The sequence below is a fragment of the Hydra vulgaris genome, chromosome 01, assembly GCF_038396675.1.
Source record: "Hydra vulgaris chromosome 01, alternate assembly HydraT2T_AEP".
Taxonomy (NCBI): Eukaryota; Metazoa; Cnidaria; class Hydrozoa; order Anthoathecata; family Hydridae; genus Hydra; species Hydra vulgaris.
The window spans coordinates 25,378,797-25,450,885 of NC_088920.1; the positions used below are offsets into that span (position 1 = coordinate 25,378,797).

General features: G+C 29.3%; 4 protein-coding genes and 2 long non-coding RNA genes across 9 annotated transcripts in view; 3 read left to right on the forward strand and 3 right to left on the reverse strand.

The window, feature by feature from the left end:
• LOC136075233 (uncharacterized) overlaps positions 1-4,534 on the reverse strand; it is a 4,542-nt gene extending 8 nt beyond the window's left edge. The window contains exons 1-6 of one of the 3 annotated variants that reach the window (XR_010635756.1): positions 2,923-4,534; positions 2,557-2,769; positions 1,352-2,366; positions 545-805; positions 365-436; positions 4-203 (exon numbers count right to left, since the gene is read on the reverse strand). Coding sequence is in view for 1 of the 3 variants with exons in the window: in XM_065787758.1 (XP_065643830.1) it covers positions 1,369-2,366; positions 2,557-2,769; positions 2,923-4,519 (2,808 nt within the window). In the remaining 2 variants the exon portion in view is untranslated. Of the gene's footprint in view, positions 204-364; positions 437-544; positions 806-929; positions 1,093-1,194; positions 2,367-2,556; positions 2,770-2,922 lie in introns of those variants that run through there. The other 2 variants (XR_010635757.1, XM_065787758.1) reach the window with 2 other exon arrangements.
• A 5,647-nt stretch (positions 4,535-10,181) lies between these two features.
• On the reverse strand, positions 10,182-13,042 carry LOC136075234 (uncharacterized). Of its 2 annotated transcripts, XR_010635759.1 has the most exons (5): positions 12,617-13,042; positions 12,371-12,396; positions 12,089-12,127; positions 11,077-11,695; positions 10,182-10,285 (listed from the first exon to the last, which is right to left on the reverse strand). It is a non-coding gene; the product is annotated as an uncharacterized LOC136075234 (long non-coding RNA). The 2 variants fall into 2 exon arrangements; XR_010635758.1 differs by having other exon boundaries at positions 12,089-12,396.
• Positions 13,043-13,440: 398 nt separating this feature from the next.
• On the forward strand, positions 13,441-16,557 carry LOC136074284 (uncharacterized). The gene is made up of 3 exons (XM_065786588.1): positions 13,441-15,202; positions 15,329-15,580; positions 15,707-16,557. Exons 1-3 carry the CDS (start codon positions 13,441-13,443, stop codon positions 16,555-16,557), a joined length of 2,865 nt encoding a protein of 954 aa, XP_065642660.1.
• Positions 16,558-33,089: 16,532 nt separating this feature from the next.
• Positions 33,090-41,424, forward strand: LOC136074848 (uncharacterized). Its single transcript, XR_010635499.1, has 2 exons — positions 33,090-33,195; positions 41,242-41,424. It is a non-coding gene; the product is annotated as an uncharacterized LOC136074848 (long non-coding RNA).
• LOC105846236 (tetracenomycin polyketide synthesis 8-O-methyl transferase TcmO) lies at positions 37,856-39,141 on the reverse strand. The gene has a single exon (XM_065787759.1). It carries the CDS (start codon positions 39,002-39,004, stop codon positions 37,964-37,966), a length of 1,041 nt encoding a protein of 346 aa, XP_065643831.1. The 5' UTR covers positions 39,005-39,141; the 3' UTR covers positions 37,856-37,963.
• A 1,782-nt stretch (positions 41,425-43,206) lies between the features above and the next one.
• Positions 43,207-44,247, forward strand: LOC136074285 (tetracenomycin polyketide synthesis 8-O-methyl transferase TcmO-like). Its single transcript, XM_065786589.1, has one exon. It carries the CDS (start codon positions 43,207-43,209, stop codon positions 44,245-44,247), a length of 1,041 nt encoding a protein of 346 aa, XP_065642661.1.
• Positions 44,248-72,089: the final 27,842 nt, after the last annotated feature.

The window sequence follows — 72,089 nt, forward strand, 5'->3', positions numbered from 1 at the left end:
AAATAAAAATAATTTTTTTAAAAACATACTTCTTTAACAAAAAATTTAGAGTATAATAATTATTTTCTTTTTTGCTTAATAATGTTTTTAACAGAATTGTGGCTTTGAAGAAAGCCTAGTTTTTGAAGCAAACAAAACTGTGACATCCATAGCTAGAAAGAATCGATTCTTTAGTACGCAAAGGAAACCACATCCAATGATATCTAAAATAAAGTAAACCCCTAAATTAAAATCGCCATACCTATTTATGATGCTTTATGTCGCGGATAATAAATAAGGATGCCTTATGGCGCGGATAATAAATAAACATATAACTGTTATTATTGCATTAATAAACATAATCAATCTCTAAAAAAATATGAACCGGTTTAATCTTGATATGAAAAAGATCAACATCCATCGAAGCAATCGTGTGGTTTTCATCATGTTGCGTAACCTTGCAATGATAGATAAGATAAAATATATCAGATATATAAAATTAAAAAAAAAAATTAAGGCGAACAATTAACTAATGTATAATAAATTAACATGTAACTGTTATTACTGAATTAATAAATATAATCTTGAGGTCTTTAAGATAAACATCTACAGTAGCAAGCTGCCATCATAGTTAAAACCTTGCAATAAAAGAAATTATATTAGATATTTAGCACAATAACTGAAAAACCCATTATAAATTAGAGAAGATAAGAATGATTTCCTAACTTAAAAAAAAACTCAAAATCACTTAACTCCTGATACACAACACATTTTCCATTACCAAACAGAAAATTCGATAGAAGTAGACCCTTCAATACTTTTTAACCTGAAATATAATAGATTTGATTATAAGTTATAATGAAAAGAAAGTTATGTGTTAGCGTAACTATCTGGTAATGGCATATGCCATTTGCCTAGAGTGTACTGATTTATTGTAACTAAACACTTACATCTCTCAATCCATGCAAGCAAAAGTCTGTCTTTCTGGGTAGAAACAATGTATAGCCATCATTATGATTAACATTAATTGTCATGAGCCAGGCAATTTGCTTATGTCAAATAGTAAATGAGCTTTGGTTTCCCATAGCTCGTTGCAACCAGGTCAACCCTGGTTGTTGGGTATCGGTAACTAACCGACTACCTAAAATTACATTTCTATATACATATATGTATATACATATATGTATACATAAAAAGAAATTAAATAATAATAAATCTTTTCATTATCTTAAAAAAAGGGGAGGGTAGAGAATATGATATACATTAGGCACTGTAAAATTTATTATAAAAAACAAAGATTAACCTACTATCTGTAAATAATATCTGTTAATGCAAGTTTATAAGACATACTATTATTTAAAATAACATATACCTTATTACACATTTCTATTATGTTATCACCATATCACCACTTATTATGTCTGCAGAAAGTTGATATTTGCTCACATCATACTCAACACCATCATCATCTTCATTCTCTTTTGGTTTCCAATAAGAAACTATATATACATCACTTTTTTTCTTTTTAATGCCAACAATTCTGCCGTAATATACATCCTGGGTGTTAGTGGCATTATCGAACCACATGTGGCAAATACTTCTTCCAATAGAAGCTCCAATAAGAATTTCTTCAATATCTGAGGCCTCATTATTTTCTAGGTCAGGAAACATTTCTTTTACTTGATCAGGCATGCAATTTTTTAATATTTTTTCTACATTTCTGCGTTCTTTGTTTTCTTTTTTCTGAATTTTATCTGCTATTCGTTTTATCAATTCTAACTTCAGGTCATTATGACATTGCATATTTGTAAACCGCTTTTTTCTGGCATTAGAGATAGCCCATAATATCAACTTGTTTTGAATATCATTTGGCTTTTTGCATAGCAGAGCAGTTGTTTTATTTTTGCAAGCACGAAGTTTTGAAGAAAGAAAACAAAGAGTGGCATTTGGAGCTTTGTGCTTTGCAGCGCTAAACATACCCATAAGTTCTTCTGAATCAATGTTGTGAAGCCTAGCTGACTTAGTCTGGTCTTTAAGGTGATCATTAGAACTCATTTCAAATTGCCGCTTATACTGCCTGTCAATGACGCTAATAACTGCATTAAGGCAGTCAGCTAATGCTTTACTCATTTCATCAGTTACTGGGCAAAAGCTGATTATTGAATCAAAAACTACATCTTCAATATCATTACCAAAGAAATCAGTTTTTCGTTTAAGTAGAGATAAAGGATTCTTGCTGCTCTCAATAAGAGTGTTCCGAACATCTTTTACTACCTGAATGCCAGATATGTAGTCAAGTCCCGTACCTGGTGCAATATAAAATTTTGTCATCCAAGGACCAGAAAGTAGCTTTCCAATTAAAGCTAAAACACACAACTCACGGATACCTAAGGTGAAAAAGTTAATTAGTAACAAAGAATAATCTTTGTTTATAATAGTCTTTACTCCCCGTTAATCTTGCAAGTGTCTATTTGTAATTTGTATTTGTAACTATATTTGTAGTTAATTCTATAGCCTATAATATTGTGTAGCACTTTATCAAATGAACTGAACAGGTATAAAAAAGAAAAAAGATACCTGTTTCAGATGTAAAGTCTTGAAATAAACTATTTCGCAGACCTCCGCATAACGCCAAGCCAGAACACAGAAATATCTTCAATATGGCATAATGATGGATCAAAATACCACATGTGTGAAAAAGCATATGTAGTCTGTTGCCTCTATAGCGCGGTAGCAATCCTCTGGGCAACTCGTGTTGGTCCAAAAAGGTTACAAAACCTTTTGGATCACCTATGAATATCATAAAAAAGCTCATTTTGGCAATTGCAAGAAGAATGTGAAATAAAAACATGCACTAGTTATAATATCTTATTTTAACTCGAAATTTTATTCAGAAAACTAAATATATTTAAGTAAAAGAATGGTTTAGATTAGTTAGAGTACCTTTTGCATCCTTATAGCGAAGTTTGTTCAGCTGTATAACAATGTTTGCTGCAATGCAGTCTCTTCCAAAAAGTTTCCCTTTTGAAGTCTCTAATGCTTTAAGTGAAGACTTACAAGAGCTGGTCATTGTGTCTAAGGGGTGAAGGTGACAGTTTAGTTCATTTAATGATTTCTGCCAAACAAGGTTTAACTTTGCGATTGTTGCATGGTTTGTTGCAACTCTGTCACTCATTGTATTTGTTATGTTCCCAATAATAGTGCTTCTTACGTCAGTATATTTGAGCTGATAGAAATCACTATATAACTTAGCGAGATTATCAATAGACTTTGTAATATGACTCTGATAGTCATAAGCTGTACCGCCAGGAAGTTGATCAATAGCTACAACCATACATACTGATTCTGTTGTCAAGTGCACAGCATTTACATGAACACCCTCCTGGGTTGTTGCATCAAAGCCAAGTGTCAGATCCTTTGTTGTAAATGCTATCTCAGCAGCCTGTAAGTCTGAAAGCACACCAAGCTCACGCATCATTTGTTCTACAGTTGTACGATGTGGAATTTGACTAAATCGATAGCCAGTATGTTCCCCAATTTTACGGAGCAGAGATGGCACACTTTGTGTAGGAACTTGGCACACAAGCATGTCATATATAAGTCTCCTAATATCTGCTGAGTAGCATTTTTCATTTTTGGTGTTTTGTGTTACTTGCTGAATTTCCTCCAACTCTTCCTGTAAATTCAGAATGTCATTTTGCAGTACAAGAATTGCAGCATTTTTTTCAGCAAGTTGATGGCTTAACATTGCTTTTTGATAAGAAAATTTTCTTTGCGTGGATGTCAACTGTTGTTTCAAACAAAAAATATGATTTTGAAGTTTTTTTAACTGTAAATTTAAAAACTTTTCTTTTAATTTTTTTCTAAGTTGAGAAATTAACTTTTCCTTACGAGTAATAACTTGATTTAGATATTTAAATCTGTATGCTCTAACCTTTGTCTTATCTTTTAAACCTTTAATATCCTCTTTATGCTTTCTCTTCTTAATTGCCATTTCGTTTGCCAAAATGGTTAATCTCTTTCTCATAACCTTTTTTCTGGGACTCAACTGGTCAGCTCTCAAACTGGATAGTGGTTCATGAGAAGAGGTTTTTAAAGTAGGACGAGATAAAGGAGATAAGTGATCACTATTTGATACAGATGAAACACTGATTTGTTGAGAAGAAAATGAAGAACATGTAGGAAAGTCAATTGAGGTTGCATTCGATTGCGATGTTTGTGCCACAGCAGATGTTGTTATTTGGTATGCAAAGAGCATGTTGCAGATGTCAACAAATGGTTTCGAATTTCGTGAAAAATGGTTTACAAAGACTTTCGATGTTCTAACTAGTTGCTGAATCTGACTTATACAAATTTTGATGTTAAAATACTTACCGATTAGTTCTACAGTTACTTTATATGAATCGTTGTTAGTTGCAAATATATGCAGTACATGTCCATTTCTACAGCCAATATTTAAATGAGCTGGTATTGGAAAATTACAAGCTAAATTAGTTTTAGCTTTACCATAAAAAAGATTTGTTTTCTTGTGAGGTCCCATGATGCACTAAATTAAATTCAACACTCATAATACTACTATTTAATTGGGTCAGCTATTAATCATAATTAAATAATTTAAAAAATAGCCATTAATCTATAAAAATTTTTTTAAATATACGTATAATTTTTATATATCATATATAGCTTAAGGTGGCTATATGGTAAATTATGGGTATGGAAAAAGCTGAGAAAATGCTGTTTTATGTTTTTAATGAATTTTATGCAGAATCATCGTAAAATAGTGTTATACAATTTTAATTTTAGCAATTTAAATTTTATTTGGCAGAATTTTGCCTTTGCACTAATTTTGGTGGGTGAAAAGAGTTAGTTATCAAAAAAAAAATTAATATATAACCACCTTAATACTTGTTAGTTTTTGTGTACATCATTTAACAATTTTAAAAAGAGAAAACCCAAATACCCTTAGTAGTAAAAGGCTATTAAAAATAAAGTTTGTATAACAGTTCTAATAAAATATATCATTATAATGAATAAAAAAATCAAAAATACTGAATTCTCCACTGTCAAAAACCGCCCCTCCCCCTAACACTATGTAACGGAAGTGGAAATACATACCTCCACTGCGCGGAACAATAGGGCATGTGGTCATGAATATTTTTTGATGAAATTTGGCAGGCACATAGAAAATAGATGTATACAGTTGCCTTAAAAATTTTAAATATGTACCAACATGCCTTCAATATTAACGCACCTCCGTAACAGAAACAAAATTTTAAAAACGAATGAAAACCACTGGTAACTGTAAAAAAAACTACAGAATTTATAACAAAAAGCAACAGTAACAATAGCAGAAACAGTTTTATCAAGTGTAACAGTAACAGTAACACTAAAAGAGGTGGAAATGGTACCTCCACTGGGTCGAAAAATACGGTATTTGGTCATGAATATTTTTTAATGAAATTTGGCAGGCACATAGAAAATAGATCTATACAGTTGACTGGAAAATTTCAAATGTGTACCAACATGCCTTCGATATCAATGCAGTGCCAGAACAGGAACGAAATTTTAAATAGCAATAAAAAAACTGAAAAATTTATTACACGTAAAAAAAAACCATAATTTATTCAAGATAAAACATTCTACTTTTTTAATAAAGTCTAAGCTGATATAAAATTCTAAAAAAAAGACAAATAAATACATCTTTACCACACCGACTTCGAGCACGCTGTGAAAAAAAAGGTCACAAATTTTTACTTTGAAATCGGTGCCGTAAAAAGCCAGATACGCACGTACCTATTATTTTATTATTATCATTATTTTATTTTATTTTTTTATTTTTTTTTGTTTTACGACCTTAATATAAATTACAATAAAAGCATGATATACGTTTTAAAAAAGAGTGTTTAGAATTTGTAATGAAAGAAAAACAAAAAGTTTTATGAAATCTAAATATTTGCATTACAGGCTGGTATAAAACTCGCTTTAAAAAATGTTTATTTTTATAGGCTGAAATTTAAACTCAAAAAACTCAGTTTAAAATTAAAATTAGTGCAAACTAAATTTTATTTTTACTTGAATTCTCTAGTGTAACAATAATTACTTGATGTTTTTTTAATTGTTAAGTTTACAAAGTACATAGAGTTTTGTTTACGAAACCTTTTCAAAATATATAAAATTGTTATAGTGTAACATAAAACTTTATTCAAAAATTTTTTTCAAAACTAATATAATTTATATTTATATAAAAACTTTTTTTAAATTCAATAATAACGCACTGCATTTAAAAAAAAATAAAAAAGTTAAAACTTTTTACTTAATAAATGATATTAATTTTATTTTAATTGAAATAATAACTATTTATAATACATCTAACCCATGGCGCTCTATACTGAAGGCCTATTCATCGCGCAACCGTAAGCCGTGATTAAGGGCCTATTATTTTTACGGATTATCAACAACTCTGCTATAAAATTATATTTTGGAGTCAAAATATGACTCATAATGAGTTTAATTAGTTTATTTAGAAATATTTATATAAAAATGTAATTAAAAGTTAAAATTTCATATAAAAAAAAAATTAAAACAAAGAAAATATTTGCATATATTTTAACAATAACAGATACAAATCATTCTTTTCTAAACAAATTTATGATAACTTTAAAACTTTTAATGCAGGTTCTTTATTAGATCTTGGTGTAATTTGTGCACAAAAATTGTTTAAAAATATATTAGCAAGTGTGTTACAATGTTTTTGATTAACTTCAAAATAGTAAAATTCAGAAACTAGCAAAAAGATGTCACTTAAGGACTTACGACAAACTTTATCTTTTATCGAATGGAATAAGACAAAGCAAAAAAAAACCCATTGGCAAACATTGTCTGGTGGAACTTTAAGACCACCACGATCTATAGACTTGACGCACTCACCAAACTTTTCATAATAAAGTAATGTTTGATTGAACAAAGTGTTTTCATTATATTCATTTCTACATACATAACCAGCAATATAAATCAAAGACATTTTGGTAGTATCAGAAATTGATGACTATAGTTTTTCTAAATTGTCAAATGTTTCACTACCTGCTTCACATAAAACATATGAACAAGAAGCACACTCATGACCTGAACTAAAATCAAAAGAATCTATGTCAATATTTAAGGATAACAACAGTGATGTGTGATTTATATGCAATTTTTCTATAACTTGTTGAACATTTATAAAGTAGGCACCTCCGCAACCTTGTCTCAATTTCCAAAATTCTTTTTCTAAGTGGTCACTTGTAAACATACCAAGAAGAACATAATCATGACTTGTTGCTAATAAATATTTACATAGCTCGACAATACCATAGCAAGTATGGTGAATTGATTTTGCAGTGTCATTAGATAACTGCTTCACTCTTTTGCCATTTTTACAACACATTTCAAGAGCCATATCACTAAACTGAATTAGAGTATTAAGACGGCAATCATCAGGACTACAAATAGGTGCTTCTAGTGGATCATAGTGTCTAACATCAGCTCCAAGACCTTTCACATTCAAAATTTTCCACCAGGTTATAACTTTATTTATAAATATCGCAGTATCCTTAGAATTTGAAATTATTTGAGAATAGGTCAGCAAGGCATGATATGTCTTATCTGAAAAAACTTTAAGGCATGTAGATACATTTTGCCTTTCAATTGGCTTGGAAGCTATTGCAATTTCATTCAAGTCTGACAATTTGACTAACTTTTCTGATTCAATTTGATATAAGCATTTAAGGTGCTCCGATTTAGCTGTTCTTTGAATACCATTATCACTTTACACTAGCTCCCTAGTTTTTTCTGTAAGCCATAGATTCCTAATGTTTTTTAAAAGATGAACAAAGTCAAACAGTAAATACATCCCATTTTCCGTTTTCCAAGGTTTTTCTGGAATAGTATGATATAATTTAAAAAATGCTTGGTTTACACGATTACCATCACAGATAATAACTTTTACATCACCAGATGATGATTTTATAAGTTTTATGCTCGAGTTTATTTGTTCAAACAGAAAATTTGAACTTAATTTTGAAATTGGAATCATCTTGTACAGAAATTTAGGACCACCTTTGAGACATACTATCATAATTCCCAAAACAGTTTTAGCCAATAATGATGGATCATCTAAAGATTTACCAAACAATGTTCCACCATGGTAAAGCATCATTTTTTGACATAAACTTCATCATGAATTATACAAATTTTTTGTTTTTCTTCAATGTTTTTGAAAACTGAGTCTAAGAAACTAGCATCATCAATTTTGCAAACTTTTGATGTTATGCGTGTCAAAGTACTAACTGATGGCAATTGAAAATCGTTTCTTAGTTTATTGTATAAAGCACGAGATGTTGAAAAATATTCAAAACTACGTATAATTGTATCTGATTCATATATATTTTTTCCAATAAGTTTTGCAGACATAACTGATATTTGTTGCTGAATAATGTTTTTCTTATGATCTATTTCCATGACATTTAAAAAATGTAGTATTTCCTCGATTATATATAGGATATTATACGATTTTTTATACAAACTTTTTATAAAACATTTTATTCCACAATGAAATGTTTCAAAATGTAAATTCTCAAAAATTTTAATCAGAAATAAAGGAATACCATCATAAAACGTAATAGATTGAACATTAATTGTTTTTTCAATCATATATGCTATTACTGAAACTGAAAAAACCCTAAGATTATTTAATAAAACATTTTTAAAATCAATATATGTTGCTGTATTAGCCAATAAAAAAGTGCTAAGTTCATCAGTTCCAACATTTCTAACAATGCTTAAAGATTTCAATGTTGTGCGATGACATGGTAATGGAGTAGGTATTTGACTTGAAGGTATTCCTGAACATACAGATGGTAACATTTTCGGTCTTTGTCTTCCTTGAACAGTAACTTTTTCAAAAACTGTTGGCCAATGTAATTGGCAAATAACAGTTTCATCTGAAACTAAAAGAATAGAACTTGGAATACTTTTTATCCAAATATTTCTTTGTTCTTTGTCTTTAGGAAAACGATAAACTGGTATTTTTTCAAAGCTTTTATTATTTTTGGTACTTTGGTAATTAGTTTTGCAGCCATATACACAACACTTTTTTGGCATCTATAAAGTATAATTATTTAAAAGAATATAAAAATATGCGAATCATAACATAAGATTTTCAAACACTTTTTTGTCAAATATAATAGATCACAACCCATATCAGACATAATAAATGTATATATATATATATATATATATATATATATATATATATATATATATATATATATATATATACATATATATATATACATATATATATATATATATATTATATATATACATATATATATGTATATATATATATTATATATATATATATATATATTATATATAACTGCTAACACTCTAAGGAGTTTACAAGTAAGTAATAATACTAGGTACGTGAGTAAAAAATTTCAAATTGTTTGAATACTATAATGTTATATATCATTAGAAAGAGGATTATTACAGTATTTTAAAGGTGAAAAAATTATCAAAATCGAACAATTGGTTCAAAAGTTATGACGGTTTAAGTAGCGATTTTTTCTATATATGGATTTGTTGAAGAAACTGTGGTCAAAATAATGCTTTTCTTCACTTAAATTGTCATAACTTTGCCAATTCTTATCGAAATACAAATATCTTGGTGTCAAAAGATAGGTGTAAGAGTGGGTTACAACTTTATGTTAAACTCTAACCACCGGGTGTATCGGATGGACAGAGGGGGCACCAAACCACCACCTCGCCCGTATAAAACTGGACACTTTTTTCAGAAATTTTTTTTTTTAAAATTACATAAGCAATATAAATACACAAAAAAGTTATTTTAAATTTATAGTAAACCACCAAAATAAACGAGAGGTGAATGTTAGCAATAGAGGTGGGTGTGGTGGCGATTGGTGTATCACACCCTAGGATCAAAAACGACTTGATTTTATAAATATTTATATCTTTACTATAATGAGTAAAATTAGTACACAATATAAAATTATGTTATACAATCTTACGTATAAAAGTGGTGTTTCTATTACAAAGGGGCGTATGCCCACCACCTGCCTACCCCCCCCCCCCCCACCTCTCCACCCAACCTAAAAAAAAAAAAAATTTTTTCAAAATTTGAACAATAAATTTAAAAAACAAATTAAAAAATTGGAAATAAATTAAAAAATAAATTCATACCAGACAACCACCAAATATGGGAGGTTAATGTAAAACTCACAGTAGATATGTTGATGATGTTTTAGTACTATAATATCAAAAAATGTTTCAATTCTTGAAATATCTGTTTGAATATTTAAAGTACAACAACAAAGAAGTAAAAAACATATTCCACTAGATTAAAAGATACATTAGTGGTGCATCCATGGTCATAAGAGAGTGGAGTTTAAAAGAGGGCGTATCCAAATATGTCATAAGAAAGAGGCATTCTAATGCCCTTTCCACTTCTTACCAAAAATTATTATTTAATTGGATATATATTACAAAAAAAATTATACAACTACTAATGTGGGGCTATAAGTCAATTGGCTGTAAAAAACATGTCATCTTTCTAACCAAGTATAGCAAAAACCTATAATAAAGTCTTTCATGTGATTATTACATTAACAGAAGTAAGGACCATACAGTATAGTTAACGAGATTAGCCATTTTGTTTGGTTAACAAACAAATTTTCTGTTTCAAAATAAAAAATAAATAAAATATTAAAAAATAATAATAATAATATAAAACCGTTTTAAAGAAAATACAATATATTTTTGTCTTGGCTTTTAGTGAATGATTAAAATAATTAATTCCAAAAATGAAACTGTTTTAACCATTTTTAACGATAGACACCACGTGAAGGTAAGCCGTCTATCAAAAAATTTAACAAGTCACAACACTTGCTGTATTATTTAGGCAAGTCACAACACTTGCTATATAATTTATACAAGTCACAACACTTGCTGTATTATTTATGCAAGTCACAACATTTGCAATACATTTTTGGCAAGTCACAACACTTGCAGTGTTATTAAATTAATTAAATTGTAACTCACCGGAAACAACATCAGCAGCAAGCTGGATCTTTTTCATGCAATAGTCAACAGCTTCATTATCAGTTTCATCATCTTTCCAGTAAGAAATGGTGTAAATGAAGTCATTTTTTCTTTTATTAACTTTTTTTACTCTGCCGCGATATAAAACACTTTTGCATGTCTTTGGATCGTACCATTCATGTTCTAGTTTCTTCCCAACAATTCTATCTGACATGACATCTTCTAAATCAAATAGTTGGTCATTGGATAAGTGCTTATATGAATTAATAATCTCTTCAAAATTTAATTTAGATAGGTCACGCTCTAACTTTCTTTTTTCTTTTTCATCCATTTTTTGGCGCTTGATTTTTTGTCTTTTGCAAATCTCATCTCCTACTTTGCATCGATAGAGTCGATTTGTAAATCTGTTTTTACGTGCAACATTAATCGACCATTTAACAATCTTTTCTCTTAAACTTAAATCTAGAGTGTCTAGATAGTCGACAGTCCTATTCTTTTTTGATCTAAGAACTGTATTTGATAAAGAACTGTATTTGATAACTAATAGTAAATGACTAAATACTAAATTAATTCATGTAATAGGGATATAACTGACTGATCCTCTGTAAAGCAAGTTCATCTAAACAAATTAAATTAACTTTATTTTTACAAAGTAATATAAAAATTTGCATATAGTAAGTCATTTGTATATATATATATATATATATATATATATATATATATATATATATATATATATATATATATATATATATATATATATATATATATATATATATATATATATATATATATATATATATATATATATATATATATATATATGTAAATGTACTCTTCCTGATGATCCAGCAATGGTGAAACTTCAAGTCGAAGATAAAAGTTAGATAAGTGTTTTTTACTAATTTATATATATATATATATATATATATATATATATATATATATATATATATATATATATATATAATAAAAATAACTACCGAGCTATTGAAAAAAGAAAGTAACTAACTGATGTTGTTGGCTGACGCCATTTCACAACTTAGAGCATCTAAAACAGCGAAAGAAATATTTAAGTTATACATAAAGGTTTAGATAGTGGCCAAATAATAATTTAAAATTAATTTAATAAATTTATGTAAAAATAACTTATTTATTAGTTATAAATTATAATCTAAAGGCTTTCCTTGTTAAATAAAGACAACGTTCAAACTTCAAATTAGATATGATTCATAACTAATTTGATTCATATATAAACTATATTATGAATATGATACAAAATACTATGTGAAACCTTTATTTTCTTTCTCCATTTTGTTTCTAAATAAAATATAAAATTTAAGTCTTATTTTATTATTTACTAAAAATCCTTTTAATAAAACAATTTTGTTTAAATTTACATATTTTTAAATCATATTTTCACTATAAAGTATCTAGGTTTATAATATCAATTTATGAAATAAGTTAAATATTGCTAATAATATTATTAATATGAATGTTATATATAAAAAAAATATATATATACAAATAATCAACGGACCCCTCTGTCTCCCGCGCTAACAACAGGGAAAATGTAAATTAGGTAACAAAAGTGCAGCAAGAAATAGGGTGACTGCTACATAATATTTTTCAACGAAATTTGGCAGGTGCATAGATAATTGAATAACTTAAAAATAAAAATTGAATAGATAAAATATAGACTATATCCTGGACATTAATTTCACCACAGAAGTACAACTAAAACTTTGACATCAATAAACTCGGTAATATATCAATTGAGTATAATTAAAACCAAATTAATAATAAGCTTCAACTATTCTTCTTTCTAAAAATACTCTATGTTGATAACGAATACTAAAAAGTTATTTCAGAAAGCCTTCCTCAAGCACGCTAACTTTGAAGAGACTGCGAAAATCGTGGCACAAAATTTTAGCACAAAATTCGGTTCCGTAAAACGCAATTGTCACGTACCTAATAATACAGTGCTTTAAAATTTTTTACAAAAATTTATAATTTAAAAAACATTAATAATACAAAGTTATTGGAAATATAAAAGAATAAACAAGATTAAGTTGAAAAAGTTAAAAATTCTCTAGCAAGTTTTTCAATGTGAGCTCTTCACCTTCGCAATTTTTAGAATATTAAAATAGGCCCCCAGTCACGGCTTACGGTTGCGCGATGAATAGGCCTTCAGTATAGATCGCCTTGATCTAACCGTATTTATTTATAATATCTCTAACCGTACGTCTATTTTTAGGTATTCAGTCTTTTTCAGAAAATTTAGTTTCTCGCGAGAAATTACTTCGTGAAATTCAAAATTATTTTTTACAAGACGCAAACAAGTCAACTTTAGTATTATATGGAATGTCGGGTGTTGGAAAGACACATATTGCCAGAAAATATTGTGAAATATCTTTTAACTTCTATAAGAACATTGTTTGGATTGACGCAGCATTTGGAATGTTACAAACTTCAATGCGAAACCAATGTCAAATATTAGGATTCGAGGTTCATGATTCAAAAGGAGATTATTTTAATATAAAAGTGATTGTTGAAAAAATTCACAACTATTATAAAAATGAAAAGACTTTGTATATTTTTGACAGTGTCGACGACGAAAGTGTTAAAAATTTGTCAATGTACATTTCAAGAAAACCAAATTCATTCACGTTGATTACCTCCCAATGGAGAACGTGGTCGAATAATGTAAATAAAATGCTAGTTAATGTTTTTTCTTCTGATGAAGCATTCGCTTATGTAAAAAATAATGTTAAAGAAAACAGCAACGAAAACATAAGAAACTTAATTAAAGAACTTGGTTATCATCCGTTTGCAATTACTCAGGCAATAAAATATATAAATATACATACAATTTCGATAGAAAAATACATAGATCGATATAGATCGAAACCATTAGAAATATTAGACAATAATAACTTTCCAACCGAAGAAGAATCAAAGTCTGCAATAAAAGCAATTAACTTAGTTTTAATAAAGTTAGAAAAAACTAAACCTTTTCTATTTAAATTATTAAACTGTTTATCTCATTGCGACGGTCAAAACATCAGTAAACAGTTTATAACACAAATCTCAAATCAAATGAAAACAAGCGATGAATCTTTAATAGATGAAGTTATTGGATTACTAATGAGTTATTCTTTACTAAACTGTTTTGATGATAAAAAATATAAAATACACGAACTGACACAGTTAACATGTAAATGTTTTCAAAAGAGAAATTCTAGTACAAATACATATCTTGATTTAATCGAAAATTGTGTTAAAGTTGAATTGAATGAAGTAAAAGATCACATGGATTATGGAAATCATTTTGTTTTTCATTTTATCTATATGTTTCGTACTAACGGAAAAAGATTTTCGGAAACCTTCCATCATATGACGAATTCTATTAAAAAATTATTAGTATGTAAAGGTTTATTTGAAGAAGCAATCGAAATATTAAAAGCTGTTCAAAATTTTAATACAGAAACTTATGGTGAAAATAATGAAATAACGCTTGATACAAAAGATAATATCGCAAGCTGTTTGGACGATATGGGAAAATATAACGAAGCTTTAAAAATTTATTATTCTGTTGATAAAATACAAACTGAAACTTTAGGTATCAACCATCCGTCTACAATGACAACAAAACATAATATCGCATTCTGTTTGAACAATATGGGAAAATATAACGAAGCTTTAGAAATTTATTATTCTGTTGATAAAATACAAACTGAAATTTTAGGTATCAACCATCCGTCTACAATGACAACAAAAAATAACATCGCACGCTGTTTGGACAATATGGGAAAATATAACGAAGCTTTAGAAATTTATTATTCTGTTGATAAAATACTAACTGAAATCTTAGGTATCAACCATCCGTCTACTATGACAACAAAACATAATATCGCACTCTGTTTGAACAATATGGGAAAATATAACGAAGCTTTAGAAATTTACTATTCTTTTGATAAAATAAAAACTGAAACTTTAGGTATCAACCATCCGTCTACAATGACAACAAAAAATAATATTGCACTCTGTTTGAACAATATGGGTAAATATAACGAAGCTTTAGAAATTTATTATTCTGTTGATAAAATACTAACTGAAATTTTAGGTATCAACCATCCGTCAACAATGACAACAAAACATAATATCGCAATCTGTTTGAACAATATGGGAAAATATAACGAAGCTTTAGAAATTTATTATTCTGTTGATAAAATACTAACTGAAATCTTAGGTATCAACCATCCGTCTACTATGACAACAAAACATAATATCGCACTCTGTTTGAACAATATGGGAAAATATAACGAAGCTTTAGAAATTTACTATTCTTTTGATAAAATAAAAACTGAAACTTTAGGTATCAACCATCCGTCTACAATGACAACAAAAAATAATATTGCACTCTGTTTGAACAATATGGGTAAATATAACGAAGCTTTAGAAATTTATTATTCTGTTGATAAAATACTAACTGAAATTTTAGGTATCAACCATCCGTCAACAATGACAACAAAACATAATATCGCAATCTGTTTGAACAATATGGGAAAATATAACGAAGCTTTAGAAATTTATTATTCTTTTGATAAAATACAAACTAAAATTTTAGGTATCAACCATCCGTCTACAATGACAACAAAAAATAATATCGCACGCTGTTTGGACAATATGGGAAAATATAACGAAGCTTTAGAAATTTATTATTCTGTTGATAAAATACAAACTGAAATTTTAGGTATCAACCATCCGTCTACAATGACAACAAACCATAATATCGCAATCTGTTTGAACATGATGGGAAAATATAACGAAGCTTTAGAAATTTATTATTCTGTTGATAAAATACAAACTGAATTTTTAGGTATCAACCATCTGTCTACAATGACAACAAAAAATAATATTGCACTCTGTTTGAACAATATGGGAAAATATAACAAAGCTTTAGAAATTTATTATTCTGTTGATAAAATACGAACTGAAATTTTAGGTATCAACCATCCGTCTACAATGGCAACAAAACATAATATCGCACTCTGTTTGAACAATATGGGAAAATATAACGAAGCTTTAGAAATTTATTATTCTTTTGATAAAATAGAAACTGAAGTTTTAGGTATCAACCATCCGTCTACAATGACAACAAAAAATAATATTGCACTCTGTTTGAACAATATGGGAAAATATAATGAAGCTTTAGAAATTTATTATTCTGTTGATAAAATACGAACTGAAGTTTTAGGTATCAACCATCCGTCTACAATGACAACAAAACATAATATCGCACTCTGTTTGAACAATATGGGAAAATATAACGAAGCTTTAGAAATTTATTATTCTGTTGATAAAATAGAAACTGAAGTTTTAGGTATCAACCATCCGTCTTCAATGACAACAAAACATAATATTGCACTCTGTTTGAATAATTTAGAAAAAAAGGAAAGGAGTTGTTTAATTGTTTGATTATTAGATTAGTTTTAATATATATAAAGTTTATCTGTTGATAAAATATAATTGATAAAAGTTTTTCTTTAAAAGTTAGAGAACTCCGTATTTAACTTTTATTAAGAAAATCTTAATTTTGAATAAATTTTTTAATAAGAAAAAAAAGTTTGTTTATTATATTATTTATAAAATAAAAAAGATGAAACTATGTTATGGTTTAAACTTATGTTTAACTAAAACATGTGAATAAAACTAACTTATGTTATTAAGTATAAAATTATTTGAAAGCAAAAATTTTGTTATTGCGATATATATATATATATATATATATATATATATATATATATATATATATATATATATATATATATATATATATTTATAGTAAACCAATTAATTCGATTCCCTCAGGAATTATGGCATGATATATTAAGAAAACGTTATTTGATATAATATTTAACTACCACGATAATAATTTACTATATGTTTGTGAAGTCGATTTGATTCTTTTGTTCTTATTAAATTAAATTAGAAAAAATAATTGTTAAAATATTGCTTCTAATTTATTTAAAAAAAAATAAAAATATTTAATATTTAGTGATCTAAATTGGTTGATTACACAGATAAAAAAATTCACGACAAAGCGTAAAGAGTCTTTTTAAATGGCTGTTTTTGTTTTAATAAAAATAATATTTTAGTGACATTTTTTATCTTTTTTTATTAATTTTAAATAAGTGTTGTAATAAAAAAAATACGAATGAACGAGAATTTTGTGAACTTTTTAAAAGAACGCAGAGATTCAATTAAGATCGTACGCGGTTAGTACGGATCCTGATATTGCCAACAAAGCTGACCTAAGAACATTATATGGGATAAAGGAGTACACATTAACGTACCCTGTTATGCAAAATTTGAAATCTAATTTTTTGTTCAAGTTAAGTTTTCGAGTAAATTTTGACTTTATAAAAACGAGTAAAATGAGTTTATGTGATAATAAAAACACATGTATAATGTGAGCTACAATGGCGTAACTAGGAGAGCACAACCTCGCAAGGCGGGTGGGCCCCGCGTAGATTTTTCACGTATTCTTAAATGAAAAGCAGATTATTTTTCCATAATAGAAACTCTATTATAGATTTTAATTTTAATTGAAATTCTGTTATAGATTTAGTTTCAACAGAAGTTCTATTGGAGAATTAAATTTCAATAGAAATTCTATTACAGAATTTAATTTCGATAGCAAATCCATTATTGAATTTATATTGAATATTAGTGAACATTAGTGATTATTAACGAAATACCGCTGATATAATTTAGTATTTTAGTATTTTTCGATAAAGTTATGTGATTTTGAAGTGGTAAATTAAGTATAATATATTAAATATTATTATATTTAAATGATAATAGCTTTTCTTTTTATATGCATTCATGCAAAGCAGTAAAAATCACATAATTATAATTTTCATTACAATAACTTGAGTTATCAAAATGTTTAGCTGATAGGTAATAAACTAGTTTTATTTATAATATTGGTAATATTTTTTAACTGCTTGTTAAAAGAATTTTGCAATTTTATTTTTGCGATTTAAAATTTCTGCTATAAATTAATTACTGAGATCTTGAATTTTTAAATTAAAAAATGTATATAAACGCGATAAAGGTAGAACCACGTTTTTGTGTTGAGTACGCACTAGGTTTTATATGAGTGGAGCCAGAAAAAGGAAATTAAAAAAGGAGGCTGATTATAGATTACGTAAAAACAATAAAAAGATATCCTTATTTTTTTCATCAGTAGAACAGAAACCTAGTGAAGTTGTTGCAGATAAAAATATCAATGTCATTACTAGTACTTCTCAAGCAAACCAACAAGAAGAAATGTTATATTTTTCAATAAACTTAAAACACAATGAAATTTTGAAAGATCATAACAAAATCTCATTATAAAAGTAATACAGATATTTTCGCAAATCCTAACAATCTTACCACTGCAATGCAAGTTGAAGAAACAAATCCAGAACCGAATATATATCAGGAATTAAATACTTTAACAACAGATATGGGATATTTTAAAGAAAGATTTCTTGATGATAGCACAAAAAGATTTATTATTTCCTCTGAAAGATGTAAACCACAAGGGCCATTTAAAAATAATCCTTTACAAAATTTTAGACAATTTTCCACAAATTATTATTATTGTACAAATAAATTTGGTGAAGCTCAGCGATTTTGGCTCAGTTATTCCAAAATTCCCGACTCAGCATATTGTAAACCATGTTGGTTATTTTCAAGTGATAAAAATAACCAATGGCGTTAGGGAGTTTAAGACTGGAAAGGGCTAAGTAAAAAAAATAAAAAGTCATGCTAATAGCTTAAAACATATTGAAGCATGCCAAGTATACGATCATTGGAAACAAAACAGGACACTTAATGAGGATACAGACACATACATTAATTCGCCATAAAGCTTTATTTCGGAAGATGGTATTAGAAAGAATATTTAACATCACTTTAATGTTAACAAAAAACTCACTTGCATTTGGAGGTCATAGTGAAGTGTTGGCAGATGAAATTTACAATGGCAATTTTTTGTTTCATGTTTATTTGTTGTCAAAGTACGACGATATAATGAAACAAGTACTCAATAAGCCTAAAGGCACTATAAAATATCTTAGTCCAGCTATCCAAAATGAAGTGATTCAATGTTTAAGCAAAAATATAGAAAAATCATTATTATTGGAAATAAATGAATCTTTTTTTCTAATATAGTTGACACAACTCAAGGCGTTTAAGTTTAGTTTTTTGATACGTTCACATAATTCGCAAACAGGACACTCAATCTTGTCAAACAGAGATTAAAGTAATATTTTTGGGTTTTTATAAAATAAAGGATCATTCGGCAGTAGATTTAACCAATCAATTTTTATTGTTGCTTAAAAATAAAGGAATAGATTTAAAAATGTCCCGTTGTCAAGGATATGACATAGCTAATGTGATGAGCGGCATTTATAACGGAGTTCAGAAAAAAAAAAAATAATATTTAGCCATCTGCACAATATGTTCATTGTGCGAGTCGCAGTTCAAACCTGGTTATAAATGACGCTGTTTCTGGTTGTAGATAAGTAAACAATTTTTTTTATAATTTTGCAAAAAATTTACTCCTTTGTTGGCAACAGTATTAAAAGATGGGATTTGTTATCAAATTAAAGCGGGGAGTCGGAAGTAACATTAAAAAAATTAAATCCAACAAGATGGTCTTCAAGAATTAATTTTTTATTAGCTATAAAGTTACGCTTTTTAGATGCAGTTAAAACTTTAACGGAAATTTTTTAAAAATATTCGAAAAGAGTAGAACAAACTAAAGCGCTAAAATTAAGGGACAAAATATCAAACTTTGAGTTTTTATTTGCGTCATTATGTATCACATATTAACGAATGTAAATTATGCTTCAAAAAACTTACAAAAAAAGTACATAGATCTATACGACGCGGCCGCGTTATTTGGTACTCTGAATTTCAAGTGAAAAGATTTTAGATCAAATTAAGATTTATTTAAATTTAGAGGCTGTTACTATTTGCAGTAAGTGAAAATGAAACCGACAAGGTAAAAGGGAATCCAAATATGCGACACATTTTGATGATTTAAGTGGAAAGGATTTAAACGATTGCGCTGAAAAAAGTTTTCAAATTAATGTTTTTTAGATATTGTTAACATGCAAATAAGTGATAGATTTACTGGAATGGAAAAACTTTCAAATCTTTTTAATTTTTTGCAAGCTCAAAATTTAATAAAATTGTCTGATGATGATCTAATTAAATCAGCTAAATTATTGCAACAAAGTTACCCAGACGAATTGACAAGACATTTTCCAACCCAATTAATTAATACAATCATTTTTATTAAAAATGACATTACAGAAACAACTACATTAAAAGATTTAGCTGACATACTGCTGGTCAAATACAGTTTTATGGGTTGCGATTTTTCAAATGTAAACACAGCAATATTGCTATCGATGACAATACCTGTGACAGTTGCAAATGCAGAAAGATCTTTCAGCAAATTTAAGATTATCAAATCATAAGAAATAGCATGTTTTTCAAATTAAAGATTATCAAATCAATTAAGAAATAGCATGTCTCAGGAGCGTCTCAAACAATTTTGGCAATAGAGAACGAATAAGCACAAACATTAGAATTAGATAAATTAATTGAGGAATTTGCGAATAAGAAGAAAAGTTTATATTCAAATTAGTTCAACAAATACGAAGTTTCTTAAAATATTCTTCAACTTTTTTTTCTATTCTTGATAGCATTCTAAGAATTACTGTCTTAAGATAGTATAGCTATTATGAAAATAAAAATTCTGCATTAGGCATAAGTGAGGTAAAGTTAGTTTTTGCTATTAAGTCTCTTAAACATAATTTCAATGTTCGTTCTTTTTTATAATAATTTCGAGAAAAGTTTCTAGATTTTTTCTCAAATTTATAAAATAAATATTTTTTATATACTTAATCGTGTTGTATTAACTAAGTATAAAAAGCAAATATTGGATATTTCATTTGTAAATATATTTTGAAAAAATTTAAAGTAGGAGGGCCCCTTTACTTTTTTAGGGGGAGTCCCAAATTAATAGTTACGCGACTGGTTAGCCACTACATATAATTTAATAAAAATTGGTGCAAATGTAGCATACAGCCACACCAAACTCTAGATAAAATCTTTTTTCAGAATTTTTTACTAGTTAAGAATTTATGGCAGTTTGAGTTTATCTTGTGTTAGTTTTTTGCAAAACCTCAAAACTTGGCAGGGTCACTTTTGAGTCAGTTCTCTTTTTATTTCCATTTAATCTTTAGTCAGGTAATTTTCAGCTTAAAACATTAAGTTTTATCGTAAATACCTATTACTATGATATTTGATCCTAATTATCAAGTTCCATCCCAATTATCGATCCCAATTATCAATTATCAAAAATAAAGCTTACATAAGTGTTTAACTATGTAATATCAACAAATTTTACTACCCGTTTTCAAAATGTAATTGAGAAGATAAAAGTTGTAATTGAGAAAAGTATAAAGAACACTAAGTTCTTTGTATTTTGAATTTCGTAGTCCTAATATACTTTGTAATTTAAGACTGGAAATAATAATATAATATCAATAAAATATAAATAGTCATGAAAAAGGCATTTGAGGTTTAGGTAGTAACTGGAAAAATCCTATTGAGTGTCAATTAAAACTTTCTTTTATTTTTATTTATGAAAAGTTTAATTGAGATTTCAGATGAATAATAAATAAAACACAAATAATTTATTTAAATAAAATTTAAAATTTGAGTTTAAACAATGTCATTAAAAATCATTGCATATTCAGTTGAGCACCAACTTGAACGTCGTATGTTGTACAACACGCGTGCAATCACCTCCCATTATTGTACTTTTTGCCGCAGTAACAATTCTTTCTAAATAATGCATTCGTGTTTCCATAATCCCAGCAACGAATAAAAGTGGGATGCGAATAACATTTTTAACGTTTATTTTTCTTTTGGACCAGATAACTTCCACTGGGTTTTACATTGGGCGGTAGGGTCCTAATAGTACAACTGAGCCGGTGAATTTTCAAACACCCTTTCCAAACGAGCTTCAAATGGTGCATTGTCTGTTACGACGACCAAATCCTCTAAACGATTTCCGGATGTAACCCACTGGTTAAAAAAAGTCAACATCCACTCGTTACTAGAATCTGCTTTAAATGATCCTCTGCGAGTTTCCATCATGACAACATTTGTTGTTGATGTAGCTGCAATCAAATGTATGTTTGCACCTTTTGAAGAAGGTATTTTTATTATTGCTCTTTTCCCTTGTTTGGCACGTCCTTGCGTTTTTCTATAAAAAAAAGATTAATATTTGTTTTATCTAACCAAACTAAGACAATTTGTGATGTGTTTGTTAATGTTCCTAACATATTTAGCTCTTTATTGTTTGTTTTCATCATTATTCATTGTAGTAGGATCCTTGTGCACTTTTTTAAACGAAAATACTCTGCCTTCGAGGTAATTGGCAATTGTGGTTGTGCTGACGCTAATATTAAATTTTCTTTATATCCTTGTTTTAATGGCCATAAATGTCAACTGACAGTCACTTTCAGCCCATGTTAGTGTTTCTTCGATTTGATCATCGGTTAATATTTTTGATTTAAAACTGCCTCTTCCAATAAAACTTAAATTTCCGCTGCGGACCAAATTGTATGCTGTCTTATATTTGACACCTAAAGTTTGCACCAGAGTCACCCAATTGTCGTTTTGCTCAGCACATTAGTTAATCTTCTTCTATCATTCGATAAAGATAAAACATAATGTTTTTTTTCAAATTATTCAGTTGTATGTATTTCATGTCTACAAATTGGACAAGGTGGTTCTGGTTAGTCCAGAAGTGGTTGTAAGCAAATTTAGTGAAATAAATGCTTACACGGATTCAATTTAATAACAGACTTTCTATTCATAATGTTTTGACAAATAACACAATTATCTTTTAATTCCATTACTCCATTACTGTATTGCTGGTGCATACAAATGTTAAATTTGATATTATTAACTTATTAAATTGCATGTCCAAAGCTTAGATTGAATTCGCTATTATAAATAATGTATTCTCTTTTACATATTACGATTTCTTAATTACAACTTTTGTTTTTCAAATTACATTCTGTAATTATATTTTAAAATTTCTTAATTACATACTGTGTTTCTTAATTTCATATTGCGACTTCTAAATTACATGTTGTAACTCTCAATTACATCTTACTTTTCTTAATTACAACTTTCAAGTTCTCAATTACATCTTGAAAAGGGGTATATTTGTTTTATTGCTCAATGTACCATCTTGGTTCTATAGGCAAAAATATTAATTTGCTATTTGAAGCGCGGTTTGAATTGGCTTAAGCATAGCATAAAATATCTCATTATTTCCTAAAGTATTTCCTATTGCCGAAATACAAAAATATAGTACCAAAAAAAGTGCGAATCCTGTCAAAAGGACTATCAGTTGGCAAAACAAACTACCAATTACGAGCTTAACAAAATATTGATCAGAAATTTTGCGAGATTGAATAACATGGTTCACATCTCATGCTTGGCTTTTTATTATAAATGATATCGAATCGCAGACTTTGCTTTAAAAACTGAAGAAGACGCATAAAGAACAGTTTTAACATTTTAATCTTGCTAAAATCTTTTTTAAATAGCACTTTTAATGTTATTGTAAAAAGTTATGGAACATTTTATGAAGGAGGATGGCAACAAGTAAGGATTTGTAGGCTGGGAACAAATACGTCCTAAAATTTCATCCCCCTTACCATAAACGTGAGGGCAACAAGATGATAAAATATATTTTGTTCTGTTCTCAATTATACTTATGTTCATCAATATATTTTGATTCTCGTAGTATTATCTATCAGCGTTCAAAAACTATGATCATACAAAAATTGTAACCTCTTCAAATTGAGGGGAGTTGAAACTTTATATGGTCATAATTTTTGAACACTGATAGATAAAACGATGAAACTTAAAATTGATTGATGAATATAAATTTAGTTGTGAGTAGTACAAAAAATATTTTATCAAACTGTTGCCTTAAGTGGGAGGCTGGAGTGGGAGGGAGATGAATTTTTGAGCCTTATTTTTTCCCTGCCACCAATCATTGCAATTTTTTGCAAAGCATCATTATTTGACATACATATATAAACATAAAAATGTTTGGAGTTTGCCTCATGTCTGGAATTCAGCCACTTTAAACACCAAATAATGCTGGATCCGTCAGTGTAGAGACTATTTATTATTTATCCTTATGTATGCAAAAAGATTTAACTTATGTAAAAAAAAGAGTTTAGTTTAGTAAAGAGAAATTAGTTTGTTTACGAGGAAAAAATATTTTAATTTCTCGTTTGTGCAGGGAAAAGTCAAAGACTTCTATCAACCTAAGGAGGTTAAGGGGCTCTTGATGTACTAATGTATGATGTATATCATTACTAAGATTCTTATAAATATTTAAAAAATATGTTAACAAATTTCAATTTTATTAAAAGTTAATTGTTTGTTTTCACAATTATAAAGAAATTAATTATATAAAATAAATAAAAATTAAAAAAATGTCTTGAAAACCCATGATCACACCTACCTGTGCAATCGTTACCACTCCTGGAGACCAAATAAGGCCAGAATTGATTTTCCTGATATCAATAACCCAACTTTAAACTTTTAGTGTTTGTTCATCTATCTCAGTAGTTAATAAAGGAAAGACTGGTTTTAATTTTGTATGTTTAGACATACAACATGTAATTGAAAAACCTAATTAAAAAACCATCAAGATATTCCAGGACCATCTTTTACCACCCCTAAAATGATTACCGAAGTAGTCACGACCACTTCTAAAGACTTAATTTGCCCAGTTTTAATTTCTTGATAGCAAACACTGATATTTTAACCTACAACATGTCGTTTTTGTTTATGTCAACTTTTTGTGATTCGGAGTAATTTGACTTTTATATTTTGGGGCACAAATACTGACATTTGATCATTTTGTAAAATTTTTTTTTTTTCAAATCTAATAGTAAATTAAGTCTTATTTTAATTAGAAGTAATAAAAATTTGTTTGAAAGGGTGGTTTCAATCTAAAAACGTTTCAAACTGAGCCTAGTTATGGACATGCAGCCTGCTGGTTTGCATTTCTTTAAACTTTAATGGACGGCGTTTTTCAGAAAGCTGCTTATATGATTACTCTCGAGTGATTACTACATGTGGGGTTACTCTTAAAGTTTTTATTCTTATCAGGACTGATATATATTTCTATAACAAACGTCTTGTCCAGTGTTTTAAGCAGAAGAGGAAGTAACTTTTTAAAATCGGAATTAAATTGCTTTTCCAGTGTCGGTGAGACTTGGAATCTATTTTTACCCTGTTTTCTAGTTGTTAGCCATTCATGATAAATTAGTTTTTAAATATTTTAATAAATTTTTGAAAAGCATAAAACCAAAAAAGATTGCAAAATATAATTTTTCGTTCGCGAGGCTCAGTTATGTTGATGCAAACACAATACAAATAATAAATAATACAAAATTAGTTTTATGGTTTCAGAATTGAAAAAAATAATTAATTATGTTGGTTACAATTTTAAAGCTGGTTGCAATAGTAAATATAAATTAAAGACTAATCCAAACATTCTGTTTTACTTGAAAATGAAATACAACAGCCTGCAAATTAAAATTTATGAAAGAATTTTTTTTTTGATCAAAAGTTCATTAAAAGAGTTCAACAAAAATTGATGCAGAACCAAGTTGTCAATTGAGCTGAAAATTGCCGCAAACAAAAATTGATAAAAGTTAACATTAAACACTTGGTGAATGTTTGTAAGACCGATAACATATATTCTTTGTCTTGAAATGGCATGAATTTTAACATTGATTTTATGTCTTTTAATTTTTCTATTTAGATTTCTTTTTTTTTTTTAAGCACCTTTGGTTGCACAAACTTTATATCGTTTGCCATTTTTTTATTATTTTAATTTTGGTGTCTAATGTTATAGTTGAAAATATTTTCCAACTTCCATTAAGAACTAAACTCAGTTTTGTATTCAACACTCCATGGTCTATCAGGTGAGTATTTAAGTATCTTAACTTTAGCATATGGAGCATTTTTAAACAATGAATAATTCTTAGCAACGGTTTGAAAGTCCATCATCTGCTCTTCTTTAATTTGAATCAAAAATTGATTGGATTCTTTCGAGGTATGTATTTTAGAAATCCGACAAATCCAATTGGACGGTAAACTTTAGCTACTTCCAAATTTCTTTCAATAATACTTTGTAAACTGTCCATCTCCTGGATAACACTATATCCTGGCTCAAAAAATGTCTGAATGATTGTTTTAATTTGTGGATGATTTTGCATGAAAATTTTTAAAGCAGTTGTCATAAAATTACTTCTATTCTGCGGTACACAAGAGTTGCTTCAGAAATAAATTTCTGTTACTTGAAACAGAAGAGCACTAGGTATATCATTTCCTGTTCAGACACTAGTAAGTTCTGACCAGACTGCACTATAATTTTTTTTTATATTGAGCATTGTGCAGTCAAATGAAAAACAGTCAACTTTCATTTGAAAAAAAAGTTGGAAACGTTTGCTGATGGTAGGCTAAAAACATTTTTCATATCGAAACAAATAACAGACTTGCTTTTATCAAGCCAAGTCACAATTACGCTCTTCATTAGTTTCAGCTTTGTTTTTTGTGTAAATTTCATATTCTATTTTTTCATTTGAGTTTGGTGAAGGATTCATTTTCATTCTTTCATATTTGTCACATTTATCTTTTTAGTTTATGAACTTCAATGTTAAACTCTGTTTTAAATATTGGTCTACACATACATTGCAGAAATAACATTTTCAAAAACACATTTTTCACAATACTTCTAATTTCAAATAGTCATATTTAGATTTTCTTGAATGTACTCTTTGTTTGTACTTTTGCGATAAAAGTGACTGTCGATTTTGGAAATGCTTTGAATATGCTTACGTACAGAATCTTGTAATGTAATTTGGGTCAGTTCGACTAGATACTTTACCTCTTTTATACTGCTGAGGTGTTCCTGTTGTTTTGTTTTTTGTTAAATGGTAATTTCTTATTCTTTTTTCATCAATATCTAGAGTAAATAGATAAAAATTCTTTGCAAACACGTATAAGTTCATCAGAAACAATAAAGTAATATGAATAACTATGTTTTTTCAATTCTGAATTTGTATTCAATTCAGAATTGAAAAAACAAAATTTAACAATTCGGAGTTCGGGAGTAAAAAAGTTAAAATTTAACAATTCGGAGTTCGGAAGTAAAAAAGACGTTTTTCTTGATATATTTATAATCCAGTGTTGTTTGTGCAAAGTTTCTTGATCAGCAATGCTAATATTTAATTTACATTTAGAACGACCTTGAGTGTGTTCTCGCTTACAGTCTTTTATAAGTTTCCCCAGTTGTATCTTGTCATTTGAGGCTATGTATTGCTGACCACTCTGTCTAAGTTTTTTTCTTATTTCTTTTTTCCAGGAGGGTCTCTTTTTCGTTTGCGTGTAAGAGTGTTTTCTGCTACTTTCACTGGTATCTCTGTCCGAATCAGTTCGATTAAGGAAAACATTATTTTTATCAATATGTTGTGATTGAATAACAGAAATATCTTCGGAATAGTTGAATTGAAGATTATGTTGTAATTAAATGTAATCTTGTTCCTTTAAGTTTCTAAGTTATTAAATATTATATATACAATAATAATAACAATATCAAAAATTATAATATAATAAATATATAAAGCTATTAGTAAGCATTGACTCTATTTTTATATTTGTACCTTTAGGAGACTTCACCAGTCGTTTCACTTTAATGACTAGTTTTTAACTATATGAGTGACACCTAACCTAAATTTTTAAAATCATAAAAATTTGTAACTTTCAAGTTTTAGTTAAATAAATGGATAAAAAAAAACCTGTTTCATGGTACGCCATTTTATTGATGACAAATAGAGTTTAAGCGGTTGTTGCGTAAACAAAGTCTTGATTGGTCGAAGGACATACGGCCAGTCGATAATAACAGTCATCACTTTTTAGGACATACGGCTTTCTGGTTCTTTTAATGTAAACCTAAGTTTTATGATTTTTGTTACTAGAATCACTCGAAACGTTGATTTCATCATTGGAAACATTTTTTAGTAATAAACAGAAAACATCTTAAGACCACCACAAAAATGACCGTTTGTGCATTCATAACCACTTTTAAAGATCAAACATGCCCAGATTTAAATTCCCTGACCACAGTTACTTATATTTAGAAAATTAAATGCCCCATCTAATTTAAAAACCATCAAAACACTCTAAGACTACCCTTGACTAACCCTAAAATAACCACTTATGTAGTCATGACCACTCCAAAATTAAAATAAAATCTAAAAACGAACTCCTTGTTCCCAAAAACCTCTATAAACATGTATCATACTTTTATATTTAACCCATAAATAGTTTTGCCATTTTTAGACAATTCTGGCCCAATGTGCAATATGAGGAGCAAGTCGATCTCCAATAACTATTATCGATATTGAAAACCTATTATTTTTGTTCACAAAGATTTCAACTTAAACCAAAGTATAAAAGCACATTTTGTACTTATAGTTTTATACAACATCATGTTTCTTAAGATTATACTCCAGGTGAGGATGCCAGTTATATATGTCTTTTAAATATTGCTGTTTGTTGTATTATCACTTGCTGTGGTGTAAAAAGACTAATGTTATATTGTACATACCATTTAGCAAGAGCTTTGTTTAGATTTCATTGGCATTATACTGTACGCCGCGTTTTATAGAAGCTTAGCGTTGCACTGCCAAATAAAGCACGTTTTAATGCATGGAATTGTGATTATAATAAAGTAGTTTTTGAAAAAACTATAACTGGTTTTAATATTGTTTCAGAAAAAAATATTAAGACGTGGGAGTATGATTATGACCCATAAAGGTTAGTTCAAGATGGAAAGACAGATGATTATTATATTATTAATTTAGCGGTAGGTCAAACTCCCAATCAATCGGATGGTCTTACAAAAAGTGGCCTTCAATTTTTTAGCAAATCACTTCAAGAATATGCTAAATATCTTTTTTTTAGCGTAGCTAGCTGTTGAAGTTCAATTATTGGCCAAGATTTAACTGTTTTTTCAGCTCAAGCTGAGTTTGTTAATGCTTTAGAAATACAAATTAAACGTCCTATTTAACGTCCTATTGATCGTCCGATTGAACGTCATATTGACTTAAATTCTGATAATAATACTTATCAAACTATAAATCAAAAGGCTACTCGGTCTATTGTTTTTGTTCTTGGAGGAGGATTATACATGATTTCAAGTGATCTTAGCCTTAAAATAAATAAAATGGTTAAATATAACAATCAGTTGCTTATTACTCCTTTTGGGGGTTATTAAGAGTTGACAGATGTAATTAAAATTTCTGTTAGTATTTGATAGAAACAAAATCAACATAAACAACCTAATTGAGACAAGACCAACAAAAACAAAACCAACTGAGACAAAACCAACAGAAACAAAACCAACTGAAACCAATCAACAGAGACAAAACCAACAGAAACAAAACTAACTGAGACAAATTCAACGGTTTATACATTGACTCTAACAACCATAGAGAGGAGCTTACAGCTCTTTTTGCAGCTGGGGGTATTGGTATTGCAATATATTGTGCTCTTACCTATTAAAGATAGATTATGAGCATAAATAGATTCTGAGCATCAGGATCTGTAACAAGGACAATCCTTATAAAAAGATATTCACTGACGTTGTCTCTCACATCGTCATCATCGGCCTTGGTACAGTAGAGTTAGTTATTTTTTCTGAAAAAGATAAGATAACAAAACAAGCTGAACTTAATTTCAAAATGCATGATATTGGTATGTTTGGTCTTTTCTTAATTGAAGGTGTACTCATTCGTCAAAAAGCAGTTGATTTGGAATGGATACCAGCCACTATTATGAAAAATTATCTTCCTCCAAACAATAAATCAAATAAATGCAAAAATTATTTATAATTAATATTGCAGGAATTAGAACGATTTTTTTTCGAGCTAATGCTGTTCGCTTTGTCGGAGCCCAAGCTAATAACGCCAGGATTGCTTGACGAAATAAAAAGACATAATGAAGTCATAGAATAGCTCTAAAATGCGCGCGCTGTATGGCAGCAAAAACGAATAGAAGCAATCGATAATATAAATGTGAAAATTGCTGCTGAAAACGCTTTAAAACAAAAGAATTTACAATTATGTACATGCTAAATGTTTGCATCGTGAAGTTAAAAAGCCGGATGTAGAGCTAAAAGTCAGGCAGTTTTTTCAAATTTTTTTTATATTTTTACAATTTTGATATTTTTTTTATTTTTTTATTTTTTTTATGAACACGGTTTAGCTTGCCGGTTAACAATATAGTTGCATTTATATAATTGAGCATAGATGCAGCTAGACCACAAATTCCTAAGTTTGAAGCAAAAAGAGCTTAATCTCTTGCTAAGGTGATAAGATCAGGAACAACATAGTTAAACTAGGGTTAAAGGTGGGGGGAGACCAAAACAGGATCAGCATTCACCCCAAGAACGATATTGCATTTATAGCAGCGTTTATTTCAGTTTGGTTACCTAATGCTTGCCATGCTTTATGAGCTTGATAAAATGTCTGCTTAAGACCGTCTTTTCTGTCGAACTCAGCTTCGACTAAGTTAAGAAAACACATTTTCAAGTTTATTACTGCTTGAGCCATTTTTATATTTATATTGTTTTGAGATCTTTAATAGAAAGTTTGTAGCATTAATAATAAAATGGGTATAACTCTTACATGAGACAATATTGTAAGCGTTAGTCCTCGAGAAGTTATTTGTCGGTTCGCTTGTCAAGAAAGAGAGCTCACCAGAGTTAAAATGATGCTTGAAAATTATTTCCTTCTATGGAATGCAATTTTTCTTATAGAAGCAACTAGATTTAACCAGCTTGAAGTTGTAAAGTATCTTTACCATAGCTGTCCAACAAGCAAAATATTTGATTAAACATAGCAAAGAAAATCAAACAATTCATCATATATTAAGTTGACTATAATATCATTAAAAATTTGAGTAATATTTAAAAATATGATTACAGTGTGAGCATCAACTAGCCAAAATGATCTCAATTGTAATCATTCTGAAGTAAGCAACCAAATGGACGCCATCATTGAGTCTACAACATGCGCAACATTCCCTTGCGGGTCAGGCTAATAAATAGTAGATGTAGCAGCACTCCCTTGCGGGTCAGGCTATTTGTCAGTCGATGTAGCAGCACTCCCTTGCGAGTCAGGCTATTTGTCAGCCGATGTAGCAGCACTCCCTTGCGAGTCAGGCTATAAGATAGTCGATGTAGCAACACTCCGCGCATGATTTACAGTAAAAAAAAATAAAAATAAAAACATTGTTTATATTGTTAAAAACATTCAGAATGTTTTTAAAACATTCTGGTCAATTAAATTTGCATTTTTTTGGGTTTTTTTAAAAACGATTTATTTGTAATTAAATTAATGGTTTTTACTTTCGTCCAACACGCAAATGTTGGACGAAAGTCAAATGTAATTAAAAGTGTCGTATGTGTTGGCGTAAGTATCCCTTTTTTCCTTCCGCTCTTCACAAATACAACAAACTATAGATCTATAAATATATATATATAAATAGAAATATATATATATATATATATATATATATATATATATATATATATATATATATATATATATATATATATATATATATATATATATATAGTATATATATATATATATATATATATATATATATATATATATATATATATATATATATATATATGTATATATATATATATATATATATATATATATATATATATATATATATATATATATATATATATATATATATATATATATATATATATATATATATGTATATATATATACTATTTTTACTTTATTTACAACACCATTTGATATGCAACAAAACCTTACAAAGCTTACAAAAATTCAGTTAAGATTCAATCTGAGTTATTGAAATGTAATAAATTTAACACCAATAGAAAAGTAAAGCTGTCATCATTTAAAATATAAAGGGTGTTGTCAAAATATATTGAAAATAAAATTAAGTTAGAAATAAAATCAGGTTCAGCAATGATAAACATTCTTACTGTAGTAAGAATTAGTACTTAATAAAATAATTTGAACAAATAAATATAAAATTAACAAAAACAATGAATAAATAAGAACTATAACTTGAACTTTAACTAAATCTTGAATTTAAATTAACTTGTTCAAGCATAACCTTAAAAAATAAGTTTTTATAACAAATTATGTGTATAACTAGTTATACATATAATTAACTATCAGGAGTTATATGTATGACTATATGCATTTTAAAGCATATTATTTTATTTAAACATTACTTTAGATCATATTACTTTGAAAACTGGACCCAGAGGCTTTGTTCCCAATAACACTGTGGTACTCCAGATTAAAAATTCAAAAGTTTCTGTAAATATCCTGTTTTTGTTCCTCAATATAGTTCGTAAGTCCCTAAAGTCTTAAGTCCCATGTATGCATGTTTGGTTTTTGACAACATTTAAACTTGTATCAGTTAATTGTTTGCAGATAATATACTCAAGAACTGTATTCAAGTATCATATGAACATGTTAGAGAATGTTTGTATGATATTTGAACATCACAAATTTAATAATAGCTAATGTTGTGATGTGTTATATAAATAATACCATAATAGATTATGATATGAAAATAAGATAGTATATGAAGATAATGAGCAAAGAATAAATTTACTTATAGAAATTTAGATGTTTGTTTATTAGTTTCAGAATATATTATTATGTGAGACGAAAAAGTAAAGATACTTTTGCATCCAGTGTCTATTGACCCAATGTCTGCATCATTGTAAAGTAGGTTTTTATATTTTTTTGTTTTTTTTTGTTTAACTACTTATCCTAATTGATCACTTTTATTCAGGATTAACTTCAAAGGTTCAAGCTCATTACCCATAATATGGGTTCAGTTACCCATAATACGTTAGTCATTGTAAGTAATAAGTTAGGAAAAAATTATTTGTGAAATATTGTAGTCATTAATGACTTCAACCTGGCTTATAATTAAAATTGCTCGACTAGTAAGGTTCTTTATTAAAGTTGCTCTCTCTCTCTCTCTCTCTCTCTCTCTCTCTCTCTCTCTCTCTCTATATATATATATATATATATATATATATATATATATATATATATATATATATATATATAAATATATATATATATATAAATATATATATATATATATATATAATATATATATATATATATATATATATATATATATATATATATATATATATATATATATACATATATATATATATATATATATATATACACACACATATATATAAATATATATATATATATATATAAATATATATATATATATATATATATATACACACACATATATATATATATATATATATATATATATATATTTCTATTTATATATAAATATATATAGATCTATAGTTTGTTGTCTTTGGGAAGAGCGGAAGGAAAAAAGGGATTCTTACGCCAACACATACGTCACTTTTAATTACTTTTGACTTTCGTCCGACATTTGCGTGTTGGACGAAAGTAAAAACCATTAATTTAATTACAAATAAATCGTTTTTAAAAAAACCCAAAAAAATGCAAATTTAATTGACCAGAATGTTTTATAAACATTCTGAATATTTTAACAATATAAACAATGTTTTTGATTTTATTTTTTTTAATAAAATGTTTTTATTTTTAATTTTTTTAATAAAATGTTTTTATTTTTATTTTTTTTTACTGTAAATCATACGCGGAGTGTTGCTACATCGACTATCTTATAGCCTGACTCGCAAGGGAGTGCTGCTGCATCGACTAAGAAATTGCCTGACTTGCAAGGGAGTGCTGCTACATCCACTGACAAATAGCCTGACCCGCAAGGGAGTGCTGCTACATCTACTATTTTTTAGCCTGACCCGCAAGGGAATGTTGCGCATGTTCTAGACTCAATGACGGCGTCCATTTGGTTGCTTACTTCAGAATGATTACAATTGAGATCATTTTGGCTAGTTGATGGCTCACACTGTAATCATATTTTTAAATATTACTCAAATTTTTAATGATATTATAGTCAAACTTAATATATGATGAATTGTTTGATTTTCTTACCTAAATGTTTTGAATACTTTTGGAATTAATAGATGGTACTGACACAACTTCTGAGCAAGTTTTTAAATACATCTCCAAACTTCCCTTATACTTTGACAGAGAAACATTTTTTTCTTGTTTTCATTTTAGGTTTTGAGCTCCTGATAATTTTTTCTTTCCAAACATGATGGTTGTTTTTATATCCTCTTTTGAAACATTTTTTTGTTCACTTAAACTTGTAAAGAGTAAAAAATGTAACATGCATTGAATTGAGTTAGCTTCTTAAGCAAAAACTTGTTCAATGTGGATTATACTAGTAGTACTGTATAAACTGGTTTTTTACAGCTCCCAGTTTTAGAATTATGGAAAATTTTCTTAATCTAATAACTAATTTTATTTTTAATTTATATTTATTTTTAATTTTTTTTTGTTTTTGAATTTTGAATTTTTTTGGCGCCCATTTTGAAGCAGCGCTTGTGGCCAAGTGGTGCTTGGCCACGCTGTTGAGCCGGCCCTGTGTATTATTAATTAAATTATTAACTTACAATCTAATCTATTTCAAACAACTCTTTATGAAACCGTTAGTAATTTGACAGTCCTGTACAGTGCACCTTAAACTCGGTAAAGTTCGTAAGCCAACTTGGTAAAGTTTGAAACGATAACTTTGCTGTTTTATGATTGGCTAATTTTAACGAATAAAAAATTTAACATAAAAATCACGCTTTCTTAGTCCATTTTTTATCGCCTTCAAAATAAGTAAGATGATACCTTTAGTTGAATTCCTTGAAAGTTGTGCGGCCGTGGTGCAGTGGTTACAGTGCTTAATTTATAAGCAGAAGATCCATGTTCGAAACAAGCTCTGGACAAATTTTGGCGTCACGGTAAGGAAGGAGGCGTGAACTTCCTGATTAAATGCACTTCCGCGGTGCTCTCTGACAAGACCGTTAAGGCTTCTTGGGGCACCTAAAAGAAAAAAAAAGTTTCAAAGAAGAAAAAATGGTTGATTTTTTGCAACAAAAAAGACTAATGCCACTTCAAAAACTTTACTTATGTGGTCTAAGAATGGTTGTGCAAAAGTATGAACTTTGTCAAGTATGATTTACTTCACATTTTTATTATTATTTACGCAGAACAGAAATTCTCTTGTATCTTTAAATAACTGTATAAATAATCATTAACACTAATCTTAAAGTTTAGGATTAGTACAAGGGATAATCTGTTTTTTATTTATTTTCTTTTATATATAATCTTGTTTATAAAATTCTATTTAAACAGATTTTTTGAAGAATAATTGTTTGTTATGAATGTGGTATAAATTTGAATAGCGTGTATATGATTTTTTTTCATTTAAGGAAAAACATATCTGGCAATGCAACACTTGCAAAAAGTCAATTCGAGCAGGATTTTTTGAAAGCTCTAGATCTTTTATTGTAAGTCTAATACTTCAAATAATGTTTTTATGAATTTTGGAGGTTCCTGTAACAGCTGCATCTGACGTAGTAAGTACTTCCGGGATATTTGTTTATTTCAAACTATGGCTGCTGTGAATCAATTAGGCGGTCTAAGGCTCATCGTGGAAATAGATGAATCTTTATTTTTTAAATATAATTTCGGGCATGACGTTGAAAAAAATTGGTTTTTGGGGGCATTTGATGTAAATACTAAGAAAGGATACTTAAGAAGGGTTAGAGGGGGTCGAGGATCAAACAGCTTCGAACAGACTTTAGTGCCAACTATTCAACAATGGGTTGCACCTGGATCAATAATACACTCAGATCACTGGGATTCCTATGCGAATTTAAATAACTTAGGTTACAATCATTTCACTGTAAACCATACAATAAACTTTGTTGATGCTGACACTGGAACGACAACAGATCATGTTGAGTCATTTTGGTGTCGGATGAAACGAAGGTTAAAGTATGTTTTTGGATCACAGGGTAATGTATGTGGTTTAGGCTAGATGAAACTGTCTGTAGAGAATATTATGAGTTTTACAATAAAAATGTTTACGAAAATTTCTCTTTATTATTAAAACATATTAATGATAGGTATTTTCTGTAATGTAATGTTAAATAAGTAATTTATAAATAGACTGTGAGTTATTATAATATAATATAGAATTTACATTAAAATAACTTGTTTTTTTATGTACAACACAAAATTTACGTTGCAAAAATTATAAGTAGATAAGCCACAAAAAAATATGTAAAGAAGATAAGCTACAAAAAGATACCTTTAGAAGATCGATTAAAAAAAGATATGTTAAGCTAAAAGAGGATACGTTCAAAAAAAAAAAGTTGACCAAACACGTTAAGTTATAAGAAGATACGTTAAGAAGATAATCGTTATTACCATATTTTATGTACATAAAAAAGTATGTTAAAAATATTGATTTTATCATATTTTTATTTATTTATTTGAATTTTCTTGTTATATTTTTCTATACAATGTTCTTATATCCGAAGATTTTAACTTTTCGTTTGACATTTTATGTACATAAAATGTATGTTAAAAATATTGATTTTATCATATTTTTATTTATTTGAATTTTCTTGTTATATTTTTCTATACAATGTTCTTATATCCGAAGATTTTAACTTTTCGTTTGACATTTTATGTACATAAAATGTATGTTAAAAATATTGATTTTATCATATTTTTATTTATTTGAATTTTCTTGTTATATTTTTCTATACAATGTTCTTATATCCGAAGATTTTAACTTTTCGTTTGACATTCTGACCAACTGTGCTATCCAGCCACAATTATAAACTAATATAATATTTAATGTGTAATATTTGATGTATATATGTTGATTAATTTGTATTTTTAAATTTTAGATTTTTTTGTAAATTGTTATATTAAAATTATTGATTATTAAAATGCATTTACGCAAACTATTTTTTATTATTTTCAACAACGTCACCATTATGGCGCGCAATAACAAATTATTTTAACGCCCATTCTGTAAAATACCAAAAAGGCGAACTCTGAAAGTTATCATTCCGAGGGCTTACGAACTTCACCGAGTTTGGGGTGCACCGTGTTTAGGTCCGCCAGTAATTGTTATTTAGATTTCAATGTTATTTCCAAATAAAATAATTAATGGCGCACGCATTTAAGTACTACCAAATAAAATATCTACAAAAAGTTAACCATAAAACTAAATATTTTTTACCGATACTAATAAGACTAGATTTTAGTTTACATGTTTGTTTGATCTGTGTTTTATTATAAAAAGGCATACTTCCAAATGTAATTCAGACGTATTTTGAACGTTTCGCGCTGACAAAAAAAAATATTTTGATTCCAAAAAGGTCTAGGATGTTGAGAACGTAAACTGAACGTACATTGTACGTATTTAGAACGTCCAGTGAAAGCTGGAAATAGTCTAATTTTGGGATTTGTGTCAATGAGGCTGCCTAATTGTGAACTCAGAAAATTAAACAAAAAAATTAATGGAAAAATTTTGCTGTATGGTGCAAATCCTAGAGGTGGGTGTAACCTTTTTTATATAGTTTATACGTTTTAATTTTATTATCAAATAATTAACATTGTTTTACAATTTCATTGTAAAAGAATTAAAAACGTTACACCAATATTATCCAAGCTAATACTAAAGTATTTTATTTAAAAGCTATTGCAGCACTTGTTGGCCCTGAAAGAGGAATAATCGATGTTGATTTAAATCCAATTTCTTTAGACCATATATTAAAATCAGCAAATGTGTAGTCAAAACCAGTTCCAGTTTCAACTAACATATTCAAACTCATTAACAAACCTCCAGCATTTTTCTTTCGCTCGTCATCAATTACATTTTCAATAGCAATAAAAACTCCACCCTCCGGCAAAGCGTCGTAAGCTTTTCTAAGCAACATCAACTTGGTTTTCTCGTCCCAGTCGTGTAAAATATTTCCCATTGTTATAATATCGGCTTTGGGAAACTGGTCCTTGAAAAAATCACCGCAATTTGTTTTTACACGATCTTGCAATTGATAGTTTTCAATAACTTCGTTGGCAATCAGAGTGACTGGAGGTAAATCCCAAGAAATACAGCTCATATGAGAGTGATTTTTTGCAACCATCAAAGATAATATTCCTGCCGAGCCGCCTATATCAACCAATGTTTTGTACTTTGAAAAATCAAAGTTTTGAGCTAGGAGAATGAAATTTTCCATCTGTAAACCACTCATAGAATGTATAAACTCTTTTAACTTTACAGAATCTAAATAAAAATGATCAAAAACACTTCCTCCCTTCTTTGCTTCACTCTGTGGACGACCTGTTAACAATGCTTCTTCAAAGTTACCCCAAACATCATAAGATCTGTTGTTAAAATATTGTATAATTCCACCAATATAAGTGAGTTTCTTTTTGTCCAAAAAAAAGTCTGTGTTTATGTTGTTTGAATAAACAGCAGTATCAAGTAAACCTTCTCTCTCTAAAAAACCAAATGTTGTTAGTGTGTCTAAAAAATCAAACAAATTTCTGTCGGTACAGTTTAACTCTAAACTTGATTTTATTTCATTGGCTGACATTGATTTTTTTTCAGCAAGTTTTGTGAAAAGTTCCAACTTTACTGCACCCAAAAGAACTTTTGACGCCCAAAAGCCAGTGCCAATTTGGATGATGCTATTGGATGATGGTTTTTGACTTTGATGTTCCATTTTTGTTTCCAAAAATACTAAAAGATTTTTCCAGTATAAGTGAATCGTTTGGTACTTTTCGTTCCGGGCGTAGTTTTTGAAATACGTAGGAGAATAAAGCAAACATAAAATAATGCATCGAAATTCAACATAAGAATTATAAAGAGATCATTCATGTGCATTCATCTGTTAATACAACATAAATTTAAAAAAATAGAAAAATAATAGCATCATTTCGTATTAAATATAAAGTATTTAATGGTTTTTTATATTTATATTGTCAAACCATTCTAGGCATTTTATTTTTTATGTATTTTTTAATCATTACTATTGTATTTATATATATACTAGCAGTGGGCAACCCGTAATACGGGTTATTAGTAAATAGATTATTAATAACAATTTAATTTTTATTTATTTTCTCTAATAAAATATAATTTTATTAATATGTTTTTTTAGTTTTGGTTTTTATAAATTTAATATAAATTTATTATTATGTGTTTTTACTTTTATTCTTCTTGGCTTCTTAGTTTTTAGGCTTCTTTCTTAACAAAACTGTTAGCTTTATTAAAGATACTGCTAACCATTTATTTTGCAACGTTCGAACATTAAATGTTCAAATCACAACAAAATCGTTATGTTAAAATACGACTTGAATTATATGCATAGATCATCCAAGTCTTATTTTAAAATTGTGGAAAATTGTTTAGGTAAAATATCCGGAATATATTTTCCTTTTTTTTCCTTTTAGTTTTGCTTTTAGCTGAGTAGTTTCTAATTTTTTTTTTCAACTTTTCTTTATTTTTCAAAGAGTGATGAATGAAGCTTAAAAAATAAATATTCACAAAAATTATACCTAAACTTGTATGTATAGAAGTCGGTTTGAATATTCGGAAAAACTATAAGTTAAAAAATATATCCGCAATTCCGGAAAAGTATACGACTCCTATAGTATTAAAGCTTATTAGTCAAGCTATCTTTTTTTTTAAATAATCTAGCAGAAATTAAAATAATTAAAAAAAAATACGGTAAACGAATCGATTTACTTTATAGTTAACGAAAATCAACATATATTTATTTCAGTATTCATCCAATTCAAATTTATGCTAATGCAGAAAATATTTAGCCAAAAACGTCCAGAATATATTTTGCCTTGCGTTTGTCTTAACTTTGCGTTAAAATTAATAGTTTTATTTGAAACTTTTTTTAATTTTTGTATAAGTCAGGTAAATAAAAAAACAATTGCCTTTATTCGACATTTTGGAAGTAATTGTTACGAATTACGTGAATACAAATTTGAGCAAAATCGATAAATGTATTCACATAAAGGTGAGTAATTAGTCTTAAAGTGTTGAATAAAAACAATTGCTTTTTTTATTCACCCGGCCTACCCAGTGAAAAAGCGCACATGGGATACGTGTGGATTTTTTCCATATGTAATCCATGTGGGGATTATTATTTTGTAAATCCTACATGGGATATAGGTGGAAAATACTACATGTTATAGATATTAAATGCCACATATTTCAATCCAAATGGTATAAAAGTAGTCAATGCTAGACAAATGAAAGTCCGAATGCTTCTATGATAATTTTTAAAATTCTTTTAATTTAAAAATTACTTAAATAGTAATTTATAATTAGCTTTCGGAAGCTTAACTTAATCTGGTATTTGCTACTTTATCCCATTTGGTATTCAAAATGTTTAGCATTTTTGATCTTTTACATGTGATGTTTTCCACCTATAACCTATGTGGGATTTACCATAAACTGTTATGACGAAATTTTATAATTTTAAAAAAAGTGTTGCAAAATGAATTTATTTCAAAATAAATGCTATTAATAAATACATCTAAAATGAATATTAAAAATATTATTTTTTCTTTTGCGATTTACACGCCGTTTTTTGTCGATTAAATTAATTAAATCGCTTCGGCTTGCATAATACCAAGGTTTTTAGTATCTTCTAACTTTCTTCAAACATTTTCTAAAAAAAAAATATATATATATATTTAAATATAAATATATATACATAAATATATATATATATTTATATATATATATATATATATATATATATATTTCTATATATATATATATATATATATATATATATATATATATATATATATATATATATATATATATATATATATATAGAAATATATATATATATATATATATATATATATAGAAATATATATATATATTTATGTATATATATTTCTATTTAAATATATATATATATTTTTTTTTTAGAAAATGTTTGAAGAAAGTTAGAAGATACTAAAAACCTTGGTATTATGCAAGCCGAAGCGATTTAATTAATTTAATCGACAAAAAACGGCGTGTAAATCGCAAAAGAAAAAATAATATTTTTAATATTCATTTTAGATGTATTTATTAATAGCATTTATTTTGAAATAAATTCATTTTGCAACACTTTTTTTAAAATTATAAAATTTCGTCATAACAGTTTATGGTAAATCCCACATAGGTTATAGGTGGAAAACATCACATGTAAAAGATCAAAAATGCTAAACATTTTGAATACCAAATGGGATAAAGTAGCATATACCAGATTAAGTTAAGCTTCCGAAAGCTAATTATAAATTACTATTTAAGTAATTTTTAAATTAAAAGAATTTTAAAAATTATCATAGAAGCATTCGGACTTTCATTTGTCTAGCATTGACTACTTTTATACCATTTGGATTGAAATATGTGGCATTTAATATCTATAACATGTAGTATTTTCCACCTATATCCCATGTAGGATTTACAAAATAATAATCCCCACATGGATTACATATGGAAAAAATCCACACGTATCCCATGTGCGCTTTTTCACTGGGTAGGCCGGGTGAATAAAAAAAGCAATTGTTTTTATTCAACACTTTAAGACTAATTACTCACCTTTATGTGAATACATTTATCGATTTTGCTCAAATTTGTATTCACGTAATTCGTAACAATTACTTCCAAAATGTCGAATAAAGGCAATTGTTTTTTTATTTACCTGACTTATACAAAAATTAAAAAAAGTTTCAAATAAAACTATTAATTTTAACGCAAAGTTAAGACAAACGCAAGGCAAAATATATTCTGGACGTTTTTGGCTAAATATTTTCTGCATTAGCATAAATTTGAATTGGATGAATACTGAAATAAATATATGTTGATTTTCGTTAACTATAAAGTAAATCGATTCGTTTACCGTATTTTTTTTTAATTATTTTAATTTCTGCTAGATTATTTAAAAAAAAAGATAGCTTGACTAATAAGCTTTAATACTATAGGAGTCGTATACTTTTCCGGAATTGCGGATATATTTTTTAACTTATAGTTTTTCCGAATATTCAAACCGACTTCTATACATACAAGTTTAGGTATAATTTTTGTGAATATTTATTTTTTAAGCTTCATTCATCACTCTTTGAAAAATAAAGAAAAGTTGAAAAAAAAAATTAGAAACTACTCAGCTAAAAGCAAAACTAAAAGGAAAAAAAAGGAAAATATATTCCGGATATTTTACCTAAACAATTTTCCACAATTTTAAAATAAGACTTGGATGATCTATGCATATAATTCAAGTCGTATTTTAACATAACGATTTTGTTGTGATTTGAACATTTAATGTTCGAACGTTGCAAAATAAATGGTTAGCAGTATCTTTAATAAAGCTAACAGTTTTGTTAAGAAAGAAGCCTAAAAACTAAGAAGCCAAGAAGAATAAAAGTAAAAACACATAATAATAAATTTATATTAAATTTATAAAAACCAAAACTAAAAAAACATATTAATAAAATTATATTTTATTAGAGAAAATAAATAAAAATTAAATTGTTATTAATAATCTATTTACTAATAACCCGTATTACGGGTTGCCCACTGCTAGTATATATATAAATACAATAGTAATGATTAAAAAATACATAAAAAATAAAATGCCTAGAATGGTTTGACAATATAAATATAAAAAACCATTAAATACTTTATATTTAATACGAAATGATGCTATTATTTTTCTATTTTTTTAAATTTATGTTGTATTAACAGATGAATGCACATGAATGATCTCTTTATAATTCTTATGTTGAATTTCGATGCATTATTTTATGTTTGCTTTATTCTCCTACGTATTTCAAAAACTACGCCCGGAACGAAAAGTACCAAACGATTCACTTATACTGGAAAAATCTTTTAGTATTTTTGGAAACAAAAATGGAACATCAAAGTCAAAAACCATCATCCAATAGCATCATCCAAATTGGCACTGGCTTTTGGGCGTCAAAAGTTCTTTTGGGTGCAGTAAAGTTGGAACTTTTCACAAAACTTGCTGAAAAAAAATCAATGTCAGCCAATGAAATAAAATCAAGTTTAGAGTTAAACTGTACCGACAGAAATTTGTTTGATTTTTTAGACACACTAACAACATTTGGTTTTTTAGAGAGAGAAGGTTTACTTGATACTGCTGTTTATTCAAACAACATAAACACAGACTTTTTTTTGGACAAAAAGAAACTCACTTATATTGGTGGAATTATACAATATTTTAACAACAGATCTTATGATGTTTGGGGTAACTTTGAAGAAGCATTGTTAACAGGTCGTCCACAGAGTGAAGCAAAGAAGGGAGGAAGTGTTTTTGATCATTTTTATTTAGATTCTGTAAAGTTAAAAGAGTTTATACATTCTATGAGTGGTTTACAGATGGAAAATTTCATTCTCCTAGCTCAAAACTTTGATTTTTCAAAGTACAAAACATTGGTTGATATAGGCGGCTCGGCAGGAATATTATCTTTGATGGTTGCAAAAAATCACTCTCATATGAGCTGTATTTCTTGGGATTTACCTCCAGTCACTCTGATTGCCAACGAAGTTATTGAAAACTATCAATTGCAAGATCGTGTAAAAACAAATTGCGGTGATTTTTTCAAGGACCAGTTTCCCAAAGCCGATATTATAACAATGGGAAATATTTTACACGACTGGGACGAGAAAACCAAGTTGATGTTGCTTAGAAAAGCTTACGACGCTTTGCCGGAGGGTGGAGTTTTTATTGCTATTGAAAATGTAATTGATGACGAGCGAAAGAAAAATGCTGGAGGTTTGTTAATGAGTTTGAATATGTTAGTTGAAACTGGAACTGGTTTTGACTACACATTTGCTGATTTTAATATATGGTCTAAAGAAATTGGATTTAAATCAACATCGATTATTCCTCTTTCAGGGCCAACAAGTGCTGCAATAGCTTTTAAATAAAATACTTTAGTATTAGCTTGGATAATATTGGTGTAACGTTTTTAATTCTTTTACAATGAAATTGTAAAACAATGTTAATTATTTGATAATAAAATTAAAACGTATAAACTATATAAAAAAGGTTACACCCACCTCTAGGATTTGCACCATACAGCAAAATTTTTCCATTAATTTTTTTGTTTAATTTTCTGAGTTCACAATTAGGCAGCCTCATTGACACAAATCCCAAAATTAGACTATTTCCAGCTTTCACTGGACGTTCTAAATACGTACAATGTACGTTCAGTTTACGTTCTCAACATCCTAGACCTTTTTGGAATCAAAATATTTTTTTTTGTCAGCGCGAAACGTTCAAAATACGTCTGAATTACATTTGGAAGTATGCCTTTTTATAATAAAACACAGATCAAACAAACATGTAAACTAAAATCTAGTCTTATTAGTATCGGTAAAAAATATTTAGTTTTATGGTTAACTTTTTGTAGATATTTTATTTGGTAGTACTTAAATGCGTGCGCCATTAATTATTTTATTTGGAAATAACATTGAAATCTAAATAACAATTACTGGCGGACCTAAACACGGTGCACCCCAAACTCGGTGAAGTTCGTAAGCCCTCGGAATGATAACTTTCAGAGTTCGCCTTTTTGGTATTTTACAGAATGGGCGTTAAAATAATTTGTTATTGCGCGCCATAATGGTGACGTTGTTGAAAATAATAAAAAATAGTTTGCGTAAATGCATTTTAATAATCAATAATTTTAATATAACAATTTACAAAAAAATCTAAAATTTAAAAATACAAATTAATCAACATATATACATCAAATATTACACATTAAATATTATATTAGTTTATAATTGTGGCTGGATAGCACAGTTGGTCAGAATGTCAAACGAAAAGTTAAAATCTTCGGATATAAGAACATTGTATAGAAAAATATAACAAGAAAATTCAAATAAATAAAAATATGATAAAATCAATATTTTTAACATACATTTTATGTACATAAAATGTCAAACGAAAAGTTAAAATCTTCGGATATAAGAACATTGTATAGAAAAATATAACAAGAAAATTCAAATAAATAAAAATATGATAAAATCAATATTTTTAACATACATTTTATGTACATAAAATGTCAAACGAAAAGTTAAAATCTTCGGATATAAGAACATTGTATAGAAAAATATAACAAGAAAATTCAAATAAATAAATAAAAATATGATAAAATCAATATTTTTAACATACTTTTTTATGTACATAAAATATGGTAATAACGATTATCTTCTTAACGTATCTTCTTATAACTTAACGTGTTTGGTCAACTTTTTTTTTTTGAACGTATCCTCTTTTAGCTTAACATATCTTTTTTTAATCGATCTTCTAAAGGTATCTTTTTGTAGCTTATCTTCTTTACATATTTTTTTGTGGCTTATCTACTTATAATTTTTGCAACGTAAATTTTGTGTTGTACATAAAAAAACAAGTTATTTTAATGTAAATTCTATATTATATTATAATAACTCACAGTCTATTTATAAATTACTTATTTAACATTACATTACAGAAAATACCTATCATTAATATGTTTTAATAATAAAGAGAAATTTTCGTAAACATTTTTATTGTAAAACTCATAATATTCTCTACAGACAGTTTCATCTAGCCTAAACCACATACATTACCCTGTGATCCAAAAACATACTTTAACCTTCGTTTCATCCGACACCAAAATGACTCAACATGATCTGTTGTCGTTCCAGTGTCAGCATCAACAAAGTTTATTGTATGGTTTACAGTGAAATGATTGTAACCTAAGTTATTTAAATTCGCATAGGAATCCCAGTGATCTGAGTGTATTATTGATCCAGGTGCAACCCATTGTTGAATAGTTGGCACTAAAGTCTGTTCGAAGCTGTTTGATCCTCGACCCCCTCTAACCCTTCTTAAGTATCCTTTCTTAGTATTTACATCAAATGCCCCCAAAAACCAATTTTTTTCAACGTCATGCCCGAAATTATATTTAAAAAATAAAGATTCATCTATTTCCACGATGAGCCTTAGACCGCCTAATTGATTCACAGCAGCCATAGTTTGAAATAAACAAATATCCCGGAAGTACTTACTACGTCAGATGCAGCTGTTACAGGAACCTCCAAAATTCATAAAAACATTATTTGAAGTATTAGACTTACAATAAAAGATCTAGAGCTTTCAAAAAATCCTGCTCGAATTGACTTTTTGCAAGTGTTGCATTGCCAGATATGTTTTTCCTTAAATGAAAAAAAATCATATACACGCTATTCAAATTTATACCACATTCATAACAAACAATTATTCTTCAAAAAATCTGTTTAAATAGAATTTTATAAACAAGATTATATATAAAAGAAAATAAATAAAAAACAGATTATCCCTTGTACTAATCCTAAACTTTAAGATTAGTGTTAATGATTATTTATACAGTTATTTAAAGATACAAGAGAATTTCTGTTCTGCGTAAATAATAATAAAAATGTGAAGTAAATCATACTTGACAAAGTTCATACTTTTGCACAACCATTCTTAGACCACATAAGTAAAGTTTTTGAAGTGGCATTAGTCTTTTTTGTTGCAAAAAATCAACCATTTTTTCTTCTTTGAAACTTTTTTTTTCTTTTAGGTGCCCCAAGAAGCCTTAACGGTCTTGTCAGAGAGCACCGCGGAAGTGCATTTAATCAGGAAGTTCACGCCTCCTTCCTTACCGTGACGCCAAAATTTGTCCAGAGCTTGTTTCGAACATGGATCTTCTGCTTATAAATTAAGCACTGTAACCACTGCACCACGGCCGCACAACTTTCAAGGAATTCAACTAAAGGTATCATCTTACTTATTTTGAAGGCGATAAAAAATGGACTAAGAAAGCGTGATTTTTATGTTAAATTTTTTATTCGTTAAAATTAGCCAATCATAAAACAGCAAAGTTATCGTTTCAAACTTTACCAAGTTGGCTTACGAACTTTACCGAGTTTAAGGTGCACTGTACAGGACTGTCAAATTACTAACGGTTTCATAAAGAGTTGTTTGAAATAGATTAGATTGTAAGTTAATAATTTAATTAATAATACACAGGGCCGGCTCAACAGCGTGGCCAAGCACCACTTGGCCACAAGCGCTGCTTCAAAATGGGCGCCAAAAAAATTCAAAATTCAAAAACAAAAAAAAATTAAAAATAAATATAAATTAAAAATAAAATTAGTTATTAGATTAAGAAAATTTTCCATAATTCTAAAACTGGGAGCTGTAAAAAACCAGTTTATACAGTACTACTAGTATAATCCACATTGAACAAGTTTTTGCTTAAGAAGCTAACTCAATTCAATGCATGTTACATTTTTTACTCTTTACAAGTTTAAGTGAACAAAAAAATGTTTCAAAAGAGGATATAAAAACAACCATCATGTTTGGAAAGAAAAAATTATCAGGAGCTCAAAACCTAAAATGAAAACAAGAAAAAAATGTTTCTCTGTCAAAGTATAAGGGAAGTTTGGAGATGTATTTAAAAACTTGCTCAGAAGTTGTGTCAGTACCATCTATTAATTCCAAAAGTATTCAAAACATTTAGGTAAGAAAATCAAACAATTCATCATATATTAAGTTTGACTATAATATCATTAAAAATTTGAGTAATATTTAAAAATATGATTACAGTGTGAGCCATCAACTAGCCAAAATGATCTCAATTGTAATCATTCTGAAGTAAGCAACCAAATGGACGCCGTCATTGAGTCTACAACATGCGCAGTTGAACCAAAAATCTCCGATAATTACTTGGATGTTGGAAGCTGGCCTAAAAAGACTGTGTCATTGACAAATCTACTGGTCAATTCAAATAATGGATTTTGACTTTAATTTCACTTGTCAAGAACGAAGAAAACGAAGATTTAATTTAAGTGTGGAGATTAAATATAAGTCATTATTTTCAGAAGCTTCCAAATGGGGAAAAGTATAAACGTGAGTGGTTAGTTTATTCTAAAACAAAAGACTTTTGCTTCTGTTGCAAGCTCTTTTCTAAAAAGGTTACTGAGGTTTCTGGTGAAGGCGTATCAAAATGGAAAAACTTAAATAACAGATTGAATACTCACGAGACAAGTTTAGATCATTTGAATTGTTATATGACCTGGCATGATCTTATTAAGCGGTTCAAAGCATCATCTACAATTGATGCAGTTCAGCAGAGACAAATAGTCGAAAGTACAAAACACTGGCGGCATGTCTTAGAGCAACTTCTTTCCATTATAAAATTTCATGGATCCCAAAATATAGCTTAGCGAGGGACTTCAGATAAACTTTATGATGACAATAATGGTTGCTTTTTGAAAATAGTGGAACTGCTTGCTAAGTTTGATCCTGTGATGAAAGAGCATATCAGGAGAATAAAAAGCAAAGAAATTTACAATCATTGTTTGGGTAAAAATATTCAAAATGAAATTATTCAAATTTTATATAAAGCAGTCAAAGAAAAAATAGTAGTTGATTTGAAGGTAAGCAAACATTACTTAATTATTGCTGACTGACCAATTTCTATGCCAGATTTATAAGGACAAGGGTATTATAATGGATCGAACATACGAGGCAAACAAAACGAAGTTCAAGCCAAGATCCTTAATATTAATTCACGAGTCTTTTATGTTCCTTGCTCATCTCATTCACTGAATTTAGTTGTCAATGATGCTGTTGGAAGCTGTTTAGACGCAGTAACATTCTTTGACATTGTGCAACATTTGTTTGTATATTTCTCATCTTCAACTCAGCGATGGAACGTTTTACGTCAAGTAACCATTATAGTTTTGATAAAACTATAAATACAGTCTAAATGAAATAAAAAAAATTTTTCCCCCAAAGTCTGTAAAAAGGTTAAATAAACAATATTACAAAGTAATAATTACTTTTAATCAGCAATATTGTTGAATAAAAATACTATTAGTAATCAATACTTTTTCTAATTTTATTGTTATTGTCACAGTTATTAACAAAGTTAACTTTTTTTTACATGTCATTTCTTTAATAAGGATTTTTTATAGTAGAATATACATTATTAGTACAGGCGTTTTAAGAAAAAAAACAGGCCCACCATGAACAAATTGCAACAAAATTTCTGTCAGCATTTTTTGTTTACTCTTAATATCCTGAATGACATATAAAAAGTCCGAAGCAATCCTTGTGGGGAAAAAAGAAAAAAAAACACAAATTAAACAAAAAGAAGTCATTTTTGATTTAGTCATACTTATCACTTTTTTCGAAAAGTATAGTAATCATTTTTTTTTACTTTTGTTGTATGTAACAGTTTTTTGATGCATTTTTGTTTCAAAACTCTTTGACTTGTACTTTTGGGTAAAAGCTTACTTTAAAAAATGATACAAAAGTATCATTTATTTTAAGTCCCATACTGATGTAAGCATTGCAAAAACAATATTTGCAGATATTTTTATAAAAGTATTATGGATAGTATAAATGCATTATTTAGGTTGAACACCAAGTCAAATGAGGTTAACTTTTTTGTCTGAATCATCAAAGTTCATTTGAGATACATTTGCACAACTTGTTCCTCTGCAGTGCCCACATGCTGAAGTACATTCAATTCCATTTTTTCTACAAATACATTTTAGGCTGTAGCAGTCAGTTTGGCAATTACATTATATGACACTTAGTAGCTCTGCAGTGCTGGTGGTAAATCAATCTGAAAAAGAATGAGCCTTTCAGCACTCTTCCTCCATCCCCACTCTTCAAGTGGGATATATTGGTAGCTACTTTTTCATAGTATCGTTTATGTCGTAGAGTGTCCAGACTTTCGTTAGATTTCATTGCATAAGATGACCAAGGTTTTTTTCCAGCTGATATACTATCACTGTCCTGGCCAAGTTCTGTCTTGACTGTTTTAATGTTCCATTTGCGATGTGCTTTTTTAGTGATTTTCTTGGGCTCAGAACAGAAAAACAAGTCATGAGACTGCAAACATGCATGATAACATAGCAAGATAAGAAGATCCATCTCCCACTAAAATGGCCATTTTAGTCATAGCTGATTCGACAGCTGATTTGTACTACTGACGGTTTCTTTGCTTTAGTTTTTTACTTAATATATTGATAAATTGTTGTTTATTTTGTTTACTGGCCAGAGATATAATTCTTTTTTCATCGTGATGCTCATACTCTCCACAAACGTTACATTTGGACCAACATTTCCTTTGCATTGCATAGATTGTGTCATATCTTTAGTATTTTGACTTTCATAACCATCAAACACAACAATGGCTTTTCCATACTTTTTTTAAACATATTCAGTGTATTGATATTAGACATCCTTGTAAGTGGTTTGAGAAAACCACGGAATGCGTTGGATAAGTGCCCCACCATCTAAAACATACTGTACATCATCTGTCAGTGGTATCTCTGATGTACTGGCAGGTGTCAAAAGCTCCCTTATAGCATCAGCCAAAGCTGGTTTGTGCGGTTCTCTAAGCATCAAATGAGAATCAAAGAGTGATGACGGGTAGTTACTGAGCTCATACTTAAATGCTGATTCTAAATCACCAGCAGCATTTGCCACAGTGATAAGTCGTTGAAAAAGAAGCTAAGGGTCAATGTTTACTTGATGGTTATCAGTGTTCAGAAGCTTAGCATTTAACACCACAATTTGAGCTTTACTTGTAAAAGTATATTTTGTGACAGTTTTATCAACCATGGAGCTCAGAATCGTGTTCCCGACTGCCTTTGCAGCATCACTATTGACAGTGGGGTTTGCATGAGCACATGTGACAATATTACGTAGTCTTGGGTCGGAATCAAAAGGGTTTCTCTCATTGAGAAAGTCAAAAATTGTTAAGGTATCATTCCAATCACGACTTTGTCTAGCTTTCATCATGTTCTTGTTTTGTTCGCCAGTGTTATAATTCGCACAAGTGAGCTCCTGCATTGCGTTGTTGAACTCTGCGCATGCAGACATTGATAAAAGCCAAGTAAGATGCTGTTTTTCTGTTATTCCTTGCCCTCTTGTAAGTCCACCACTTGTTTTCATACTTCTTATTAGAACTTATTCAATTATGAGATCTGAGGATAGACCAGCCAAAGACGATCACTCTTTCTAACCACTTGCATTCGCTTTTCAAATTGCATTTGAATTTCAGGATGTTCTTCTTGTAATTTTGACATTCTTTGCACATATATTCGCGCACATTTGGTGTACAGATTATGTCCTGATGTTGCCAGATAAGGTAGCATTTCTAATATTGCATTAAGATGCAAAACCCAATTGCCTGTTCGCTCTGCCTGGATGAATTTTAGAAGAATGTCTACCATATCCATGTATTGTACTCAGAGCAGCTCTAGAAGATGTAATCATGGTTTCAGCTTGCTTGCAAGACATTTAGCTACTTTCTTTAGAATGTCAGTCTGGAAAACTTCATTTGCAGTCATTGACCCAGCCATAAGCTTCTCATATAGTCCAGAAACATCCCCTTCATATGTTTTCCACAACGAATTTGCAGCCCTGATGTTAGTTTTAGGTGTAGCTACTTGATTGGAATCCATTGTATTATTTACCATAGCACGTGGTGGAGGAATGTTAAATTCTTGTACGAGTAATTGCTATTCCAGACAACATGTGGACTACTGCATTCAGTGCATGTATCAACACAAGAACTTCTTGTAGCCCAGATGAAGTCATCAATGTCCCATGCATCTAAGAAAATTCATTTTGGTGTGAAAGCTGCCTGAACGCAACACAATATTTTTTAAATCACTTTTTGGAGGTTCCGCTGTAATTATCATCAAACCTTTCCACCAGAATAGTTGGTCAAATGTAATAATTGGTAATACATCATGGCGTCTTGCATGTTCATTAATAAACTTCAGAGTAGGGTAAATGCATGTTGTGTCACTTGGGTTCATGTCTATCATTAGCAGAAACATAATTGATGACTTTCCTGGGTGAGCGCCTTGATGAATAAGCTGCATCATCCCGGACCATTCTGACCGTACTGATCCAAACATAATCAAAGTCTTCCACAGGATATCTATATCGACAGTTATTTCCTGAGCATTAATTCTTTGGAGAGTTTCATATGTTACTGCTGATATTCCACAGCTGTCTTCATTGTGGTAACTGAAGGCACCTTTCCAATCCTAGATATATCAATAGCACTCACTTTCGTCCTAGGAATTTGTCTGCATGCTTGAGTCCCAAGTGTAATCATAGCAATCATGCCCATACCATGAAATGTATTGTGTCCATCCAGAGTAGCAATGTTGTGGTCTACATTGTCAGCTGCATACTAGACAAACTGGGTTGTATGTTTGGCGATTTCTGTCCCTGTGAATGAGCCGCACTTTTCTGAAATTTATATACTTCTTGATATGAGCAACAAAATTATTGATGATGCAGAGAGTCAATTAGAATCCGCGATAAGAAATGGTGATAAAGCCGGAAGCCTAGTCTGAACTGGGTTGGTGGTAACAGAACCCGCGGTCTTTATGTCCTCTTTCAATATTTTAGTAGCAGCCTGCACAAGCCTACGCTTCTCATCCTCAGTCTCATCTATCCGTTGATTGATGTTTTAATCCTGAAGCACAGCACTTGTTGCCGTTCTAAAAGTCACCACATTTGGTCTTCCATTAATCTCAGTTAAAATAATTCTGTTGTCAAAATGTTCCTCCAGCTTTACTTCCATATAGGGATATCAGTATGGTTCTTGTGTGGAACCAATTGATTGCAGTTTGTTCTTCATAAGGTCGATAAGATCATTTATAGTGATCTGCTCATCATCATTTTCCTCTAAGTAGCTTTCAACTTCTAAGAAGGCGTTCATTCTTTCTTCTTCTTTTGATCGACCCAACTTAAGTTTCTTTTTCGGGGTGTCATTAGTTTTCTGTTGAGCAGCTGGTATTTCCTTCTTTGTACAAAAGTTGACACTAAAAGCTTGATGGAAAACAGCATCAGCAGCATGAAGGTCATGAAAATGGATAGTTCGTCTTGCACTAAATCACCCCATATATCACCATGTTCTCGACAATTTGTCTGAACTGTTTCTTAGAATTCGATTGTCAATACCTGTAGCACAGTATACTTTTTACCTTTTTTATCACAGATCCATAGAAAGGCTGGTTGTCCACAAAACAGACAATGTGTTTTAAAGTCAAAGAGTTCTTCAGACGATCTAAGTGAAGGCCATTTCTGGTATTTGACATGCTCTTCATCCTTTTGCCTTGTGACTTTGATGGGGATTACAGTATATTTGTTGATAATCTGAGTGCACCTTTATCCCTGGCAGTGTGTGAACATTATCACCCCTTTTTTCACTAGATAAGTTAATACTGGAGCTATCCTTGTCACTTAAAGATATTGTCAGTTTATTTTCTTCATCAATGAATTCTTTGCATATGGCACATTTTGATAAGTTCATATCTGAAATCTAAAATGGAAAAATTATTTACACTATATATTTATGTTTCTAAAAACTCTTAACTCTTAAATGACCAAAATCTTTGTAACTTTATACAGTAGGTTGCTGTAAGTTGAAGATAACCAATAAAGTATTTCAATATACACTATTTTGCTTCCTTTAAAATACAAGGCTTGGTCATTCAAGAGTAAAGATTATTTTATTAAAAGAATTAAGAAACTTATCTTTAAAATAAATAAAAGAACACCTCACCAAAAAATTATCATGATAAATCAGAAACATGTAGTAAAAAAGAATATATAACCTTTGCCTATAATTAGCGAGATTATATTTGAATAATGTAACACAAAAGAATATATAACCTTTGCTTAAAATTAGCCAGATTATATTTGAGTAATGTAACACATATCAATCATGTCATTAATAAGGTCTGTAAATAATAAATATGTATTTAAGTTACAAATATTGAATACAGTTATAAATATTGAATGCAGAAAGATTAATGTCACTTTTAACTCAGTAAAAGTAAATAAAGTTTAAAGTAAATAACGAATTCAAATTAGTGCATGCATTAAAATTTTATTTGTAAGAAAAATTTCAGTTATTTTTATTACATAATAAAAATGACAGTAAAAGATATGACATGTGTGGATGCAAATTTAATTTTTTCAATAAAAAGGTAATACCTGGCCGCACCCTACACCTGTTATCAATCATAAATCGCTGTTAAATAAGCTTTTCAGTTAAATAATTTAAACGTTAAATTTCTCTCAATAAAAAACATATCTAAAATATGAATAAATACGAGCAGTGCATACTTAAGTCAAGTTGTTAATCTGTATATAAAACTATTGAAATTATTCTTTATTATTATTTAATGGGTGATACTTTGTTTAAATTATAAAAAGTATAAATACTGAAGAGTATTTATACTTTTTATAATTTATAAAAAGTATAAATACTCTTCAGTATACTGAACACCATCAAAATTGTGTCATTTTTTAAAATTTAATGACTTTCCCCCAACTGAAACTCTTAGGACTTTTTATATGTTACATAGAATTACTTGATAGTTATTGCGCTGTAGAAAAACCTTTTGTTGCAATTTGTTCAAGGTAATTTTATATACTGCCTGTACTATATGTACAAAATCTATATTGTCATTGTATATATAATGACAATATACATTGTATTCACAAAGACAGAAAGTGTTATACACCTTTTATTGTTATGTTATGTTACACAATATTGTTATAATAATATTGAATTTTTTATATAATTTCGCTTCATTTGAGACCCAACATGAAATACTTTTGGAAAACCTATTTTTTGATAATATTAAAAACCTGTTTGATGTTTAAGGGTCTTGTGGCACCCCTTAAAATATTTTTTTTCATAAGATTTTTAAATCCAGCATTATTTGATTATATAGAACACATTTAAGAGGTTTCAGCAGATATTTTTAAAAAATGGTTTTTAGAACCACCCTACTATATATATATATATATATATATATATATATATATATATATATATATATATATATATATATATATATATATATATATATATATATATATATATATATATATATATATATATATATATATATATATATATATATATATATATATATATATATATATATATATTTTGTATTATACATATTCGTGTATAATTTCTTTTAACTCTAATTTGCCTTGCGATTCTTTATAGTTATTGAACTTGAACTTATTGAACTTGAACTTTACTTGCTTATATCTTTTTTTAAGGTTAAGCATGAAACTTGAGATTTTTTGCATTATTTAGTTTAACTAGACCTCTTTCCAACCATATATAGAAAGTACTATGCTTTATATGGCTTCACCAATATATTTTACTTTTCAGAGTTTCAAAAAAAAGTTATGTTCCAACTTGCTGAAATAAAAAAACATAATGGTAGATAGAACTTCACAGTTCTCTAATGATCCAGAAAAAAATTTTAAATAGCTTGTTCATAAAACTTAATGTTTTGAAAAGAAAAACTGCAAATGGAGATGTCCAATGCATCACTTTTGTATGCATGAATTTATAGTTTAGAGATTTTCCATAAATTACCCAACGCTATATTTCACCAATAAACAAAAGAAAAAAGACTAAAAGTTTTCCCTCGCAGAGCCTAAAGTCATATAAAAAATCAAACAGCTTTAAACAACATTAAGTTTAATTAAAATTGCTGCATTAAAGAGCTTACCATCATCTACTCCTGTTTTTTATGGACGATCCTATATAAGTTATATATAATAGCAATTTTTTTTTTTAATTGTCTCGAACATTTTTAATGTTTATTGCATTGTTTCTTTTTCCAGCTGATACAATTTAAAATGTTTTGCTATTTATAATAAATATTATAGTTTTTTATAATTCAAAATAAAGTTTGAATTTTAACATTTATGTTTGACAGAATGGCATTTGTCATGTTTTTTATAAATGTTGAATGACAACAGACACTATTTTGTCAGAATACAGCATGAAGTCTATGTAATGTTATCACTGGGATTCTCATTAGCTTATTATTGCGTTTAATTAATTTTTAGAATTAAAAATGATGTTTAAATAAAATAAAATAAAATTTTTTACTTTCTTGGGCTAAAGAACATGACATGTATTTAAGTATATTTTATTTTATGATCTTTTTGAACTATGTGTTGTTGTTTTTATTAGATGCTGTTTTAGAATCAAATTAAAACTTAACCATAATGGATGCCATACAACTTATTGGGAGAGTAGTTAGGCATTTTTCTGACTGATTAAAGAGAACATCCACTAATATCGATCAATGATGGCTTAATTAACTATAATCAACTGTTGTACTTTTTATTTATTGTGCATTTTCTTCTATTTATAATATATTATCGATTATACTCTACAGACATACTCTACTCTACAGTTTTTAATTTGGAAAGTGTAACTTTGTTTAAAAAGATTTTTCTAATTTTTTGTAAAATTAAGAATTTATTTTAAACATATCAAATTACACTTTATTTACTTTGATTTCTCTTTTAACCTTTCATTGCCTAGATTAAACTAAATTTAAGGTGTGTATTATATATCATTGCATTTTTATAACATTTAAAAGAACGTCTATATAAAATTAGAACGTCTCTAGGATGTCTTATTCAGACGTCCTTAATCTCTCATATGAGAGCAGTAAGGGACGTCCATAGGACAACTGAAAAGACGTCTCTAGGACGTCTGTAAAAAACGTTTCTAGGGCGTCTTGAAAAGACGTCTTTAGGATGTCTGAAATAGACGTCCTTAAGTCTTTCATTTGCGACCGACTAAGGACGTCTTATGGACAAGAAATGAGACGTATTATGGACGTCCTTAAGACGTCAATATGCCCGTTGTGATTTATACAAAATAAAAGATACTATCCATTATTTCATACAACAAAATAGAAGATACTATCTGCATTTTTTATTATTAATTAAGATTACTGAAACTAAAACAAAAAAATTTTAATATATAAATAATTTTTAACATAATGTTTTTATAAAAAAAAATAACATTTTTTTTTTATGTTTGCTAATACAATTAGTTTTAGTAATTGTAGAAAGAAAACTGGATACTTTTTTGATTGAGTGTTTAATATTGTAAAAACATTAAGAACTTAAGAAGATGAGAAGAAATAAACTCACAAAATCTCACAACTCTAAATTTGTATTATAATCAAAATAATGAGATATTTTAATGCACAATCAATTGTTTAAAATGCATGCTTGCTGTTGGGATAGTAGTAATAGTATCCAAAACAGCCAAACTGAATTAGCTCAAAAACATTCTGGAACAATATTAAAATAGAGAAAAAAAACCACAAATCTAAAATCCGAAAAACAGAATAAGATCGAAATAGGTCAAAAGGGAGTTAGTTCGAAAAGGAATTTCAAAACCAAACTCTCAGTTGATGTAGCAGCACTCATTGCATGTTCTACCTCTTTGCTAGTTTTTCAATACTTTTTCTAAATCCAAGTTTCGATATTATTCCGTAAAGGCATTTTCAACATAATTCCTTACGAATTAAATTAAATTTTTTTTCCGAGTTAGTTCCATAAAATTAATTTTTAATATTAATGCCAAAAAAATGTTTTCATCAAAAAAATGTCGATATTATTATGTCTTTCGAGCAATTTATTTCGACATTATTCTGCTTTCACTGCTGTTAAAGTCAATCAAGCAACTAATTAGTTTTGATCAATAGTCTGTATGGGCACTTAATCTTTTGTAGCGGGTGCTGAAGCTGTGATGCATTTATTAGGTTGCTCTGAATAAATTCCAAGCAAGCGGTTATGACGGAAAATATGGCATATTTTCCGTCATAACCGCTTGATCAACACGGAAAACATTCCATATTTGATTTGATCAACACGGAAAACATGCCATATTTGAGCTTGTGAGATTCAGGTAGAAGAATCTGAACTCAGCAATCTTTAAAGAGAAGTTATGTTAAAAATATTTCTAAAGCATTCATTAATTACTGCATTGAATTTACGGAGTGTTTCAATGAATGAAAACACCAAGCATGCTTCTCAGCCAACTGTTGAAGCAAGTCAACATTCCTGCTAATTGCCTTCCATAAAATGGCTTTTGGTGAATGTTTAACATTTTTTCCCATGCTGTTGCTGTTGACCAAATAAGGATAAAGTTCTTGAATAAATAGTTCACCCCTCAACCCCCTCAAGAAGCATGTGAAGCTTTATAGGTTGAATAAAATCTATAACCAGAACATATGGCAAGACGATACTCTGATTCATGAATAACATTTTGAAAGTTCTTTCCATTGTTGTTTTAGCTGCGGCAGTTTTGTTCAGTATTGTTTAGTATCTGCTTGAGAAATTCATAGTTTTCAGGAAGATTTTTTGAACCGTCATTTGCCTTTTAAAATGTGCTGAAAAAAATTTTGTTTAGGTGCCATCCATAAAGTACGTACGCAGGTATAGGGGAGGGGGTTACCAAAAAGCGTACGAATGCGTACAAGGGGTTAAAGACAGTGAGTACGTACGCGGTTTGACTATCTCTCCTATAAAAAATCAGTATCATATTTTCTTCTTCTAAATTTGGTCACAACTCTTTTTATATCTCTTTATAAATAATAAGAGAAAAAAAAATCGAGAGATTATTGATCCAAATAATGTTTTTTATTTCTTGCAATGTAATTTGATTGGAAGCGAGATGAGAAGCAAAATGAGGTTAAATAAAAGCATTTTATTTTTAATTACGCAACGTGGTTCATTTCTCTTAAATGAATTTAATATATTTATTTTTAAATAAAATAAAAAATAAGCTAATATTATAATAAAATTGCTTTTAAGATTGGGGTTTTTGGTTCACTAAATGAATTTAAAACCCCCCTTTTAAACGAATTTTAAGAATTTAAAAAAGGATTTTAAGACAAAAATACTTTTCTCTTAAAAAAACGATGACTATAATTGTAAAAAATACTTATTTTAATGCAGATAGAAACCAATACTTTTTATTATGCAAGCAAGAGCAATTAATTTGAGTTAACAGCAAAAGGATAACAATAAAAACTTTTTCATTTTATTCGAAAACTGAAAACACCGAGTTAAAAGTGAAAGCAACAAAATCGAAAGGATCAATTATGTCATTCTGGGGAAATTCTGCAAAACGAGCATTACGGTTGGGAAAACGAAGACTCGACCTATATGTATAAATTCGGGGGTGAAGCAGGGTTGCCCGCTGTCTCCCTTGCTGTTCAATCTAGTAATAGATGAACTAGCTGAGAGATTAGAAGCAACTGGCTGCGGTCTTGAGCTGGAAGGTCACGTCATTTCTTCCATGGCTTTTGCTGATGACTACGTGTTGTTGGCGAAGGACTCGGTTGAAATGAATGTGTTAATGAACGTGTGCAATACATTCTTTGAGGAGAAGGGTTTAGCTGTAAATCCAGCAAAGTGTCAGTCGTTACGCGTTTTGCCTGTAAAAGGCAAACGGTCCATGAAAGTCCTTACGAGGACGCATAGATGGTGGAAAGTTAATAACCAGGATGTTGAAATCCCATCTATGACATACGAAAGTGTTGGAAAATATCTTGGGGTAAAGATTGACCCAGCTGGTAAGATTGCTCTTCCGATTGAGGAATGGAAGCTTTGGCTAACTAGGTTAAGGGAGTGTAAGCTCAAACCTGATCAAAAAGTGAAGGTGCTGAAAGAGGTAGTTTGTGCCCGAGCAAACTATGTTCTCCGGATGTCCGGGTGCGGAATCTGTGAGCTCCGTAAGTGGTCACGATTTGTGAGGGGATGGGTGAAATCCATCATTCACTTCCCCGCATGGTGCAATAGTGAATGGATGCATTCGAGCAAAGGCTTAGGAATTCCTGATGTAGTGTCAGGAATTGTCATACAACGTATGAGAGCTGCGGAAAAAATGGCTAAGTCGACGGACGGAGTAGTCCGAGTTGTCGGGGCCCGCATTGTGCAGACAAATAGAGTTTTGTGGAAAAGGGCCGGATTAGCAGGCATAGAACTGGATGCCGCCAGGAAATACTGTGAGGTCAAGAGGGTGAACAAAATTGGTAATCAGACCAATGGAGGCGCCCTTAAGACTATAGCAGAGTCCTCGGTGAACCGGCATTGGTTAATGGAAAAGAATATAAGACCTGGTAACAAAATTCTAGTTTGGAAGGCAATGGCAGGTGTGATTCCAACAAAGATCAATCTGTCAAGAGGCAAAGCCGACCAGACTCTCAAAAAATGTCGGTGCTGTGGTTTAACAGCAGAAACTGATGGTCACATCTTGGCTGGATGTCCTACCAGCCGGGATGCATACTCAAAGCGTCACAACTTGCTTTGTGATAAACTCGCCAAAGAGCTAAGACTCAATGGTGGGCCAAGCAGGCGGGTGTGGCGCGAGAGGATGTGTCTCTCTGGGAACGGCAGGCGTTACAAGCCCGATATCGTTGTAAAAGATGGCGGTGTGATTACTGTCATCGATATGGCATGTCCGTACGAGAAATCGGAAAGGCACCTAAGTCAATGCGAAGATGCAAAAATCGCTAAATACGAGCCACTCAAGCTTGATAGGAGTTGGACTCAAGAACTTGAGGGGAACAATGGCAGAGGTACTGAGGAGGTTACGGTTATAGGTATTGCAGTAGGGGCGATTGGAACAATTACGCGTAAAACCCAGCGGATACTTAGCAAGTTGAAGCTGGCCAAGGTCGGAAGACCATTACAAATAATTGCTTGTAATGAAAGCGCCCAAATAATAAGGCGACATCTTTCGGGATTGAGACTTAGAAATTTGCGGTGAATACCCGAAGTAGCTGGGATAATGTTGCACAAGCTCGAAGTGCGACTTGCTGCACGTATGACGGTTGAGCAATTAGCCCGATGAGTGCATGTCAAGACGGTTGGGAGTATGATCAGTGGAGCTGTCTTTCCAAAACGACTTACGCGGATTCGCGTGCGGTGGATACAACACCTGGTATAACATGTGAAGGGTTCCATCTAGTACAGGGATTTGCCATCCATGGGAGCGAATTAATTAGTTGGAGGTAATCCGACGCCGCTGTTGAGTCTGATTTTAAACCGCCCGTCAACTCTTGGTTAATCGTCTTCAGCAAGCCTTGGACCGCCTAGTGCCGGCCAACAGTTTGCTGACGACCAACATGATGATTTGCAAGAGAAACCCACGCTTTGTCACTTATGTGAGGATAACATCTCTTGTCCATACGATCCTTTGAGGGGGACAGCGCGTAGAGCTTGCTCCGCGTTGGCACCTTTAGTCTTTAATATTTGTTTTTGATGTTAAGGACGAAAAAGGTAGTATGGTTGCAAAGCTGAAACCTAAATGCCTTTTCATTACCTAGCAAAAAAAAAAAAAGATACTCATCCAATGCCGTTTTCATCAAATGAAACGCCAAGTTCTTTAAATGCAACTACGATAGAGCCTGCAAGCATTGAACTTGGTAAGCTAATTTCTGTAATATTTTAAAACATTTTCTATACATTGAGTTCAACCAAATTATAAATCAAACTATATCGTACGACTATAGAGCAGTCTCATAAACTTATTTATCATTAGCCACTAGACCTATTTTCTATATCCAAAATAAATCGATTAGTATCAACTACCAAGAATTTATAATCATTTTTCAGTATTTTTTAATTTAGATTTAGGGTAGATTGGGGTAATATGAGCACCCTGGTAATATGAGCATACTTAAAGATTTCTTAGATGTAAGCAGTGAAGTTAAAGTTACTTAGTATTTTTTGAATCGACTTTATGTGATGATAACAGGAATCAGTACAATTAGCGTAAATTTATATGCAGTAATTAGCGGCTATCGTGTAATTAAAACGCTGTTAAATTTTTTGCGTTGTTAAAGTCATATCATCACGAATGAATAAATCTGTGGCGCGAAATTTTGGTGCTAAAATAATGAAATTTATTTTTTCATCAAGAAAAACATATTAGTTAAAGATCCAATCCATTTTTATTTGAAAAAGAATGCATAAAAACATTAAGTTTTGACTTTATTTAAAGATGCTATTTTTGTGTAATACGAGCATGCTCAAATTACCGAGTGTTTTTCTTGGAAATTGCCTTGTTTAAAGTCTATTTGCTTTTTGAATAAAAACAAAACAGTAAAAAATTTTAATATTTTAATAGCATTAAATATTTTTCTGTACTTTAAATTCAAAAAATTTGAATTTTTATTGTTCAAAGGTTTGAGTTAATCAAATTGAAAAAATAACGAACTAATTTTTTTAAATTTTTTTTTGCGGAAAACATAGTAGCATTGTTTCAATAAAAAGTAGCTTAAAATTTGATATTTTGATGAGAAGTTTTGTTAATAACGAATCATTGTATTCCAAAAATTAGTTCTAATTGTCAGATTGATATTTTTTTACATAATTAATGTTATTTTTTTGAGCTAATTTAAAGTGCTCATATTACCAAGTGGTCTGGGTAATATGAGTACTTTTGCTACTTTTTTACAACTTCTGTATTTTTGAAAAAAAAATTTTGGGTGCTAATGTCTAAGTGGACCATGAGTAGGGATCCCTAAGAATTATTTATTCGCAAAAATTTTGTTTCCAGCAAAATTATTTTTGAAAATATTCCAATTTTCGCTTAAGGTGCTCATATTACCCTAATCTACCCTAACATCCAATAACAAGAAAAGAGAAAATCCAACACAAATTAGAAGACGAACGAAAATCTCAGATCTTGAATTGCAACGTTTATCCTTGATAATCGTACGTATCAAAGGAACAAATAAACACTGTGAAAGAAAGCATAAGAAAAGAAAATACAAAATTGGACAGGTAAGATAATTTAATTGTATATAATTTCTTTATTTAACATTTCGTTTTATAATGTCTAACTATCAGGTTTCTAGTAAATATCAATAGACATATTAAACAGCGCTTAATTGTGCCTATAGAAAAGCGTCTAGGCCAAAAAAACATTTTTCAGACGGAAATTTTTGTAATCTTTTTGTCAATAATAATTTCTAGTTTGAAATAAGAATTTGCGTACTTTTTCTTTTGCAACATCAGCCAAAGTTCGCAAAACCTTAAGTATAGAAGTTTTTATAATGAAATCAAAGATTTTCAGCAATTTTGTTTTTAGATTGATTCGTGAATCGGCTCGTCAAAGAAAACGAAGGCAAAAACTTAAAGAGAGTATCGAAATTGTGTGTCAAAACAACCCTGAAGCGTCAAGTGCTTTGAAACAGTTTATTCGAAACCATCCTGGACGACCGCATCTTGAAGTTGATCAACCAGAGCTTTCATCAACAATTATAAAAATTGTGCAGAACTCATCAGCAGCTGACGAACGTCGAAGAACAAACTGCCTTCGTAGCGTCTCCACTTTGGATGACCTTCAGACAGAGTTGACAAAAATAGGCTTTACCTTGAGTAGGAGTGGTTTGTACCTTCGTCTTTTACCACGATGTGGAAACACTTCTGAAGGAAAAAAAAATGTCAACACGGTTCCAGTGAAGCTATTACGTCCAGAAAACTCAATGCGAAAAAAAACAACGATAGAATGTTTGAAAAGTCATTTATTGACGACATGTTTGAAGTTTGCAAATTATTTGGACCAAAAGCTGTGCTTTTTATTTCCAACGATGATAAAGCCAGGGTTCCATTGGGTCCTGCTGCAGCAAGCCTTCAGGCGCCCATGCTGATGCATATGAAATACAAGGTCAAACTCATGGATCACGACTTTGTCATTGGTGCACAGCACAAATTGATCCCATCAGTGTATGGCATATGCGAAGTTAACAAAACTGGAAATGTATCTTACAGTGGGGACACTTTCATACGCATAAGAAGTGGGAAACACGATACATCAAATGCTTTTACAAATGCTTTTGATGTTAGAGAGCTTTTTAAAACCAAGTTGGTTGAACGTAGACCAATTATGTTAATGGAGACTGATGGAGCTCAGGATGAGGCACCGCGCTTCCCTAAAACCTTAGCAACTGCTGTTGATCTCTTCCGCTTGCTTGATTTAGATGCCCTTCTTCATGGTGTAAATGCAGCTGGGCTTTCAGCCTTTAACCCCGTCGAAAGAAGAATGGCACCTCTTTCTCACGATTTGGCTGGAATAATTCTTCCTCGTGATTATTTTGGCAACCACCATGATTCTTCAGGAAAAACAATCGACCAAAAATTGGAGCTAGAGAACTTTCAAAAAGCGGCTACCGTTTTAGCCCAAGTTTGGGAGAAAACAGTCATTGATGGGTATCCTGTTCATTGCTAGGCTGTACCAGTTGGAAAAGCATATGAACCACCTACTCCTGATCCTGTTTAGGTAGAAAAACATTTTCAGCAATCACGATACAGCCTTCAAATCGTAAAATGCCCAGACAAGTCATGCTGTACACCATTTCAAACAAACTGGATGAAAAACCTCCCCCAACGTTTCATTCCATTTCCAGCCATTTACAAATACTACGAGAATGGTTATAAAGCAATAGAGCCGTCTACATATTTTAAAAACGTATCAAACCAATCAACATTTGCACCACTGACACATCGCCTTTTGCTACATGATATACCTACAGAAGGATTAAAATACAAAAAAATACCATTTGATCTGTATTGCCCATCGATGAAAGAAAAGCTATCAAACTTTTGCGTTAACTGCAATAAATACTGGCCAAGTGAGGCTGCAATGAAACGGTATAAAAAAGCACATAAAAAACAAAAAAAACGATTGAATTGGAGAGTGAGGAGAGTGTAAGTGAAAGTAAATATATTAATAAAAGTGAAGATGTCAGTGAGGAGGTTGTCGATGAAAGTGTGGAAGCTGAGTTCATGCCTGTATTTGATAATATGTTTGACTTATTTAAGTCACCATTTGTGGAAATATAAAATATAACACTCGCAAGAATCCTATTTTATAATATTATTCTTTATTTTTATTATTAACTTCCCGGTTTTTAATTAAGTACAGAGAAATGTCGAAATAACTAGATATTTTTTGGTTTTTAATGTTTTATAGCAGCCGTGGCGCAGTGGTTAGAGCATTGGACTCGTAACCCAAGGGTTGCGGGTTCGATCTACGCTCGAAGCAAATAAACGTTATCGGTGAAATTGGAAACTGAGAGCTAACTTAATAAATGATATTCTTCTTGTGGCGGTGCTCTGTGATAAGACCATTAGGACTTCTTAGAGCACCTAAATAATTAAAAAAAAAGTTATGCACTCAGGAAGGGGGGCTTTATTTTGGAATAAATAATGCGTACGTACGCAAAGGGGGGGGGGCGTCGAAATCAGTACTTTTACTGCGTACGTACTTTAAGGATGGCCCCTTAGTAAAACATTTGTATTTTTCTTTGATTAATTCTTTAGTACACACTTCTTAAATCTTTAATTAGTTATGCTTTTGTAAAACTCAAGAATTTTTAAACTTTATAAACTCAAAAAATGCATTACTTGGAATCAAAGAAAGAGGTTTTACTTTTCCTTGATTCAGTCTAACAACCATATAACGTGAAGCAGTCTTTTTTGAAATCACCTAAGCAGCTACACTTTTACCTGTAACATTTTCTTTTGCGGCAATATACAACAAATTCTGTGTAAGTGTTTATTTGGTGTAACTATAAGGAAGACCTCTACCAACAAAACAAAATGTTTGTTGACCATAGTTTTTCAACAGCAGGTTGTTCCTGTGGAAATATTTGGGCAGCGCTAATTGGTTGAGGGTTATTGAATTATGATTGGTTAATGGTTATTGAATTATGATTGGTTGATGATTATTGAGTTTTGTCTTTTCAATGTAGCAAATAAATCAGTTCCTTTTTGATCCTTTTTGACTCTTTTTGACTATTTGGACGAACTCTCTTTGAACTCTCTTGTAGTTGCATAAACTCTCTTGTCAACTTGGCTCCCATGGCCTACTTGCCCTGGTCTTCCCTACTTTTTATTAAATTTAAAAATAAAAAAAGTCGTAAAAACATATTTAAACAATAAAAGACATTAAAACATTAGGTAGATATAATAACGTGATTCAAAACAAAATAAAAAAAAACAAAAAGAAAAAATAATTTGACATATATTTTAATCTACTAATTAAATTAATTAACAACTAACTTTTCTTACTAATAGTTTTTTCTAAAGAATGTAAAAATAGCAAAAATGAATAATAACTTTATTAAACAATTTTACCAAACATACTTCTAATAACACAAACCGAAATCAAAAAATAATATTTCATGAGTAACAGCAGAAATAGGAGTAAAAATAACAAATTTTTTTTAAAAAAAAAGAAAAATACACAAAAAATATACGAAACTAAACTCAATATAAAAATTAGTAAGCTAAATACTAGAAACAGTAAATAACTAAAAGCAGAAACACTGAGCCACTTACGAGCATCTTGAGATAAAAAATGTAATAAAACATCTGCTGAATATCTTATTTTAAAAGTCATTGAAACAAGTACTTAATTAAATATTTCTATTATTTTTACAAACATGCTAGAAATATATCTATATAAAATATTTATATAAATATGTTTGGACATTTTAATTTTAATTTATATATCTTTTGTTTTGATATTAATGAAATGCTTTGTGGATGCTTTGTTCAAGACTTGCGTACAAAATGATTTGTTCAAAACAATTTAAACTATAGTAATTCAATCTCAACTTTTTTGTACAAAACTATTTGTTTAAGACGTTTAAAATTGTAGAGTAAAAGCGGGTAGAATAAAATAGAGGATAAAATAAAATAGAGGCTAGAATGAAATAGAGGCTAGAATGAAATAGAGGATAGAATGAAATATAGGATAGAATGAAATATAGGATAGAATGAAATAGAGGATAGAATGAAATAGAGGATAGAATGAAATAGAGGATAGAATGAAATAGAGGATAGAATGAAATATAGGATAGAATGAAATAGAGGATAGAATGAAATAGAGGGTAGAAGGAAATATAGGATAGAATGAAATAGAGGATAGAATGAAATAGAGGATAGAATAAATTGGAGGATAGAATGAAATAGCTGCGACAATGTTTATTCTTTTGCTTCTACTTATTTATTGAATAAACGCTTTGCAAATATTTTTTGATCATGTTGTGGAGAATCTTTTTCTGAATGAGATGATAGAAAATGTTAATATAAAATAAAAAATTTTTTTGTATTATTTGAATAATGGTCTTAAAACTCTCGGAAGTAAAACTTGGGTTGAAACTTTTTTCCAGTGAGCAATTCCAGGTTTCGCGTTTTTCATAAAATCCTGACCCGAATATAATAAGTGCTTGAATATCGAATTCATTTTAATAGTGTATAAGTTATAAAAAAATTTGTTATAATATATTAAAAAGAATTATTTAATATAATGAACCTATCAAATTATCTATCTATCGCAAATTATTATAAGAAAATGAGTATAAATATCGGGTCTTGATTTTTATACTCATTTTCTTATAAAAAAGCGAAACCTGAATTTGCTCACTGGAAAAAAAGAATTGACCTGAAACTTGCTGAAATTCAATATAAAACGTTTCCTTATGCTGGTCTCTTTATCAAATTTAAATTTCCTGTAAAAAGTTATGAATAAAAACAAAAGCGGTGAACTATAGGGTTGAATGAAATATTTTCTTATATAATTATACCAATTATTTGCTTAGTGAATTGGGCTTTTATTAATTAATTATGTCAAAACTGAACAATAAATCTTTATAAACACTTCTTTCAATTAAATCCATTATTATCAAAACTGTTCTAATATAATATATGCCTTGCGATTGCGAATTGCGCTTGCAGTGGCAAAAATAAAAAGTGGCGACTTTTCACTCAACAAAGCTGCACAATCATTCAGCATACCAATACTACTGGTATTAACTATTACTAAACTACTACACCTATTAAAAGTTGCTACCGGCAGTAGCAACATTTAATAGGCGTTTCGACGGCATAAGTGATACAACTCAAAATGCAAGGTTTGGTTTAGTTCAAAAGCGATATATAAAAGGTACAGAGTTTTATTGCACCAAAAAGTGCAGTAGAACTGACTACTCAACTCAACCTCCAGAACCTCCTAAAGATTCAACATCACCACATAAACATTATTTTCTTTGTTGGTTTTTTTTAATAATTTAATAAATTGGTTTTTTTTAATTGTTATTACTGGTTTATTATTTATTTTTAATTAAATATTATTTTAATTAGTCATGACTTTGCATATTTCTTTCTCCTCAAATATGAGGGTAGAGTGAAACTTTTTTTTCTAATTTATAAAAGTTAAACAAATTGATTTTTATATATTTAAATACACCTCAAAATTCTCTACAAATTATTAAAAAAAAAAAAAACTAAAAATTGATTTTCCCGTAAAAAAAAAAAAGAGTTTTAACTTTTTCATTTGACTCCTTTTACTCTATTAATTCAGTCTAACGTTTTTGTACAAAAAAAGTTTAAGACTATAAAAAATTATTAGTAATTATAAAAACTGTACTAATTCAATAAACTATAAAAATAACTTCATAAAGATAATATTTTTGCTTTAATATTTATTATAACTAGAAATGTTTGAACTTGGCTGATCGTCTTGTGGTCTAAGTGCACCCTGGTGCCTATAATAACTTTTACAAAAAATCGTTCATTATATTATAGTATAAATAATTATGATATCAAATCAATGAGCATTAAAATCAAAGCATTAAAAACGGACTATGATGGTTCTTGATTTAAAATCTTATTTTTTTAATTTCAACTCTTTATTATTTGAAAACCATTTAATCATTAATATAATTGAATCAGTATTTTTTTAAAGGGCTGATTTGACATTTTTTGCAAAATCTTTTTTTTTAATGATTTATGTTCTTTGATAACATCTTTAGGACCGTACCGAACGGGGGATACAGGGGTGTTCCCCTCCCCCATTCCCAAAGCTGTCATATAAGCTTTTGAGTTGGTACATTGAGCAAGTTTTGAACTTTAATTGTATATAAGTTTTGAACTATAGTAGCAAATTGCAAATATAAAGTTTTTTTTTTTTTGCTTTTGGTGTCTCTAGTTGCCAAAAATACATACAATTACCCCTCCCTCCCCATGGAAGACCTCTTAGGAAAGGCTCTGGATATCTTTATAAGTTTCTTTTAAAAGATTATTTGAATGTCATCTTCATATTTAAGTAAAGCCAGCTGAGAACTTTTTTTACTTTATTAAAAGGACAAATTTACTTAAAATACGCACTTTAAAAAAATTTTCTTTTCTTCGTGACTTAAAAACCAACTATTTTCCACAGTTGTTGCTGTCAAGTTTCGCATTGTTGTTTTTGTTGCTGTTTTTTTTTTTTAATATAATAAATAGTTTGTCATGGAGGATCATGATATTTCTTGTCAAAGAAAAAGAAAAGAAAGTGAGTACAAGCATAACTAGATTAAACAAGCTCATTTAATGGGACTATCATACACCAATCACTAGGAAAATGAACTTCCACCAAAGTACTATGAGTTTACTTGCAGGTAAAGTTCAACTTTTCAATACATTTAATTCATTTTAAATAAATGTTTACATGAATGTTGAATGCTTAAAAAGATTATACCATAACATAGTTTAAAATACCTGAGCCAGGTATTTTGTTTTGCTTATATCTAGCTTATACCTTTCTTATATCTATTACTTCTGCTCTAACCCTAAGTTAGATAAGCCAATAATAAGTATAAGCAAGTATAATCTAGTCTAAGTATGAATCCTAAGACTAGGTTAGTCTAAGGGGTAATCCATAAATTACGTCATTGGTTTTGTGACGACTCATACGGGATACGGGACTTGTAAATAAAGTGTAACAATGTTGTGACGAGCATAGAGAGGGGGTCAAAAATAGTCAAAAATTGCATGGCGTGATTTATGGGCAAACTCTAAATATTTGGTCCAGCTCAAAAAAGTTTATCGTGAAAGAAATAAAAGATGCAACTAAATTGGAGCATCGAAAATTACAAAAAATCTTGTGTTTCTACTAAAACTAAGGGTAAAAATACCCCAAAGGAAAGAAAGGTTCAATTTTCTATTAATAAACTATTTCATTTTGTATATGATTGTGATAAAAAAAGTCTTCAGCAAGGCATTCATCAATACAAATGATTTGGTAAGTCATACTTTTTTTATAGCTAAACATACTGGTGGGTCATTCCACGTCAAACGGTCCAATTTCCGAAATAATTCCCGCACTATCATCTCAGATTTTGATAAAATTTTGTCTGTATGTTGTTAAACAAATTGTCGGTATGTTGTTTACCAAAATTTCAAATCAAAATGTTTATTATTTCGGATTTTGTGGTACTTTTTGTGAAGCTTACCCAAACTTCAATATCTGTCAGTAGCTAAAAATTGAATTTTTGGGGTCCTATATTTTTGCAATGAAAGGGTAATATATCTTAAAAACGTGGTTTCTTAGTAAACTGAAGGTGCAAATCACAAATAATATATTGCAAGCTTCATATTATGCCTACATTTTAGTCTAGAGTTCGCCAAATATTGTCACAAACGCAACTCTATAAATATTTTTTATTTATTTGTAGGGTCATATCTCTAAAACCAAAGGTTTTTGAATATTGCTATTTTGTCTAAAGGTTCTACATACTATCATAATGATATGTATTAAAAATTTGCTATTTTAAAAATTTCTCTGCTGAGTTATTCTGAAAGCAATATGGCAAAAAAAGTGAAAAACCCTTAAATAACGTGTGTTTGAACCCCTAAAACTTGATGTGGGCAAAATTTTTTTGTTTTTTTAATTGTATTATTGGAAAGAACTTATTTCAAAATTTTAGAAATAATAAAAACTGTCTTGGAGAGATCTTTCTTATGAACGAAAAAAATCTAATTTTTATAAGCTAAGTTAGGTCTACAAAATCTTTGATATTTTAAAAACGATATTAAGGTCCGTATATTAACTATTGCCATGTAGGTAATTTTAGTAAGTAAGTATATTTTTATTCTACGGACAAATCTCTCTAAATTAATTTCCAATATTTAAGTTTATCACAAACATCTAATATTCGAAGACGAAAATTAGAATAGATGTTATAATAAGAGTTATTTTAAATTTATCCTGACATGTCTGTTGAACAAAACTAAACTACTTGTTGTATTAGAAAATTTGATGGAAGTTTATGTCATTTAATTACTTATTCTTGAAAAAAGAGTTTTATTGACTTTTGCTCAGAACTTTCGAACGAGGAACAGAGTTTGATTGTGAGGCGAACTTATTCAACCACAAGCTCTTAAAGTGAAAAAATTGACGATATTGATGACATAGATGATAAATTTTGTTTAACTGACACTATTAATACTAGCCTTTCTGAGCTTGGAATTTCACCTTTAAGAAAACGTGTTAGTAAGAGAGATCATGCTAGTTATGCAAAAAGCAAAATTTCGAAAGTGCAGTTGCAGAAAAAATAGCTGTTGTTAGTGGTTTATCACAAGATAATAGTGTCCTACCACTAAGCAGTGCAAGTGTAGAGTGTGAGAATTGCATTGACTGGTCAGATTTGATATTAGAATTGAAAGATAAAATATCTACAATAAGTAATCCCTGTGAAAAAGTTCAAGTTTTAACTCTTGTACCAAACAGTTGGTCAAAAATAAAAATATTTAGTGAGTTTAAAGTATCAGACAGAATGGCTTAAGCAGCAAAAAAGTTAAAGGCAAAAAGTGGAATCTTAGCACTTCCAGAAAGAAATGCAGCAAAGAAATTGCCAGAACATGTTAAAGAAAAAATTTTGAAATTTTATGAACACGAAGCTTTTAGCAGAACATGTCCAGGGAAAAAGGATTTTGTATCTGTACGCATGGTGCAAAAAAATATGTGTGCATATGCAAAAAAAATTACTGTTAGTTAATTTAAAGGAACTTTTTTTGGAGT

Bases quoted from the DNA above. Each gene is read 5' to 3' on its own strand.
- LOC105846236 (XM_065787759.1), bottom strand. From the start codon at position 39,004: ATGGAACATCAAAGTCAAAAACCATCATCCAATAGCATCATCCAAATT.
- LOC136074284 (XM_065786588.1), top strand. From the start codon at position 13,441: ATGTCGGGTGTTGGAAAGACACATATTGCCAGAAAATATTGTGAAATA. The intron at 15,203-15,328 runs GTATCAACCATC...CTGAAATCTTAG, and splicing joins AATACTAACTGAAATTTTAG to GTATCAACCATCCGTCTACT. The intron at 15,581-15,706 runs GTATCAACCATC...CTAAAATTTTAG, and splicing joins AATACTAACTGAAATTTTAG to GTATCAACCATCCGTCTACA.
- LOC136074285 (XM_065786589.1), top strand. From the start codon at position 43,207: ATGGAACATCAAAGTCAAAAACCATCATCCAATAGCATCATCCAAATT.